This window comes from Hylobates moloch, unplaced genomic scaffold (genome assembly GCF_009828535.3).
Source record: "Hylobates moloch isolate HMO894 unplaced genomic scaffold, HMol_V3 SCAFFOLD_6, whole genome shotgun sequence".
NCBI lineage: Eukaryota > Metazoa > Chordata > Mammalia > Primates > Hylobatidae > Hylobates > Hylobates moloch.
Window position 1 is genome coordinate 27,236,176 of NW_026652281.1, and position 72,089 is coordinate 27,308,264.

The following is a 72,089-nucleotide window of genomic DNA, read 5'->3' on the forward strand; positions in this document are numbered from 1 at the left end:
ATGTCCATGTGTTCTCACTGTTCAATTCCCACCTATGAGTGAGAACATGCGGTGTTTGGTTTTTTGTCCTTGTGATATTTTGCTGAGAATGATGGTTTCCAGCTTCATCCGTGTCCCTACAAAGGACATGAACTCATCCTTTTTTATGGCTGCATAGTGTTCCATGGTGTATATGTGCCACATTTTCTTAATCCAGTCTATCATTGCTGGACATTTGGGTTGGTTCCAAGTCTTTGCTATTGTGAATAGTGCTGCAATAAACATACGTGTGCATGTGTCTTTATAGCAGCATGATTTATAATCCTTTGGGTATATACCCAGTAATGGGATTGCTGGGTCAAATGGTATTTCTAGTTCTAGATCCCTGAGGAATCGCCACACTGACTTCCACAATGGTTGAACTAGTTTACAGTCCCACCAACAGTGTAAAAGTGTTCCTATTTCTCCACATCCTCTCCAGCACCTGTTGTTTCCTGACTTTTTAATGATGGCCATTCTAACTGGTGTGAGATGGTATCTCATTGTGGTTTTGATTTGCATTTCTCTGATGGCCAGTGATGATGAGCATTTTTTCATGTGTTTTTTGGCTGCATAAATGTCTTCTTTTGAGAAATGTCTGTTCATATCCTTTGCCCACTTTTAACTTCTCCAGTATTTTCTCCTTTATTCTAATATGCTTTTAATCTTATCCAGTATATTATTTTATTTCAGAGGTCAGATTTTTTTCTTTTCTAGAAGTTCAATTTGGATCTTTTAAAATAAATTTCATTTAGCTCCTAATCATCTTTGTTTATTTAAATTCTTAAACATATTTGTGAGATTTATAATAGTGTTTAAAGATTCTTGTCTAACTAATTCAATTATCTGTATTTCTGACTGATTCTATGATTGATTTTTCTCCTGCTTAAGGATCATGTTTTCCTGGCATATTTCATGCCGAGTAAATTTTTATTGTTGAATTTGTTTTTTTTTTAGGTGATAGATTATATTCTTATAAAGAAAACTAAATATTGTTCTAATGTGTAGTCAAGTAAGTTGTGAATCAGTTTGGCCCTTTTAAAGGCTTGCTCTTAAGCTTTGCCATGGTGTGTCTACAATCTTTATGTTGTAGCTAATTTAGCACAGCTACTAAGATTAGATCTTTCTGAGGAATCTATCCAATGCCTCAGGAGCGGTGGGCCTCTTCTCCACGGCTGCTGACAGCAAACTGTTCCTAACCCTTTGTGAGCCGTGCGAATTGTTTGGTCTACTGATTTCTGGTAGTTCTCCCATCCACCCCCAGTTCAGTGAGACTTTACAGTTTCATTTCTTTGGTATATGACATAGAAACTGTCCTGCCAGTAAGCTGCTGCAATTCTTTCTTCAAGGATCTGAGTCTTATGAGGCCAGTTACCCCATGCCTGAAACATTGCTAACATTGCTTTATATTTTTTTCCTGCTTTCTGGTTGTTTAATGAGGAGAGGGACATTCGTATAGTAGTCAATCTTTCATGAGTGGAGCTTTATTTTAAACTGAAAAAAAGTGTACTGTGAGCTCTTGCAGAAAAGGACAATAAGGTTTTTGAAAATCTGGTGTTTCAAAATCGATTATGGTTAGAATATGAATGGTGATAATTCAATTATGTTACAAATATGTGCATTTATGGGATTATACACAACATATATAAATGAGGACAAAATTTATTAATAAGCCTAGACAAATGTTTTTGACTGTTTTTGTGTCATCATTACCACACTAGTGAAGTATTTGCACCTATTGAAATCTCAGGGTGATTATGTTTTGCTCCAATAGAGAACATTTAAGCTTGATATGCATCTTTTAGTACTGTCATGGCAATATTCAGTTAATTTTTAAACATGCACTTATGCATCTACTGTGTGGAAATTCCATTTATATGAATAACTGAAGATTCAACCCATGTGAACACAAAACCGTGTTTATAATATATATTCTTTGTTTGTATCCTGTAGAATATTCATTCCTTATAATATTGATAGATGCTTGGTAGCAAAATTTGTGAAGTACGTGGTGAACAATGTGAAACATCAAAAACATCAAAACAATGTTCTGAACGAGAACTTTTATTTATCAATCTTTAGAGATGATAGACGAAGATATATGTGAGAGAAAGCAGAAAAGGTCTAGAATGTTCTAAATAATAAAGTAATTGTACCATCATAAATCTGAATAAGGAAGAAGGGAGGAGAATCAAAACAAGTTTGGAGATATGACTTTTTAAGGAATTTTAGAAAGAAAGAGGAGAGAAAAGTGGTGCCTCTATGTGGAGTAGGATTCGGAGATTTATATAAGTAAAGTTATGTTATTTTGTGTTGAGTTTTGTATCCCCATTATCTATGTCTGCAATAAATTTTTACTTAAGGACTACTACTTTCTAATGTTTTGAGTGAGATTTTCTTTGTTCTGTCTTCATGATGAGATAAAATTTAAATTAAAATTTAATCTCAAGAAAGCCTAGCTTTATTTGGGTTATACAACATTAAACAGTAGGATTCTAGAAGTCTGTAATAAATGAATGTATACTTTAAGTTTCCAAGGGGAAATAAATGGGGATATCCAGCCTATCCCCATTTATTTAACTACAGAACCTTTCCCCAGGAGAATTTTATGAAATTATTTTCTGAAGAATCAGATTGAAGAAGAATGGCTTCAAAACTTGAACTCATTTAATTTCAGTCCAAATGAAACAAAACTTTAGAGTCCTATATTAGTCAGCTCATGCTGACATAACAAAATACCATAAACTTTAGGGCTAAAACAACAGAAATTTATTTTCTTAAGTATTCAGGATGGAAATGCTAGGTCAGGGCACCAGCATGGTCCAGTTTTGGTGAGAGCTTTCCTCCTGGCTTGTAGAAGGCTACCTTGTCTCTGTGTGATCAAATGGCCTTTCGTGAGTATGCACATGGGGGAAGAGACAGAGTGGAGATATCTTTCATTTCTGATATGGCCAACAATCCTATTGAACTAAGAGCTCACATTTATGACCTCATTTTACATAGTTACCTTGTAAAAGCCCTGTCTCCATATACAATTACACTGGTGGTTAGTGCTTCAGCGTATACATTTTGGGAGAACAAAACACAGTCCATAGCAAGCATCATAGGCAGTACTGTTTATAAAAATATAATCATTATTTATGGCTTTCATTTTTACCTAAAATTAGTTAACGTATGTGCTACTACAGAGATTTTAGTTATTAGTTTTAATTCTAGTTAATATTAGTATTTTTTTCTGAAGATTTTCAAATAAATTCACACAATTGATATTTTTAGCAGGGACAATAGAGTCATAAGTAAGAATAAATAGAGAAAAGTTAGAAGGCAAGCTAGAAGAGGAAGAGTCATATTAATATTTTGTAGCCTACTAGGGTATAAACACCTCATTAAAATAATAAAAATATTAAATTAATTTTGTAGACTAGTTTTTTACAAATGTTCATAAAAGTGAAGGGAAACCTAGCAAAACAGCAAATAGTTCTATAGTTTGTAAATGACGTTTAAGATGTTTTAAGATGTGAATTCATGTACATAATAATATACACTATATTTGGATCAGGAAAAATGTAAAAATGGAAATAACGGAGATAGTATCTCATCGTTTTCAATGGTAACTATAAGAAATTTCAATAGTTTTTAACATTTTAATGGTACAGGAATTGTCTCATCCAATTTAGACTCTTACACAGTAAAAAAAAAAAAAGGAAAAGTGTGTATTATTGAAGTAATTTGGTTAAAATAACCATATAAGCTTAGAATTCACCTCTAAAAACATTCGCGTTGTGAACTATGAATATTAATCTGCCTACATTTTTAGCATGCTATTAAGCCATTTTAATGGATTTAATTTTATGTAGGTAAAATAATTTTCAGAGACTATTTCAACCAGCTAAGCAATGAACCCTCAAAATGTTATAAATAACTTCATTTTTATTATTGTTAAAGGCAACACGTATAGTTAGGATACCTAAAAAAGTGCAAATGCAAAAAAAGTGAGAGGTTTCTAAAACAAGACGCAGACAACTTGTTTAAAAAAAAAAAAAAAATTCCTAAGCCTGAGGAAAAAGAATTACAATGAATACAAACAAATATGAATATTTATAAAATGAATTGTCTTTTTGGTATTTAGTTACACATTTACTATTCAAAAATTTTGTAATAAAACATGCTATTTTATTGGAGTTTTGTTCACTATATCTGATGAGTTGCTTGAAATCTGTAAATTTTAGTAAGTTCTAGTATTACAAAGAAACCATTTTGGGTTATTAAAAGTCAAAGATTAAATTATGTAGCTTAATTGATTAAGTAAATTCCTGAACCATGGTTAAAGAATTGGAATCTGTAAGGAAGGCCACAATAATCCGTTATTCCTTTATCATGCTCCTTTTTTTTTTTTCAACTTTTTTGATTATCCTATCAAGTGTAGAGTCTATTTTTACACCCTTAAAACTAGGCTGACCCTACGACATGTAAAGAGGAATTGAATAGAGCAAATATGAAGTTTTGTGACTTTCGAGTCTGGGTATTAACAGGCCTCTCACCCTCTTGGGATGTGGCACTTCTGGGTGGGAAAACTCAGATTCATTTATGATGAAAGACCACATGCAGGCCAGGCATGGTGGCTCATGCATGTAATCCCAGCACATTGGCAGGCCGAGGTAGGTAGATCATCTGAGGTATGGAGCTTGAGACGAGCCTGGCATGTTGGCGCTCAGTCAGGCTGGTGGGAAAAATATTAGAGCTAGCTATAGACGTAGACGTAAATCTTCTTAGAAGGCCAAGAAGTTTGCATAACTTTGGTAATAGATCTGGCTGAAGGCAGCCTGGTCCCTTTACCTTTAGTTAAACAAATTAAAGCAGTAACAAAGAAAGACGGAGTAGTTTACCTAGCTAGCTTGTTTACTTATGTGGTCTTATGACTAACTTTGGTGCTTAAGTGCTTTTTACTTGGGAAGTCCACAATGTCAATTAGCCTCTAATGGTGTTAACTCAAGCCTTTCTTAATTAATCTTACCCAATAAATGTGAGTCTTGCTGATGGAGGCCTTGGTCACAACTGTTTACGATACTCAACAAGGAGTCTGTAAGAGGCTCGGACGCCCTCAGCTGGACTGGCAAAGCAGAATATCTGTATGTCTCTTTACACTATTCATCCCTCGCTGGGTCAGGGATATGCAAGGGACAGACCCCCCACAACTGGTGCCCTCATGAGAGGCGTGCTGCTGCACTGGCCAACAGGTTGAAGCCCTGTCTCTATTAAAAATACAAAAAATTAGCCGGGTGTTGTGGTGGGCACCTGTAATCCCAGCTTCTCATGAAGCTGAGGCAGGAGAATCGCTTGAACCTGGGAGGCGGAAGTTGCAGTAAGCCGAGATTGTGGCATTGCACTCCAGCCTGGGTGACAGAGCGACACTCTGTCTCAAAAAAAAAAAAACATAAAGAAAATCCAGCCTTACTAGAAGAAACTGGCACTGGATATGAGGTAGTGCCACTTTTATAAACAAATTTGTGGGAAAGATGACTGTATCTTCAAGAGTAAATTCAGCCCAAATTGCCAACTCTTTAGGTGAAGAGGAAATAAAATATTTTTTAAGACACTACTATTTGGGGGGACAGTCTGTTATACAGCAATAAATAAATGATACAGAAATTGGAATCTAATGCTGTAAAAAAAACACTAAAATACGTGGCATAGGAATGGGGTTCAGCAACAGGAAAGGCTAGAAAAGTGAGAAGGCTGAGATGGCAGATTGAATGGCAAGTAAACTGTTACTGAGGCAGAAAAGACAGAGAAAATTATTTGAGTCTTCAAAAAGAGCAAATTGAACTATATAGTGGCAGAAAAAAAGGCAAACATACGACCTGAGGAATGTTGGAAGTTAAAAAAAATTTTCCAGTGAACGTTTTAATGTTAATGAAGATATAGCTAGAATGTTGAAATGCCAGTTGGGTTATTCTAGCTGAATATGCTAAAATAATTCAAGCAAGAACTAAGAAGAAGATACTTAGAGTACAAGCAAAATTTCTAGGAAATACAGAATAATATAGATTGTTCAAAATATATAAATATAATCATAATATAGATTATTCTATAGAATAATATAGAGTATTCAAAACTTCAAAAATTTCTCAAAGAAATTACACTAAGGCAAATATCAAATCAAAGCTTTGTTGTAACAATTTGTTAAGAAATCAGAATGGCTGGAAACACTGCTTATGCACTCTTTTACTTGGACAAAAGGGGTCAGGAGGATCTTAAAACCATTGTCCTACACAGCAGCCCACCACACCCAATGTAGAGAGAGAGAAATCTCAGTAAGGATTGTAGATGTTAATTTTGGGACATAGAGATTTATTTCCAAAAATAACATTTTTAAGAGGTTTGTCCTGGCCAAAGCACTACCAGCTTGGCCTCTTTAGGGCCCAAGACAGTTCAAAATGAAAAATAGGCCTGAAATGCCAACTTCCTACAGCCAGAAAGGCTGAGAAGGCTGCCCAGTCCAAACATGGGCTGTTTCTCATTGAAAAGGAAGATATTCTCAGAGGGTTTGCCAAGAGATGTGGAGAACAGTGCATTAAGGGAACAACTTCCAGGTAGCAGAACTGGGCCATAGTCAAAGAACATTCCTTGTGTTTGAAGGAGAGAGAGCTGGACACATGTGCCCAGATGGATTTCAGTAGTAAAGTGAGCCAAGGACTCTTAGGTCTTTCCCATTTATTTCCTCTTTGAATGCAATTATCCTGTCAGTTTCACCAGCATAGGTGGGTGGGAGGTATAAGGAGAGGAGAATAGGGGTAGATAACTTTTGGTTTTTGGTGTGAGTCTGGAATGAAGATGAACCCCTTGGGGGGAACTGTAGTCTAGTGGATTTTTTCACATCTGCACTAAATAAAGATCATGAAATCGTGGACTTTAATGCAGGAGCACATGGCTTATTGAGGGTGTACTCAACAGAATTAAATCTATAAGATAGTGAGAGAAAAAGGATAGGGAAGGAGGAGGACCCAAACACAAATGTCATCTTAGGTATCCTTATCCACCATCAGTCTCTGAATGTAAATCACATCACAGAACTTTTACATCTTAAAGGATTCTCTGGAAAAATCTGCCAGTAGCATCTAACCTACAAGCAGCTGGGAAATGGTTTACCTTCCAGGAAAACAGGTCCTGAGAGAGGCACAGATCTTGTACTCCACGTTTATAATTTGCGTTGCAACATTGTTTGTGTATCTAATACCTGTCAGAAACTGCTTCTATGCCTTGACAATACAAAGCTGGATTAGATACAGTCCCTGCCTTAAAAAAAAAGCTCAGAGCTTAACACCAGAGACTGACTTGGAAGCACATCATTGTAAAAGTACTTTAAGTTGTAAAGAACTGTTCAAGCTTATAGAAAATTGAGTGAGAAAAAATGTTATTAACCATAATATCAATATATCCAATCAAAACCATTAGGTTTTTAAAAAGTGTTTCACCAAATGCATGTCAATATGGAAGCAGAAAAATCTTTTTTTTTTTTTTTTTTTTTTTTTTTTTTTTTTTTTTTTTTGAGACTGAGTCTGGCTCTGTCGCCCAGGCCGGAGTGCAGTGGCGCGATCTCGGCTGACTGCAGGCTCCGCCTCCCGGGGTTCACGCCATTCTCTTGCCTCACCCTCTCCGAGTAGCTGGGACTACAGGTGCCCGCCACCATGCCCGACTAATTTTTTGTATTTTTAGTAGAGACGGGGTTTCACAGTGGTCTCAATCTCCTGACCTCGTGATCCACCCGCCTCGGCCTCCCAGAGTGCTGGGATTACAAGCGTGAGCCACCACGCCCGGCCAGAAAAATCTTTTTGAATAAGATTGTGTTTGCACGATACACCACAAAAATCTCGTTTCTACTAGTAATCAGTTATGCTCAAAGTTAAATTAATGTTGGCTGCATAAATGGTCCATCAACAATTAGAGCAAATGCTAGAATCCAGGATTCAGTGAAGATTTTTGAATAAAATGTTAACAAATATTGTTAGGTGTTGGCACTGACTTAGCCATCTGATTGGAAAAAAAAAGATTGGAATGCAATATAGCAGAAAATGATGTTTGTGTCAGATGACTACAACTACTACTGGTTTATATATTTCTACAAAACAAAGAATATGTATGTCTGGGGTCCTCAGTGAAGCTGACTTCTCATTTTAGGTGCTATACTGTAAGAAAAAAAACACAAAATCATGGGGGATTGTAGCCACACCGGCTTGAATGTAGGGCATTCAAGATTTCTAGAGTACTATGATTTTATATTTCTGAGTCATATGTGACTATGCAGTAGCAACAAAATCTTAGTAGGACATGCCTTCCATATTTCCAATGATTTGCATTCTTTCATCGTGATGCCCAGTTCTGAGTATATATTAACATTTCTTGTGAAATTTGAAGGACTTCATGCTTCGCCTGGAAACTAATTGCCACAGCTCGTAGAAATGGAAATGTCTTAAAGGGAACGATCTGTGTTTTTCTCTCTTCCACTGACTTATTTTATGCTGTAGTCTAAAATGTCATCTGTATATAAATTTTAACTCCTTTGCTATTCATTTATTAACCACCATCCATACCGTATATTAGGAACATATCTGAAGTGATTTTAAAATAAAGTATTGGTAATTTTAATTGATCACTTTGACAGCATTCCCACCCACCTACTTGATGTCTTACTGAAGACATTGATGATAATCAGGATGTAATTATCAAAAGCACAAAGAGGAGTCTATAGTGCTTGATGATTTAGTCAGACAAAACTGGTAAAAATTTCACAGAGACAATCATCTTGTCTTCACAGTTATGAGAGCTGAAACAGAACATCTCGTTCTTGCAAACATCATGGACAAATGTTTTATAACTATGCCAAGCTTATAGCTAACAAATTGCTTGTAGAATCAAACAGCAAGTTTCAAAATTTACAGTCATTTCAAACATTTATAAAATGTTCCCATGCTTATATAGATTTTCTTTCATTATTGAATGAAATGAACTGTTTCGTAATGTCTAGGCTAACATTTCTGTTGATTTTATCAAAGTGCCTAGAAATTAATATAATGTCTACCAATCTTAAAATACTTTAGGACTTCCAGAAAGAAAAACCAAAAGGAAAAAAAAAAAAAAAACATGGGATGAAATAGCCAGGAAGTTGCAATATTAATGGGTACAATCTTATCTTTGTAAGAGGGCATGTAAATTCAATAAGTGCATAATAGACTTGACTCTAGTCTTTATAGATCTTTCATTCACTATCCAGGAGAAATAACCTATGAGTATTCACGTAAAACTAGATGAAAGCGTGGAGGAATTGGAACCATCAATTTTTATTGAACCCTAAAATAATACTGGAATACTAAGCGATTGCAGAAAATAAGATGAAGGAAACTGTATTTATGAATATTCTCAGAGGGTGGGTATGGTTGCAGAAAACCCTCTGATGAACCTATTGGTATAGTATTCACAAATTTGGTTGACACAATAGAGCAAGTATATCTCTCTTCATCATTCTCATATGAAGTTCAATTTATGTAATAAAATATTTACAACATATATTCCCAAGCATAAATTTGAATGCGTGCAATAATATTTGCCTTTAGAGAACTCAATCCAGTTTGGTTTCCATAATGAATAGCCAAATGATGATCTTTCTCTAGACTATATTATACATTTATTTTTAAAAGAAAACATTTTCTGAAAATATAAACAAGTTTTTAATATTGTTCCAGCTATAGTTATGTCTCATAACTGTATTAAATAGAGTAGTTTTATAAATCTATACTGTGATAATTAAAATAGCTAACAAAATACCCATTTCCAATAAATGTATTTTAATAGATAACAAATAAATATTATGTGTTACATATAGATATATAAGAAGAATATATTTCCAATAGATTACAAATGATTTATTACCAATCTAAATCTCATTATTTTTAATAATCTGTATAATGAATATGTAAACAAGTCATAAAATATATGTAACATCAGAATTGAAGGGTTTCTAGTCCTCTATTTCTGGGAAAAATGTGAACAACAAGTCTGACAACTTATACTAGGAGCTACCATCTAAAAAGGCATTTTGCATGCTACAATTGGCAATGTGTGAGAATTCCACTTGTTCTCCGCCTTGTCCCACACTTATTAAGGACATCTTCCCCCTCCCATTCTAGTAGATGTGTAGTAGTGGTATTTAGGTTTAATTTGCATTTATATATTGACTAACGACACTGAGCATCTTTTTGAGTGCATATTTGCCATTCAAATGTCTTCTTTGGTTAAGTGTTCAAACGACACTGATCATCTTTTTGAGTGCATATTTGCCATTCAAATGTCTTCTTTGGTTAAGTGTTCAAGTTTTTGCTCATCGATTATTAGGCTGTTTTTATTATTGAGTGTAAGAGTTTGGCATACAGTTTGGACAGTCTTTCCTTTATCAGACGTACTGCATATATTTTCTCCAAGTATTGGATTAACTTTTCATTTTGGTAAAAATGTTATTTATCAATTAAACATTTTTTCATTTTAATGAAATCTAATTCATACTTTAAAAATTCATTCATGATCTTGATTTCCAACCTAAGATATTTTTGTCTAACCCAAAAAAAGCTACGAAAATTTTTTAATATAATTTTTCTTAGGCGTTTCATAGTTTCTATTTACATTTAGGCCTTTGAGCTAATTTGATTGGATTTTTGCATGTATATATACACTATGGGAATGGCTGAGGTTTGTTTGCTTGTGCTGAATTTTCAAGTGTTCCAGAATCATTTTTTGTAATTACTATGTTTCTTCATCCTATTTTCTTGACATCATGTATATGAGAGTCTACCTCTGGGTGCTACATTTTGTTCCATTGATTATATATCTATGTTTATTTCAATACTACATTGTCATAATTATCCTGGTTTTAGAATAAATCTTGGAACCAGGTAGTGCAACATTCCTCAAATTTGATTTATTTTATTTTTTCAGGTTTGCCTGTATTTGCTTTTCCTTACACATTTTTGAGTCAATTTATTTTTGTATTTTGCTCTTGTATCCTGAGATACCAGTGAACTCACCTATTTTTTCTAATTTCTACATTGTAGATTCTTCGGAATCTCAACATTTCATCTATGAATAAAGACAGTTTTGTTTCTTTCAATCTTTTTTGTAATGTATCTTTTCTTGCCTTATAAATATAAATTTAAAATTTATATTATAAATATAAATATATAAATATGTATTGGTTAGGTTCTCCAATTTAAATACTGGATAAATATCATTGGAGAGGATATCTTTGTTTCGTGATTTGTTTTGTTGGAGTTGGGGCCTGAAGAATCATTTGACATTTTCAATTTTTTTTTTTAAGTAGATGTCCTATATTAGATTGAAGAAGATAGAATCCTCCTATTACACTTAGTTGAGATTTTTTTAGCTTGATAGTGTTATATTTTGACAAATGTTCTTTCCCTGTATATCAGTATAATCATGAATCTTCTCTATTACAGTGTTCTCAGTTCTCGTCAAGCCACAATCTTAGAAAGGTTGTATGCACTTGGGGATTGTGAAGGCTCTTTTGTCATTCCTGACACTTGGCACTGCATGGCAGCTATTTTCTGCTTTCAATCTGTGACAGGTTTGGCAGGAGTAAGTTACCTTCTCCTCTCCACACCTGTAGCAAACTTCTTTATACTGGTACAAGATCCTAGGAGAAGAGATCTTTCAGTCCCACTCACAAAGGACAGAAGACTTCTATGTCTACCATTCCACGGTAGCATTGGATCTTTGCCTGGATCTGGTGACTGGTGATATAATTTCCTACCTCTTACCTGGGTAAAGTAGCCCGGGAGCTGGAAGGTTTGCCTTTCTTTTCCAGTGAGTTAAGGCTTTTGCTCCATATAGGCAAAGAGCTCAGAGAAGTGTGCTGTGTTTTGTGCATTTCCAGTCAATAGAAAATTATTTCTGTGGCTTTCCTCTGCTACAGAGGTGAGCTCTCTGGTCTTTCCCCCTGAGCCGATCGTTCTTGTGAATAATCAGTGGATGTCTTTGGAGAAAAGTGTATGTGTCCACAGATCGTCTTTGTATCTCAAAATCCCAGGTATTCTAAACTGATGCTGTGTCCAAACGCAGCTTTAAAACATTATTAAAATTAGAGTTAATTTTTTCTTATCCGCTTCTACAACAGCTACCTCTTCCTTCTGTGATCTACCGATGGTAAAATGGCTCACGTGCCTTACATCTCAGAAGATTATGCCATTAGTTGGAATTCAGTTCTCTTCACTGCCTTTTGTCTTCAGCTCTTTGATGGATTCAATAAAAACTGTGGCTTTTTAGATTATCCAAATTTTACTCATTTGTTAAAATGGGTGTAAGATTCCTTTCCCACTTCATTTCGTCCAAATTTCTAAAGAGCAACCCGTAACCTATAATTAGTTGACTTGCTTTTTGATGTTTAAAAGTGAAAATAGAAACACTATTTCCCATATCATCTACTCAAGCACAAATAATTAGCGTCTTCATTTGAAAACTAGTCCTTCCTTCAGCTTACTTTTGAAGCTGGCCATGAACTTAAGCGTTTCAATCCGTTATACAGTATCTGATTCTTCTCTCATGAGGGAAAATTCAGTCTGCCATGTTAGTGCCTTGTCATCATAATCATCCAAAGTATTCATTAAGTCTCTGCATGCAGCATTTAGTTGCACCAAATGAGTTCAACATGTGGGAAATGGAATCCAAGGAAGACAACATCACCTTCATTTCAAAGTGGTCATGTATAGCCACATGATATGGACAAGAGAACGAGGAGACAAGTGGAAAATTTAGACAGAAAAGTTTTTCTTCCATTACTCTTACAATTATAATCTTATGTTTGGAACTTTAGGAGCAAGCACTGTTAAAGCTTAATGTTTCCTTGAGAATTTAGCACTACTTATTTTACCATAAAATTCTGTTTCCGTAATCCTTATGAGGTCCTCTGATTATGAATTCCAGAGGTTAGGGCTTAGCCAGCAAGAAAGAACCTGATGACTTGTAGAATCTCACCTAAACAAACTAAGGTGGAATTAGTTAACTATGTTTAAAAATAAAAATAATTATAAATACAACAAATTATAACAAATTCCTGTTTATACAGGTAAAAATGGGTTCACAATGGATATCTTGCTGCTAGTGAGGAATCTGCCTTTTGAGTTCATTTCTCAAAATGTTGATAAATTTTTCCCCCAGCCATTTGTTTTTATCTTTTTGCCCTTGACTAACATGCCAAAGTTGCTGGCTAATATTAGTGTCCACAGAGAAATCACTGGCTCCCCACGTGTTAGCTAAATACAGATGTACTCACTTAATGTCATCTATAAGTTCTCGGAAACTATAACTTAAATGACATATAACAAAATCTATTTTACAATAGGCTAATCGATTTGAACAAGAGTTAAGTTTTTACAGCATATTTCTGGTCACAAAACATCACCAAACTTCTAAACAAAGACCCAAAACACTTCTAATATTACATGTTGAAATAAATGTGAGCTGAATATACATTTAAGAAAGATTAATAGAAACAAAAATATAATTATTTACTCAATTTTTACTAAATCAAAGAGTGATGGCAATCACAGTGGTGTGGTGGGTTAAATTAAGGAGTAAATGTTTATCAAAATAAAATTGTAAGGAGCGTTTCCTATCACCATACATTTCAAAACTCAAATATGACAGGCTCACTGATGCTCTCTTACTGTATTGTCTATTGTGCATTTGTATGATTATTGTCTACGTAATGAATTTTTATTTGGCAATCATTTGTATTATTTCATTCATTCATTTTTCAACCCGCTCATTCCAGTTCAGGTTTGTGGTGGCAGGAGTCTATCCCAGCAGCTCAGGGCACAAGGTGGGAACAAACTTTCTAAAAGACTCCATTCCCTCACAGGGTGCACTCAGACCCACACCCATACTCACTCCAATCGAGACAATTTAGACGTTAGAGTACGCCTGACTTGCACATCTTTGAGATATAGGAGGAAACTGGAGTGCCTGGAGAAAATCTAGACAGACATGTGGAAAAGCTGCAAACTGCACAGACGGTGGTTCTGCCAGGGAATCTATTTTTTTTTTTTTTTTTTGTATTTTTAGTAGAGACGGGGTTTCACCGTGGTCTCGATCTCCTGACCTCGTGATCCGCCCGCCTCGGCCTCCCAAAGTGCTGGGATTACAAGCGTGAGCCACTGCGCCCGGCCGGAATCTATTTTTTGAATTCCTCATCAATGTTACAAGGAAAGACTTTGAAAAAAAAAAAATGACATTATTTGATGACCTACTGTACCAGATTTCCCTGGAGGCAGGGAGATCTTTCAAAAAACCTGGGATTCTGAGAAGATAAAGTAGATGAAGTGTCCTTTACTTTGATAAGCCAACCTTCTTGGTTATATGCTTTTCATGGATAATAAAGACTTATTAGTGATGAGGTGTAATCTGTTCAATTTACTTGATAAAAAGTGTCACAGTACAATATGTATGTAAGATGTAACTTCAACTTTATGCAGCAGGGCTTTCTATAAAAGAGCTGAGTTGTTCTGGATAAAGCTGCCTGGCTATCCTTTAAATTATCTATTTGCCTCAGAACTTTGTTTCCTAGACCAAGCCTTAGCCTCTCCTGCTGCCTTTTTCAAGTGATCTCACTTTGAAACTTATCGTTGTTCAAAGCTGTAGCTTTGAGATCTGACAGGAAACATCTTCATTACCCTCCACTTCTTGCACAAGCCTGTCCTTCTTGCACAAGCCTGTCCATGCTGTGATTTGACCTCAATCTGCTTAAGGCTATCTTCTGTGCAAGTCTTCTACTAAGGTAGAGCCAAATGGACAGCTGGAGACTATCGCTATGAAAATCAAAGGCAAGGTTATTTTTAGCCTCAATTGGAAATTGAATGGTATGGGAGGCAGAATAATTGGCCCTTGCAACAAAGATTCCGTGTCCAGATTCCCCAAACCTGTGAATGTGTTATGGAAAATGGCTAAATGTGGTGTCATTAAATTAAGAACCTTGAGATGAGAAGAATATCGTGGATTATCCAGGTGAACCTAATGTAACCACAGGAGTTCTTTTAACAGAAAGAGGAGTTGAACAATGAGAACACATGGACACAGGGAGGGGAACATCATACACGGGGACCTGTCAGGCCATGGGAGGCAAGGGGAGAGATAGCTTTAGGAGAAATAACTAATGTAGATGATGGGTTGATGGGTTCAGCAAACCACCACAGCACTTACACACCTATGTCACCTGCATGTTCTGCACATCTATCCCACAACTTAAAGTATAATAATAATGATGATAAAACATACATACAACTCTCACCATTTAAAATCAGGCTCCTTTCCTTCTCAATTCTTTATGATTTTCAATGAAAATATGTTTATGCCTAAAAATAGAAGAAATTAGTATCATAGAGATATGTAAATGCTGTTAGACTGGTTTTGAAGATGGAGTAAAGGGACCCAGACCAAGGAATGCAGAAGGCTACCAGAAGCTGGAAAAGGCAAGAAAAAGGCTTTACATTAATGAGCTAATGGCCAGTATTAAAACCTATTCCAAATACAGAATTTAGTATTGGCATTTTCAAGGTATTTTTATTAAAGTCTAGAATAAGAAAAGTATGTTTTTTTTCCAGTCCCAGTTATCTATTGTTGCATAACAAACCACCCCCAATCATCTAGTTAATTTCATCAGTTTCAGAAATCACCATATGCAATTCAATCTCTACCTCTACCCACAAGAAACATACACTGTGGGTTAGCTAGCCATAGAGTAATTACACTATTGCCTTTCTCCCATGCTCCACTGTATTTCTTTTATATTGAATAAATTTTAAAAGAAGATTGCAAATAAGAGTTTATAGGATCATACTAATGGATATTAATGTTGTCTAGAATGCCCCCACCCCTAAGTCACAAAGTTTGAACCACATTTCAAAACAACCCGTGCTGCTTTCTGATGGTACCTGAACAAATGTACAAAATTAAAAATCCACTGTTTAATGCCTGATACATTTTTTCTTCCTAGTTGAAGAAAATCAAAATGCAGCATGTTTTGAATGCTTCTACACCAAATTCAGTATGATTAAATTGCATGTGTTTCTATTAGACCACTTAATTTTATTTTGCAATATCACTATTCTTAAAATTAAATCTGAAGGTAGGATAAAGTATTAAGGATAGAAACAGAAGTCCAAGTTATTAATTAATAAAGATTTAAAAAATTATGACCATGCAAGAAAGATTGTGATCTTTGTTTAATAATATAAAGTAATTTAGCACTTTTTTTTTTTTTTCTGAGACGGAGTCTTGCTCTGTCGCCCAAGCTGGAGTGCAATAGCGCAATCTCGGCTCACTGCAACCTCTGCCTCCCGGGTTCAAGGGATTCCCCCTGCTTCAGCCTCCCGAGTAGCTGCGATTATGGGCACCCGCCACAATGCCTGGCTAATTTTTGTATTTTTAGTAGAGAGGGGATTTCGCCACGTTGGCCGGTCTCTTCTCGAACTGCAGACCTCCGGTGACCTGTTGGCTTCGGCCTCCCAAATTGCTGGGATTACAGGCATGAGCCACCATGCCTGGCCAGCACTTTTCTTTCTAATATTTCTTTTATTAACCCTAAGGACTAACAATAGTACTTACCAGTGACTTCTGAGCTAGTTTTGAAACATGTCTATACATAATTATCTCCAAAATACAGAAGAGATCATTGAGGGTAAGATTTTATGAACATTTGGAAGACTGTCACAGCTGCACACAGGAAAAACCAAGTTATTGAGTATCTTTGGTCAAGTCTTCCTTTTCCTCCATTAACTGTTTATAGATACACCTGTATTATAGTAAGCTTGTATAGCTTAGGGTTTACTTGAGGTTCTCCTGGACACAAAATCAGCTTGACCATTCAACTGTGTTTCCCTCACAACCAGTTCTTTAACATAAGAAAATAGTGAGAATTAGAAGTTTTATAAAATGCTTTTCCATGGAAGTACATTTTTTAAATGTGTCGTAGATTCACAGGCAAATTTACTATTTCTATACCTTTCTTAAGATTGAAAATGGTTTTTACTCATCAACTATAAAGAAAATATAATGGTAAATATGAATGTCTTGTAGAAAAAGTATTGTGCGTATATTCAGCGATTAGATTCACCAGCAATTTCAAAGATCTCCATATGTTTTAAGTAGAATCAATGATGGCCCCATTCTGACTTCTGTGGGTCCCAGCCATTTTTGTCTTCTTTGGCCTTGTTCTCTATTAAAACACACATACACACATACAACACACAAAAATATTTAGATTTATGTTTCACAGCTATCTGAGTATAATGAACAAATTATTAATATTATATATTAACAGTTTTTGACCTAAAAGTTTATTATTCTCATTTTAAAGGAAATTAAAACACTTTTCTGTGCCCCTAAAAGTAATGAGCATCCTAAGCGCTGTACCTAATAAATAAGTTGACTTTGGAGTCAAAAATCTATATTTTTCTTTGAAATAATTTTTACTTTAATGGGAAGTGTTAAAGTGTTAAAGAATACTTCAGTGTTGTACCAATCCTTGACTTTAGCAGAAATTTCAATCCTCAAATTATTTTCCGGGAATTGCTAAGAAGTGGTAAAATTGCGTGATTTGAAGTTCACTCATTCGCCTGTAAAACTTATAACGGCACAAGAAAGCAGAAGTTATGTAGGCGTAAGTGTGACATAGTAGAAGTTGTTAGGAGCTTGAATATTCATCAGGGAGATCATTAAATTTTAAGTAATAAGATATTGTATTTATACCTACCTCAAAAAATACTATAGTCAGCCAAATAAAAATGAGAAACTTTGTGATCCCTGAAACAAATTGATTGTATTTTATTTATTTAATTTTGTTTATTTGTCCTGAATATTTGGAGTTACACGACAAATGTTCAATGGTATTGATGATGATGATGGGGGAAATGATAACGAAGGTGACATTGATTGAAGCAGTAAGAAATATATTGGAGATGTTTCTGAGCTAGGCTGTTTGGTGCTCAGGCTGAAATTAATCTTCTTTCCCCCATATTGACAACCGGGGACGCTTGTCCATCTAGTAAGATCCCATGTGATTCTGTGGCTCTAGATATATGGCAAATCCAGAGCTGAGAGCAGACATAAAAGGTTAATTAGAAGCAGATATTCTAGTTTGAATAAGGGGAGTCAAGTCATGAGGAAATGGGGTATGGGTGAGGCAAAGAGGAAATAAGAATCAACGTCACCAAATGAGGCAAAGAGTATGAGTATAATGGAAACAAAGAGCAAAGTATTAGACTGCTTCTGCGGAATTTGTATTTGTACTTGCTTGTAAGTGTGGAATATACTTCCAGTTTGAAATTGAGGGCTCCAGCTTATAAAGATACTATATTGTTAAGACTTGAAGACATGAAGGCATGCCTACCACAGTGCCTGGTATATGGTAATTAATAGCAAATATTTAATACATATTTACAGATGAGGTATTACTTAACAAAATATTTGAAAGAGAATATACAAAGAAGACAGAAGTTTTGGTTATAACTAGAAAAAAGATAAAAACTATTAACCAATATATTCTAATATGCTGATATTTAGTTTGTTTTTTCTTTCTTTTTAAAAATTATTTTGTAAAATTTTTATTGAGAATTTTTATTATTGCTAATTTGGTTTTTAATTTCAATGCATTTTCTTTTTACAGTTTATTTTTTTATTTTTTTTTCCTTTTTGCATGGCTTTTTTAAATTTTAAGTTCTAGGGTACATGTGCACATGGAAAATGATTAGTAAGAAGTACACAGGAGAAAAAGGCATAAAGAACCATATTCTCATTCTGGAGAAAAAAATACAAAACTACATATAGTTTAAGTAATATTTTTTAAAATATGAATGTTAAAGCAATACAATGGAAATTCTTTTTATGTAAATGGAAATACCCGGTTGTTTATATTTTACAATTTTGCTAATTGCAACAATATTTTCAGAGAATATATGACCTAGCCTTATTGCACATGACCAAAATGACTAAAGTGTCCTGTGAAACAAAAACTAGCATAACTAAAATTACAGTATGCATTTATAAGATTTCCATTTATTCTCAGCTTACAAATATTATGTTTAAAGATCTAGTTTCTTTTTTTTTTTTTTTTTGAGGTGGAGTCTCGCTCTGTCTTCCAGGCTGGAGTGCTGGAGTGCAGTGGCGTGATCTCGGCTCACTGTAAGCTCTGCCTCCCAGGTTCACACCATTCTCCTGCCTCAGTCTCCCGAGTAGCTGGGACTACAGGCGCCCGCCACCACACCCGGCTAATTTTTTTATATTTTTAGTGGAGACAGGGTTTTACTGCGTTAGCCACGATGGTCTTGATCTCCTGACCTCGTGATCCACCCACCTCAGCCTCCCAAAGTGCTGGGATTACAGGCGTGAGCCACCATGCCCAGCCAAGATCTATTTTCTATGAGTTAATTTTTTTCCAAAGAACTAGTCTATTACAATTTATATTTCTTTAGATAGATTATGTGTTTTTTGGCAACATATATTTGTGTATTATTTAAGTGGAGCTCTTATTTTTAAAAAATATAAATTAAAGTATTCATGAATTGATTTGTATATTATAGATTCAGTTTTTCAAAGCAGCAGTGGAGCTGTGTGTTAATGTATACTTATAATTGAAATGGTACATACTGGTACAACTTAAGCTTTCCAGTATAAAATTTTCCTCCAGCTTTAATATGAAGTATAATTTTAAAAAAAAATTGAATATATTTAAGGTGTACAACATGGTTTTGATATATATGTACATACACATTATGATGTGATTACCACAATCAAATTGACATATCCATCAACTCATATAGATACTGTTTTTGTATGTTTGTAGTGAAAACACTTAGCAAATTTCAAGTATATATGATTATTAACTATAGTTACCATGTTATACAGTTGATTTCCAGAACTTATTCATTTTATAACTGAATGTTTATACCCCTTCACCAAACCCCCTTAATTTTCTTTCTTGCTTTCTTTCTTTTCTTTTCTTTCTTTCGATGGAGTTTCACTCTTGTTGCCCAGGCTGGAGTGCAATGGCGTGATCTCGGCTCACTGCAACCTCTGCCTCCTGGGTTCAAGTGATTCTCCTGCCTCAGCCTCCCAAGTAGCTGGGATTACAGGCAGCTGCCACCATGCCTGGCTAATTTTTTGTATTTTTAGTAGAGACAGGGTTTCACCATGTTGGCCAGGCTGGTCTCGAACTCTAGGCCTCAAGTGATCCACCCACCTCGGCCTCCCAAAGTGCTGGGATTGTAAGTGTGAGCCACCATGCCTGATCAACCCCCCTAATTTTCATTACTCCCTGCTCCGCACAACTTCAAGCCATCACCTTTCTGTTCTCTTTTACAAGTTAGATTTCTTTTGATTCCACATATAAGTGAGATCATGCAGTATTTGTGGTTCTATGCCTGGCTCATTCTGCTAAGCATAATGTTCTCTAGATTCATACATGTTATTGAAAATGGCTAGATTTCATCCTATTTTAAAGCTGAATAATCTTTCAATATGTGATATAGTTTGTATATTTGCCCAAACCTCATGTTGAAATGTAATCCTCAGCATTGGAAGTGGGGCCTCATGGGAGGTGACTGGATCATGGGGGTAGATTTCCCATGCATGGTTTAGCATGCCTTTGGTGCTGTCCTCACAATTGTGAATGAAGATGTTTAAATGTGTGTGGCACCTTCCTCTCTCTCTCTTTGTCCCACCTGCTCCCGTTTTGCCCTTCCCCATGAGGCTTCCTGAAGCTGAGTAGGTGCCAGTGCCATACTTGTACAGTCTGCAGAACTGTGGCCAAATTGAACCTCTTTTCTTTATAAATTACCCAATCTCATGTATTTCTTTATAGCAATGCAAGTATGTCCTAATACATTTCTGTGTGTACACGTAACACATTTTCTTTACTCATCTATCATCAGATACTTAGGTTATTTCCATATTTTGACTAATGTAAATAATTATGCAGTGAACATAGGAGTGCAGACATCTCTTTGAGATACTGATTTTAATTCCTTTTGTATATATACCTAGAAAAGAAATTAGTAGGTGATATGTTGCTTCTATTTTTATTTTTTTGAGAAATCTCCATAATGTTTCTCATAATGGCTATACTAATTACATTTCCACAAACAGAGTATAATTGATCTCATTTCTTTCTTCTTTTCTGTAAAAGTAAAGAAAATTGGCATATATTTTACAAGAATACCAAAAAATGAAGGCTCAAATCACAAAAATCAGGAAGAAAAAGGGGCCATTACAACTGACACCACAGAAACTCAATGGATCATAGGAGACTATTATGAACAATTATACACCAACAAATTGAATAACCTAGAAAAAATGGACAAATTGCTAGAAACATACAACCTACTAAGGCTAATTCATGAATAAATATAAAACTTGAACATACTAATAATGAGTAAGGTGACTGAATTATTAATCAAATATATCTCAACAGAGTCCAGACTACATGGCTTCACTGGTGAATTCCAGCAAACATTTAAATAATAATAGCAGCCCTTCTCAAACTCTTCCAAAAATTGAAGAGGGAACACCACTGAACTCATTCTATGAGGCCAGTATGACACTGATACTAAAGCCAGGCAAGGACATCACAAGAAAAGAAAATTAGAGGCCAATATACTTGATAAACATAGATGCAAAAATTCTCAACAAAATACTAGCATAGAAAATCAACACATTTAAAAAATTAGAAACCATGCTTAAATGGAATGTATCTCTGGGATGCAACAATAATTTAACATATGCAAATCTAAAAATGTGATGTATTAGATTAACAGAATGAAGGACAAATCATATGATCATCTCAATAGATGCAGAAAAAGCATTTGATGAAATTCAACATACTTTCATAATTTTTCTCAACAACTTAGGTATAGAAGAAATGTACCTCAATATAATAGACTATATTTGACAAACCCACAGCTAATATACTCAATGAAAAGTTGAAATATTTTCCTCTAAATCACAACAAGACAAGGATGCCCACTCTCATCACTTCTTTTCAATATGATACTGGAAGTCCTAGCCAGAACAGTTAGGCAAGAGAAAAACAAAGGCATCCGAATTAGAAAGGAAAAAGTTAAATTGTCTCTGCTTTCAGAAGACATAATCTTATACACAAATAACCCTAAAACTACATCAAAAAACTGTTGGAACTAAAACAAACTCAGTAAATTTCAAACATAAAATCAATATACAAAACCCATAGTTTATTTATACTAACAAAAAGCTAGCTGAAAAATCAAAACAATACCATTTATAATAGCTATAAAATTAAAATAAAACTATTTAGGAATAAATTTAACCAAGAAGATGAAAACTATAAAGCTGAAAACTATAAAATACTGATGAAAGAGATTGAAGAAGACACAAATAAATGAAGAGATAGTCTATGATCAATGGATCAGAAAAATTAATGTTGTTTAAATGTCTGTGCTGCCCAAAGCAATCTGGAGACTTAACCTCCTATTAAAGTTCCAGTGAGATTCTTCACAGAAATAAAAATAAAATTATAAAATTCACAAGGAAACACAAAAGACTCTGAATAGCCAAAGCAATCTTGAGCAAAGTGAACAAAGCCAGAGGCATCATGCTACCTGACTTCAAAACATACCACAAAGCTACAGTTATCAGAAAGCCATAAGAATACCAAAAATGGTTATAATTTTTGACTACCCACTGTGAAACAGACACTGTACAATATTCTAAATTTCAGCCTAATTTATTGCTCACAAAAACTCAATATAGAATATATTAATGTTCTCATTTTTCACCAGAGACCTGCAAGTTATAGAAGTCTTTCTGGTATTCATTATTTAACATATATAAGATTTTTCCACATACATGTATATTCAATCCTTTTACTATTTTGATGTTGTTTTAAACAATTTTTATGTGCAGAGTTCTTATAAAATACAATATCAATCTGTTTAAACAATGAAAACAATTTGTTAAGAAAAAAACGGATGGTAATCAAAACAGCATAATACTGGCATAAAAACAAACATATAGACCAATGGAACAGAATAGAGAGCTCAGAAATAAATCTATGCATTTATGGGCTGTTTATTTTCAACAAAGTTGACAAGAACACACAATGGGGAAAAGATAGTCTCCTCAACAAATGGCATTGTTAAAACTGGATACCCACATGCAGAAGAATAAAATTGGTCTCTTATCTCCCTGCTAATTATAACAAAAAAAGTCTCAAAATGGATTAAAGATTTAAATGTAAGACCTGAAACTGTCAAACTCCTAGCAGAAAAACATAAAGAAAAATCTCCGACACTGGTCTTGGTAAAGAGATTATGAATAGGACTTCAAAAACACAGACAACAAATGCAAAAATAAGTAGAACTATATATCAAACTAAAAATTCCTACACAGCAGAGGAATCAATCAACAAAGTGAAATGAAACCTGTGAAACTGGGGAATGGATCTGCAAACCATACATCCAATAGGGGCCAATACCACCTTAGAAATATTTATTAGGAAGACTATTATGTCCTTAAAATTGAGTTTTTGAAATATTGTTTACTATTATATCTTCATCTGTGCATGAAAAATAATAGGTGATAGAATATTCAACAAATGTATAAGAAAGATGAGATTATTAATCAACTTGTAAAACTAATGCTAATATACAAACTTGTTTATTTATTCATTCATCCATTAATGGAAACGAGGAAACAGCACTATCAATAAGAAATGTTTTGTGGGAAGTTGTGTACTATGGTAGATGCTATTAACAAAATATATTATAAAAAGTGCTTTATATAATTGAAGGGAACTCAAAGAAATTAGCAAATATATTGTATTCTGGATATCAATATTGTTTTAATAGATCTGAAAAACTGCCAGGAATGGGCTCCATTGCCTGCATTGTTGATGGGGGATATATTTGAGTGAAAAAATGGGTCAGAATATTTTTGGTACTATATTTCAAATGGGATTATTAAAGTAAATAGAAGTTATCAAAGCGTATGTGTGTTGTCTGCACACATACAATTGTACACGTATATGATGTACACATATACATGTGTAATTGTACGTATATACATCAATACGATGACATTGACTAAATTTGTAAGGAACTACTTATATCTCTGCATATTTGATATTTCAAAATGACTGCTAAAGAGCAGCTTAAAATATAGATGACCATATATAGCCATAGATTATTTCCTGAGAAAATTAATCAGATGTTTCAGATATCACGAGTATTATCTCATGTAAAATTCTGTTTATGAAATATTTGATATGACATCATAAAATAGTATTTTCAAAATTGACTTATGATATTTGAGAAGAACAATTTCATACATTAAAAAGGGCTCAAAATTCCTAAAGAGTAATGACACATGTCATTGAATGGGATGTGAAAATTTCCAAAGAGAAAATTCTATAGGATTTGGTGTGAGTTGTAATCATCTTTAACATTAGATTAAAATCTAAAAAGAAAGGCAAACTGCATGTTTGTGGAACACGTGAATTATAGTATACTGGTAGGTGGACAAAAGACTGTAATAAACAAAGAAATAAATTACCTACAGAGGTGATAAATGTAGTAAGAAACAAGAAAATGAAATTCAGCTTGAAAATATTAGACTAATATGTCAGAGAGATAATCATTCCAAACAGAAATATTCAAGAGTTTTGAAAAAGATTACCATTCAGTAGCTTTATAGAAAAATCAGTAAACAGAGAAGAGAATTCTGTATTTGTGTGTTTTTAGATTTAATCTTAAACAAACAAAAAACCTACGTCTATTCACCTTCTATTCTGGAGCATTCTAGATCCATAATGGATCATTAATAAATCTGTGCTTATTGACAAACATATTAGCAAGAATTAGAAGCTCAGGACCTCAGGCTTATAAGAGTCAGAATAGATATATTAGAAGGAAGGGCTTCTAAATATGTAATTTTCCTACTTAGTAACCATGTTTTCATCTGCTTCTTTCCCTGCAGAGAATTACATTCCCACACCTTGTAATGTTCAAATGTAACAAAATAAAGTATGCACCTGAAGTTCTAATACATTTATTTATAAGTGATGTTTCTATTCTTGATGAAAACATTTTAAACATTTTAGACAAATCTTTTGTCATTTATCACAGAGGTCCTTCCCCCACCTATCTTCATATTTCATATTTTATAGCTAATTTCCCACATAGCAGGAGAATAAACATAAAGTGAACAACTAAAATACACAGAATATCCTCAAGCCACATTTTAATCAGTAGTAAATTTCCTTCTATACTGTTTTATGTAGATTACTGTTAGTAATACATTTGAAGGGGGTTGATTATAATCTCTCTTAAAGGCTGGTTAATGAAATTATTAAGATATTCTTATTATTTAAAACTTGATCAGTTTGAATTACTCTGGTTTATATATTAGAGCTTTTTCAGAGCTCTGGGGATTCGAGATCTCAAGGATTTTTCAGAGATTTGAACACAGCCTTCTTGACTCTCCATTTTAGCATTACTCAAATGGCTTCATGGAATACCTACTTTTATGTGTGTGTGTATGTGTGTTTGTGAGTGTATGTGTAGATATCCATAATACACACATTTGGATATATTTATTTCTAAAATGTATCTCTCAAATGGTTCTATGATCCTAATATTTATAGAAGTGGTATCATAACAAAATGGAGGAGGAGAGATTAAGCCAGGTTATTTATAATACAACTTACCATAGCCTTGTTATTGCTAATGTACATTGTGTGTCTTTAAATTTTATTGTGAATTCCACTTTTTCTCAAACGTATTAGACTCAAACATGTCTTTAAAAATAAACTTTTAAACAAATTGAATCAAAAGCTGTAAACAGAAAGGTGCACGACTCATAAATGATCAGCTCACTTAATTTTCACAAAATGAACACTCTTACAAACAGAATTACATTGACCAAGACACGAGGCATGATGAATAATTTTGAAGCCTTTTTCATGTCCACTTTTACTCATGGCCCTCTCTACTATCCTGACAGGTAACATCGTAAAGTTATTTTTCCAAGTTTTAATGTTATAAAAAGACATTATATAGAATATACTCTTTTGTACTGATTTACTTTCCAAATATAAAGAACAAATATAAGGTGAACAACTGACATCCATGGACTATCCAGAATACTTAATTACATTTTTGTTTTGAGAAATTATAGGTTCATATGCAATTGTGAGAAACAGTACAGAGAAATTACATATACCCTTAACTCAGTTTCCACAAATGATAAAATTTTGCATAACTATAGTACAATATTACAGCAGGGATATTGGCATTGGCATAATCCACTGACCTTATTCGGATTTCACATTTTACATGCACTTTATGTGTGTGTTTGTATGTATTTAGTTCTATGCAATTGTATCACTGTGATGGTTAATACTGAGTGTCAATTGATTGAAGGATACAAAGTATTGATCCTGGGTGTGTGTGTGAGGGTGTTGGCAAAGGAGGTTAACATTTGAGTCAGTGGGCTGGGACAGCAGACCCACCCTTAGACTGAGTGGGCACAATCTAATCAGCTGCCAGAGCAGCTAGAATATAAGCAGTTCAGAAAAATGTGAAAAGAGAGATACCAGCCTAGCCTCCAAGACTACATGTTTCTCCTGTGCTGGATGCTTCCTGCCCTTGAACACGGGACTCCAAGTTCTTCAGTTTTGGAACATGGACTGGCTCTCCTTTCTCCTCAGCCTGCAGACGGCCTGTTGTGGGACCTTGTGATTATGTGAATTAGTACTTAATAAACTCTTAGCTGGGCGTGATGGTGTGTGCCTGTAATACCAGCTACTTGGGAGGCTGAGGCAGGAGAATCACTTGAACCTGGGAGGTAGAGGTTTCAGTATGCCAAGGTCGCGCCATTGCTCTTCAGCCTAGATAACAAGTGAAACTCCATCTAAAAAATAAAACAAAAACAAAACAAAAAAAACCTTAATAAACTCATACACACACACACGCATACACACACACACACACACACACTCCATTAGTTCTGTCCCTCTAGAGAACCCTAATGCAATCACATTTTTGTTTTTATGTAATTGTCACCATAGTTAAGATATAAAACAGTTCCAACTTCACAAGGATCTTCCTGCTTTGATATCCCTTTGATGGCTGCATCCACCTGCACAGCATTCTCTCCTACCATCCCACCCCTATCTTTAGCCCCCGAGAACTACTAATTTATTTGCTGTTTCCACAATTTTGTCACTTCAAGAATGTTAAATAAATATAATCAAATAGTATGGCACTTTTAAAACTTGCTTATTTCACTAAGTATATTTGCCTTGAGCTTCATCCTAGTTATTTCATATATTTATAATATGTTCCTTTGTATTGCTAAGTAGTATTCCATGGTATGGATGTAGCACAGTGTTTAAAAATTCACCATTGAAGGACATTGGAGGTGTTTTCAATGTTGAGTTATTATGAATAGTGGTGCTCTGAACATTCATATATATGTTTTCGTATAAACATAAGTTTTTATTTCTCTGGGATTATTGACTAGAAATGTAATTTCTGGCTGATATGTAAATATATGCTTAATATTTTTCAAGAAATTGCCAATCTATTTTCAAGAGTGTCTGTACTATTTTACATTCCCACCATCAGTGTATGAGTAATTCTGTTTCTCTGCATCCCTGCTGTCATTTGGTGTTTTCACAATTTTTTTTTAATTTTGCCATTGTGATAGGTATCTCATTCATTGTGCTTTTATTTCTTCAGTGGCTAATAGTGTCAAAAATAATTTCGGGTACTTGTTTGCCATCTATATACTTAAGTAAAAGGTCTATGTCTTTTGCCCATTTTTTTACTTGGTTTATTTCTTAATGTTGTGTTATAGGAGTTATTTATTTTGAGACATAGTTCTTTATATAATCTAGATATACAAATTTTTTGTGAGATATATATTTTGCCAATATTTTTTTCTCAGTATGTAGCTTGATTGTCATTTTTTTCACAGATTCTTCACAAAGCAAAAGTTATTTTTATTTTGGCGAGGTATAATTAATTTATAATTTTGCCATTTATGGACCATGCCTTTAGTATCAAGGCTAATAACTCTTTGTCTTGTCTAGCCTTACAATTTTTTACATTTTTTTAATAGAATGATTTATATTCCTTTGGGTATATACCCAATAATGGGATTGCTGGGTCAAATGGCATTTCTGATTCTAAATACTTGAGGAATTGCCCCACTGTCTTCCACAATGGTTGAACTAATTTACATTCCCACTAACAGTGTAAAAACATTCCTATTTCTCCACAGCCTCACTAGCATCTGCTGTTTCTTGACTTTTTTAATCATTGCCATTTTGACTGGCATTAGATAGTATCTCATTGCTGTTTTGATATGCATTTATCTAATGATCAGTGACATTGAGCTTTTTTTTCATATGTTTGTTGGCCACATAAATGTCTTCTTTTGAGAAGTGTCTGTTCATGTCTTTTGCCCAATTTTTGATATTTTTTTTGGTAAATTTGTTTAAATTCCATGTAAATTCTAGATATTAGACATTTGTCAGATGTGTAGATTGCAAAAATCTTCTCCCATTCTGTAAGTTGCCTGTTATGTCTGATGATACTTTCTTTTTTTTTTTCTTTTATTATTATACTTCAGGTTTTAGGGTACATGTGCACAATGTGCAAGTTTGTTACATATGTATCCATGTGCCATGTTGGTTTGCTGCACCCATTAACTCATCATTTAGCATTAGGTATATCTCCTAATGCTATCCCTCCCCCCTACCCCCACCCCACAACAGTCCCCGGAGTGTGATGTTCCCCTTCCTGTGTCCATGAGTTCTCATTGTTCAGTTCCCACCTATGAATGAGAACATGTGGCGTTTGGTTTTTTGTCCTTGTGATAGTTTACTGAGAATGATGGTTTCCAGTTTCATCCATGTCCCTACAAAGGACATGAACTCATCACTTTTTATGGCTGCATAGTATTCCATGGTGGATATGTGCCACATTTTCTTAATCCAGTCTATCGTTGTTGGACATTTGGGTTGGTTCCAAGTCTTTGCTATTGTGAATAGTGCCGCAATAAACATACGTGTGCATGTGTCTTTATAGCAGCATGATTTATAGTCCTTTGGGTATATACCCAGTAATGGGATGGCTGGGTCAAATGGTATTTCTAGTTCGAGATCCCTGAGGAATCGCCACACTGACTTCCACAATGGTTAAACTAGTTTACAGTCCCACCAACAGTGTAAAAGTGTTCCTATTTCTCCACATCCTCTCCAGCACCTGTTGTTTCCTGACTTTTTAATGATGGCCATTCTAACTGGTGTGACATGGTATCTCTGTGGTTTTGATTTGCATTTCTCTGATGGCCAGTGATGATGAGCATTTTTTCATGTGTTTTTTGGCTGCATAAATGTCTTCTTTTGAGAAGTGTCTGTTCATGTCCTTTGCCCACTTTTTGATGGGGTTGTTTCTTTTGCTGTGCAGTAGCTCCTTAGTTTAATTAGATCGCATTTGTCAATTTTAGCTTTTGTTGCAATTGCTTTTGGTGATTTAATCATAAAATCTTTGCTCATACCTATGTCCTGAATAGTATTTCCTATATTTTCTCCTAGCGTTTTTATGGTTTTGGGTTTTACATTTAAGTCTTTAATTAATCTTCGGTTAATTATTGTATAAGGTGTAAGGAAGGGGTCCAGTTTTAGTTTTCTGAATGTTAGTCCTACATTTTGTCGTGTATACCAAACACACACACACACACAACCAAAAAGTGATGGTTTTTTAATAGAACGTGTATAAAACCTATTGCTCAATTTTGATAGAATATGCATCTTTACTATGTTAACTTTTTCAATCCATACATATGATATGTCTCTCCATTTATTTAGGTCTTTCAAAAAATTATTTCATCAGCATTTTCAAATTGTCAGCATATAGGTACTATATTTATTTTTGAAGTTTTTAATCTCAGTGTATTATTTTCTGTAGAACAATTACAAATGGTATTGTGTTTATAATTTCTGTTTCCAAAGGTTCATTATTAGTTTAGGTAAATTGAAATTTGATTTGTCTGTTGATTTTTATGCTGTGACCTGGAATAATTCATTTTTTTTTTTCTGATAGGGCTTTTTGTGGCCGGGGTGGGGCAGGGTGGGGTGGATTGAAGGGTAAGCTTCCTTGGCATTTTCCATGTTTATTATCACGCTATCTACAAATAAGGACAGTTTATTTCTTTTTTTTCTGTGTATCTTATATTTCCTTTATTTATTGTGCTGGCTAGATGTTTCTGTACTATACTTAATAAAAGTGATAAGAACAGGCATTCCTTAACAGTCTTACAGAAAATGCGTACAGTCTCTCACTGTGAAGTGTGATACTAGCTGTAGGTTCTTTGTATGTGTTCTTTATCAAGTTGAGGTATTTATTCTGTTATTAAGTTGGTGAGAATTTTAGCAGGAATAGAATTTAGATTTTCTAGGCCAATTAGTATGATCAAATAATTTTTCTTCTTTAGTTGGCTGATATAGTAGATTACACTGAATAATTTTTGAATAGCAAACCAGTATTGCATACCAGAAATAAGTACAACTTGGCCATGGTGTGTAAATATTTTTATACATTGGTAGATTCCTCTTGATCATATTTATTTTGTTGAAAATTTTTGTGTCTAAGTTCATGAGAGACATTGGTCATTTCCTTTTTTTTTTTCTTTTGAGACCGAGTCTCACTCTTTCTTTCACCAGGCTGCAGTGCAGTGGTGTGATCTCGGCTCACTGAAACCTCTGCCCTCTGGGTTGAAACAATTCTCCAGCTTCAGCCTCCTGAGTAGCTGGGACTGCAGGTGCGCACCACTATGCCCAGCTAATTTTTGTATTTTTAGTAATTTTGTATTTTTGTATTTTTAGTAGTAGTTGGCCAGGATGGTCTCGATCTGTTGACCTCATGATCTACCTGCCTCAGCCTCCCAAAGTGTGGGATTACAGGCATGAGCCAACACACCCAGCTGGTCATTTCTTTTTGTATACTTATTTGTTCAGTTTTTGTATGAGAGTACTACTGGCTTCACATGACCTGTAAAGGACATAGCATAATTTATCCATTCTAAGAATTATAGACATTTGTATGTTTGACAGCTTTTAACTACTACAAAAAAGGTGCTCTATACTTTGGCAAATATATAAATAAATTTCTATTGGAAATAATTCCCAGGGTAAAATTGCTGAATTATAGGTAATATGCACGCTTAGCTTAAATAGATATTACCAAAATTTTAGCTAAACTGGTCATAACAATTTACCAGTATTGAAAATGGCTAGGTGCTGTGACTCACACCTGTAATCCCAGCACTTTGGGAGAGGCAGGTGGATCACCTAAGGTTAGGACTTTGAGACCAACCTGACCAACATGGTGAAACCCCATCTCTACTAAAAATACAAAAATTAGCTGGGTGTGGTGGTGGGCACCTGTAATCCCAGTTACTTGGGAGGCTGAAGCAACAGAATTGCTTGAACCCAGGAGGTAGAGGTTGCAGTGAGCCAAGATCGTGCCATTGCACTCCAGCCTGAGTGACAGAGCAAGACTCTGTCTCCAAAAAAAAAAAAAAAGAAATAAAATGAATGACACTTTCTACATATTTCCCAGTAGTTAATATTAACTATCTTTTTCATGTTAGTCATACTAGTGGGGTTTCAGTGGCATAATATGTTGGATTGGAAGGAATTCATGCATACACACATAGAGAGATGTATACTGGATAAGAGTCTTTTGTCAAATGTATATATTACAAATGCTTTCTACCCATATTTTAGTCTTTAAAAATTCTATAAATGCTACATTTATATGAACACGGTTTTCTTAATTTTAATAAATTCCAATTTATAAATTTATATTGCATAAATATTTTTGTGTGAACTTATGAAATCTTGGTCTATGCAAGGCAATGGTTCTTTTACATTTTTTTCCTTCGATGTTTTATAATTTTATTCCATATCCCGTTTCCAAAGAAATATTTTCTCAGACAAAATAGTTTGAGAAATGTTACTTCAAATTACTGAATTCCTTCTATCTAATATGTATGTATTCTTACCTTACTAATTCTTCCAAGACAGAGGGATTTATGAGTTTCTCTATTCCTTCACTTAGCATTGCTTCAGATGACTACAGTATCTGAATAGTTCTCTTCATAGTAAACCAATACCTATGCAGAGAGTAATCCCAGAGCTTCAGGGAATGATTCCAATTTAATATATTAATTGAATCAGAATTTTGGTTCAGTTTACTCCCCATCTTGGACTGTTTCTTTTCAGAGATATAAATATAAATATATTTATTACATATATATATATATTTGCTTCCTGTGATTTTGCCCTAAATTTAGACCAGATTGTCACATATGAAAGCAGTTACAAATAATTAATATGCATGCACTCAAAGCTGTAAGACATAGCTACATACAAGCTACAAAAGCTCTTGCAGTGGGTCTCCAGCCTCTGGATACAGGCCCTGCCTCGAGCTTCTCTTCTCTCCTCTGTCATGAACTACCACACAATAAAATCAATTATCATAAAATAGCACAGTACATGTTTTCCTATAAGTAAAACTGATTTGTAGACACATATGGGAAAAATGAGACCTTCTGGATTTTAAAAAAGAGGCAGACAAACAATATTTGCATATTTTGGTGATTAAATTTACTATACATAAAACAGTTGAGTTTTGTATGTTGAGTAAATATATTATTTGTAAAAAAATTGTAGGCTATGCAAACCTCTGATCATTATACACACATTGCTTCAGCTGTCTTATCAAAGGTATTTTTGATTTTACAAATATAATTTTGACTAAGTTTAAAGTAAGTTTGAAAAATGTATTTTTTATACCTGCATTCTATGAAAGTAATAAAACATAAGATTAATACATTAATCAGAAATATATTTTAGCTATTACAATTTAGTACTTGCAATAAATCTGAAAACAAGGCTAAACGCATTATAATTACTTTGATATATAACATAATGGGTTTGAAATAAATGCTAATTACAATATTAGTCATTATTGAACATTTGATAATACATAATAGCTCTGTGATGAATAGCAACAATATTTAAAAGCCACTGAATGATGCATATTTGCTGTCTCTACTTACTATTAATTGATGCTAGAAGTTTCTTATTTTGAAGAGTCACAGACTAATGGAATATGTTTCTATATTTTATATATGTTACTTTTTTTGCAAATAAAGCAGTATAAAATTCATTCAATTCAGTACAAATAATTGTAAGATTCTATGGTCCTTTATTGTTTTAAATGTATTTTTAGAGACCCACATACTTATCTATCTGAACAATTTCTTCTAGCTCAGATTAAAAAGACTTGTGTCTCTTCACAAGGATGGTGTATTAGTTCTCATGTTGCTAATTAAGACATACCCAAGATTGGGTAATCTATAAAAGGAAAAGGTTTAATTGATTCACACTGCAGCATGGCTGACCTTGCACCCTCTGAAGCAATGGCCTAAGCTGTACCTTGGCCTCTTTTAGCCATGGCTGGAGTGACTGGAACTCAGGTCACCAAGTCCTGAGCTGCACACACAGCAGGTGGGACCTGGACCCAGCCCAGGAAACCATTTTTTCCTCCTAGGCTTCTGGATCTATGATGGGAGAGCCTGCTGCAAAGGTCTCCGACATGTTCTGAGGACAATTTCCCCCATTCTCTTGGAGATTAGCAATTGGCTTCTGATTACTTATGCAAATTTCTGCAGTTGGCTTGAATTTCTCTCCAGAAAATGCGTTTTTCTTTTCTACTCCATCATGAGGCTGCACATTTTCCAACATTTTATGCTCTGTCACCTTTTGAATGCTTTACTGCTTAAAAACTTCTTCTTCCAGATACCCTAAATCATCTCTCAACTTAAAGTTCCACAGATCTCTAAGGCAGGAGCAAAATGCCACCAGTCTCTTTGCTAAAGCACAGTGAAGAATCACCTTCACTCCAGTTTCCAACAAGTTCCTCATCTCCATCTGAGACCACCTCAGCCTGGACTTCATTGTCCATATCACTGTCAGCATTTTGGTCAAAGCCATTCAGTAAGTCTCTAGAAAGTTCCAAACTTTCCCATATATTCCTGTCTTCTGAGCCCTCCCAGTCTCTAGGAAGTTCCAAATTTTCCCACATTTTCTTGTCATCATCTGTGTCCTCTAAACTGTTCCAACCTCTGCCTGTTCCCCAGTTCCAAATTAGCTTTTACATGTTCAGGTATCCTTATAGCAGCACCCCACTCTACCCATATCAGTTTACTGTATTTGTCCATTCTCGTGCTGCTAATAAAGACATACTCAAGACTGGGTAATTTATAAAGGAAAGAGTTTTAATTGACTCACAGTTTTGCATAGCTGGGGAGGTCTCAGGAAACTTATAAACATGGCAGAAGGTGAAGCAAGCACGTCCTTCTTCACATGATTGATGGCAGCAAGCAGAAGTGCTGAGTAAAAGAGGGAAAAGCCCCTTATAAAATCATCAGATCTCATGAGAACTCACTCACTATCATGAGAACAGCATGATAATTGCCCTCATGATTAAATTACCTCCCACTGTGTCTCTCTCATGACATGTGGTGATTATAGGAACTATAAATCAAGATGAGACTTGGGTGGGGACACAGCCAAACCATATCAGATTGTTAAAATTATGTTTCCTAATACTGAAAGATCTGTTATTTTTAAACTCAATTAAACTCAACTGTCTCACTTTTTATTGTTACAGGTTAAAATTTTTACAATATTTACTTTGTTTAGTATTAGTGTACATCAAGCATGAAACATGCTATATGAGACTCTGGGATGGATATACGTAGTGTAAAATTTATAAAAAAAATACTTAGCATAAAGTTTAATTAAGACATTACATTCTGTAGCAAAATAGAGGATGAGCTAAACAAAGTAAAATTGTTTGCCATAGGGGTATAATTTTAAATTCTATCCTTCTTCCACCATAAACACTTATGCAAAGCACCCATTTCTCCCATGCCCACCACATCATCAGCAAGCCTGGGATCTAAATGTGTCTTTAACAAGAACTATAAGAGAGTTTCCTAGGAATCTTTCAGTTACTCTATATATGTTAGAAAAGAACAATCCTAAATATACCCCTTACCTGAATTCTCCAAGTAACTGTAGTAACAAATGAGAAGGCTTAGATCAGTGGTAACAGAGAACACTTTGCAGAACAAATGATCTAATTGTTTAGAAAATCACTATAAAAGTTGCATGAACCACTTGTCTCCAACTTCTGCAACAAAGAGCAATTGCTATTTCTTTTTTGTCCCACCCAACAAAATATTGGAGGCCTTTATCTTTTTTCTCTCTCCCTTTCTACTATCTGAACACTTTCACCAATTATTTCCAAAAAAAAAAAAAAAATAGAATTGCTGAGACTTTTAATTCACTAACTTAGCCTCATAGCTTTTGCCAGAATTTTTTTTCATGTGTGCAGAGATTGCATTTGGCTATATATAGTGATCATAATGAATATATGATTGAAGGAATACTTAAATTTAGTAAAGAATAGTACTTAGAAAAATCTGACAATGGATTTATTTGCTGCTTGTTTCAATGCCACACTTTAATGGTCCATTTAAAAACAAATGCAATGCATTTGTTTGAACAGAATTTTATTATTTATGCCTTTGAGTATAGTTTAATTATGTCCTACAACAGATGATATTGCTATTATATTTTATTAATTTAGGAAGAAGCGTAATTCTCTTTTGTTTCAAAAGCTAAAAAGTTGTTGCAACTGTCATATTATTTATACAGATGGCCTAAGAAACATTTCAAGTTGTCCCCTAAGAAAAATGTTTTCTTATTCCTTTGAATTATTGAGAAAAGTTTCAATTATTTAAACATTTTTAGTACCCCCTGCTAAACCTCTGATTATTTCAGTTCCTTGGAATAAATAAAATGATAATCTACTCATTTAGAGTTAAGAGTTAACTACAGTGCATTCTCCAAGCAATCCATAAATACTGATTTAAGTTTTTACAATTTATTGACTAAAGTTGCACACTTTTTGCATAATTTATTGTTTGTAATAGGAGAAATAGACATATAAAACAAATGAAAATTAACTTAAATATCTGAGTTTTAATGCATGCATAAGCAGCACAGAGACAGCTTTGGAAGGAATTTAATAAGAAAGAAAGAGTTTATTGAGAGAATCTGATCAGCATTTTAGAAATAGTGTAGAGTGGTCAGAAGTTGCTAGGGCAGTGCAAAGGCAAAGCAATTTCTGTAGTTTCACCTTGAGGATGAAGTGAGTAACTCTGTCACTGGATAGGCTGAATGAAGCTTCCCTAAAAGGGCCTCCTCTGTCACATCCCATAACTTCCAAATAGAAAGAAGATTCAGCAAATTGTAAAATTGTGTGCCCTTATTTGTGGCTTCTGAGTTGGCAGGGCATTGTTTAGACATGTTACAACTCTGCAGCAAAATAAAAATTAGCATAGCTACAGCTCTATGCCACATAAGTTCTCCTTGTCATCCTATCACAAATGAAACCCCATTCTAGGGTGCCCTGATATCCCTTCTAACATAGAATGCACCCCAGAATCTAATAAAATTGATAAAATGGTACTTTACAAAATTGTTCTTGCTTAATCACTGCTTGTGTGCCAAGCACTGTCTCAAGTGCTTTATATTTATTGTCTCTTTAAACTTCATAACTCTTGGAGTTAAATGCTAGGAGCAAAGTGGGATTTAAAGATAGATCTGGTGCTGGAGAGGATGTGGAGAAATAGGAATGCTTTCACACTGTTGGTGCGAATGTAAATTAGTTCAACCATTGTGGAAGACAGTGTGGCAATTCCTCAAGGATCTAGAACCAAAATCACCATTGACCCAGCAATCCCATTACTGGGTATATACCCAAAGGATTATAAATTTTTCTACTCTAAAGACACAGGGACACATATGTTTATTGCAGCACTGTTCACAACAGCAAAGACTAGGAACCAACCCAAATGCCCATCAGTGATTGATAGAATGGATAAAGAAAATGTAGTATATATACACCATGTAATACTGTGCAGCCATAAAAAGGATGAGTTAATGTCCTTTGCAGGGACATGGATGAAGCTGGAAACCATCATTCTCAGCAAACTAATACTGGAACAGAAAACCAAACCCCGCATGTTCTCACTCATAAGCGGGAGTTGAACAATGAGAACACGTGGGCACAGGGAGGGGAACATCACACACTAGGGCCTGTTTGGGGGTGGGGGGCTAGGGGAGGGATAGCATTAGGAGAAATACTTAATGTAGATGATAGGCTGATGGGTGCAGCAAACCACCATGGCACATGTATACCTATGTAACAAACCTGCACGTTCTGCACATGTATCCCAGAGCTTAAAGTATAATAAATAAAATAAAGATAGATCTCCTTTATACTTTAAACTATTATTCCCAGTTCCCATATTTTGAGACAAATGAGATAGGGATAATTTATTTAAGTACCCTTTGGTATTTGTAGTAACAGTTGTTCTTGAAAGCAATACATATCAAAATAATCTGTAGGCATTGTAGAAAATTTAAAAAACACAGATTAGCATGAAGGAGAAACTAAACATTACCTGTAATCACACCTCCATGAGAGGTTTCATAACACATTCTGGTTTCATAGTAAAATCTTTTTGGTTCCTTTTTCTCTTTTTCACATAACACATATACAGCATAATACATAGCAGAAATTGTAACATATAAACCCCTTGAGCTTCTTATTATTATTACTACTATTATTATCATTATTATTTTGAGACAGTCTCGCTCTGTTTCCCAGGGTGGCGTGCAGTGGTGTGATCATGGCTCACTGCAGCCTCAACCGCTGGGGCTCAAGGGATCCTCCCACTTCAGCCACTCAAGTAGCTGGGACTAGAGGCATACCACACTCAGCTTTTTTTTTTTTTTTTTTTTTTGTAAAGAAGGGATTTCACTGTTTCCCATTCAGGTCTTGAACTCCTGACTTCAAGCTAACTGCCTGTGTAGGCCTTTAACCTATAAGACACTATTCATTCTTTCAGTAACTTGTCCTGTTACTGAAAATTTAAATAATAAGGAATACATAGAAAACAAACACCAATAGCAAAAGTGTAAATGATGAAACAGAAAAATTGTAAAAGTGCTACAGTCAGATCTTTAATTCTTTGATTCCTCCACAGGCAACCTCATATACTAGAACGAGCAGAAACATTGACTTAATAAATGAGTTCCAATTTTGATTCCATTGCTCGGTAACTAGCTGGTTGTGCTAAGTATCAGGTTGGTGCAAAAGTAATTGTGGTTTTTAGAGTTGAAAGTAATGGCAAAAACTGCAGTTACTTTCGCACCAAGCTAATAGCTAAGCGTATTACCTAGCCTCTCTGAGCTTCAGTTTTTACATGTCTTTGGATAGCTTACTAAAAACCATCTGAAATACTGAGACTGGCCACAAGGCAAATAAAGGGATTGGCATAGAATGTTTTGTATCGTAAAGAACAGAAATTGTGATTTTTAAAATAGTTCCTCATCCTCAAGAAAAACAAAAACTTTTCCCAGGAGTTATGTGAGTGGAGATAAAATAAAGGCACATTAAAAATACATTTTTTGTTGATATTGGGAACAAACTTAAAAGAAAAAATATAAAAATAAGGAAGAAAGAAAACATTGTTCCAATATAATTCAACATGAAAAAGTTAGTTTGTTTAATTTTTAAATATGTTACAGGAATTGCAGTCAGAAAATGATAAACTATTTAGACTCCATAGACAAAAACCCTGAAGTATAAATTTGTTTAGAGTATAAACACAGAATAAAATTTAGAGACAATTTACAAAATCTAATGAAGCCAAATAGAGTTGAGGCATAGAGTAGAAAAATAGTGAAATATTTCTAGTATCACAGACAAATGGAAAGCATGGTTGCTCTTAAGAAGAAAAAGAGAAAAACTTACCCATAGCAACCCAGATGTTTATCTCCTTTGACAAAAGTTGCTATATTGACATATTAGATGGGAAAAAAAATGAAAGACCACATTTCATTTCCTATGAACAAAAGAAAATACACGAATTTTTGATTTTCAGACTTTCTGACCCCCAAAAGGCATTGTTCTTTGAATTTTTATATCTTTATAATTTTAACCTTATCCAAGAAAAATATTTGTATGGCTTTAAAATGATGAAGCCCTTTCAAAGTAGTAGCCAATTTCTTATACAGTCAACTCCACTAACTACCTCAATATTGTAATGGCTTACATTTTTTACTTTGATTTAAAATGTAATTTCTTTTTAATGAAATCAAATGCCCTTGCACTGTTTTTCTTGTGCTGGTTTAGAGTTGGACCTTGTTTGTCTTAGCTATATCCATTATACATTTACCACGACGTTAGCCCAGACCCATTAAATCCATCTCACCACATAGTTTCATCTCATATGGAGATTATGGATTCTTGTTTTTTCAGCTTGATATTGGCTCCTGGTCATTATTTTTCCACCAGTGATTCATTCAGCCTACTTTTAAAACTTTGAGCGTATTTACTTAGGCAGAATGTAGTTAGTAGAGTAGTAAGAATGTAAAAATAAAATGCAAATAAAACTCAAATTCTATTTCAGAACTTCTAGAGATTTCACTGTAAGTAACATCCATTTCACAATGAACTAGTTTTTTGATAAAGTTTATGGAATAAACAAAACATTTTTAACTGTCAAATGACTTGATAGGCAGGCTTGACTTTGATATAGTAATGAATTTAATTTTACACAGTTAGTATTTTTCATTTTTTCACTCCAAAATGAAAAGTATGGATATTTCTTTTTTTTTTTTGAGATGAAGTCTCGCTCCGTCGCCCGGGCTGGAGTGCAGTGGCGCAATCTCGGCTCACTGCAAGCTCCGCCTCCCGGGTTCACACCATTCTCCTGCCTCAGCCTCTCCGAGTAGCTGGGACTACAGGCGCCCGCCACCACGCCCGGCTAATTTTTTTTTGTATTTTTAGTAGAGACGGGGTTTCACCGTGTTAGCCAGGATGGTCTCGATCTCCTGACCTCGTGATCCACCCGCCTCGGCCTCCCAAAGTGCTGGGATTACAAGCGTGAGCCACCGCGCCCGGCCAGGATATTTCAAACTATGTTTGTGACCCTCTACATTCTTACATTTATATTCTTCTTTATTGTACTTTTTGTGTAGATAACTCTTTCATAATCTAAGCAACAAGTATATAAGGTAAATTCTTTCTGTTTTAAAATGATGAAATTGAAGCACAAAAATTGTAAATGGCTTGGTAAAGTTCTTGTATCTATAATCAGCTGTTGTAAATCCAATCAGATTGCTCTAATTCTGGGTGTTGCTTATAACTCCAGTATTGTTCTTCTAGTTCTTTGAGGTCGACATTTTTCCTTGTCTTCTTTCTTGTGTCCTTCTCTTCTTCCCTTCTTCTACTTAGATTCATTCTGGACACTATGCTAGAAGGAAATATTATTTTCCTCAGTGTAGTTGAGCCAGTAATTTCGACTAGGACTCGAATATTTTGCATATAATCAGTGGTAGGACAGAAGGAAAGAACTTTAAGAAAACTCTGGAAATATAGAGCATTAAGCTCAATATGAGGTTTGACATATTGCGTAGCATATTCACATAAATATTTTCTCAGATTTTCTTTCTTTGAGGTATTTCTTCCACCCTAATTTTAACAAATTATGGCACTAATCATATAAAGTAAGCTATACTCTGTCTTACCTCAAATTTATTCTTAATCTATTAAGCTTGTTCTTCAGTTTAACATTTCACTAATGACTCTCTTTAAAAACAAATTGACTTAAATATTTTTTCTCAAAGACATATGTTATAAATAACATATGTTTATCTGAAAAGATAAATCAAACTCAGCAATACAATGAAAAGTATAAAAAACTATTACATTAAATCTTCAAAATATCAGAAATAAATAATCATTAATATGGAATTATCAAAATTTACTATCAACAGAAAGACCACAGAAGGAACATTATCTCTGACATTGATCCAGTATTGCAGAAAAAAAAAAAAACTCAAAAAATGAATGTTGTCCACTTAAAATAATAAATTAATGAAATGCTGAGGTTTAAAATATATGAGGAATTAGAACATATGACACCAATAGCACAAAATATAAAAAGGGAATAAGTGTGGTCACAGCATTATAATATCCAAATTCTAATATTGCATGGTTTAGACTCTAATATGCCAAGGAATATTAAGGAATACACTGCTATCAGATAAATAGAACAAAATATAACAATAAAATTATATTGATGTAAGCAGATGAAGTAAAATAAGGAGAATAATTATAAAAACAAAGGAATTATAGAATTGTAGATATAAACTGAAACTGATCACTAATCACATGGAATGTATATTGAGCATATTCTCCTGTTTAGAAAAAAACTATCGGACTCTGGATTAAAACAATAAAAATAGCATCATTAACAACTATTTAAAAACGACCGATATAGAGAGAACAGTTAAAAGTAAAAAGATTGAGGAATATATAAAATCATAAAACTAATTTACTTCTAACAACAGACAAAGATTTTAAATCATATGCATAACAAGACATAAAAAGGGCATTTCTTTATGAAATAAAGCATGGATTCTACAGGAAGATATAACAATCCTAAATGTATCTAAGTATCAAAATTTAGCTTTAAAGGGTATAAATTACAAAGTTGATAAAATGTGTACAAGAAATAAATCATATGAAAATATTTAACATACCTTTTAGTTACTGGTGAAAATATAGAGGAACTAAGGATATAGAAGACTGAAAACTTGTTTAACAAACTTTACATAATAGGCATATATAGACTTCCACACTCAATGACTACACATTATCCCTGCTTTTAAAATTACAAATAATAATCATAGACATCAACCACATATTGAAAAATAGAGAAAGCCTTAATACATTTCAAATGATTGGAATCATAAAGAGCATTTTCTCTAGCCTCGGTGGTATGAAGTGAAAAAATCAGTTAAAAAATTTTAACTTTAAATCCCCAACTGTTAGCAAGTTAAACAAAACATATCTAAATAACCCATGTTTTTTTAAAGATATCACAGTGGAAATTAGAAATTATTTTAAATGGAATGGAAATAAAATTGTGGCACATATAAGCGTGTAAGAATTAAGTAAGACATCACTTAGGGACAAATATATGTATATAGTTAATATATACCTTGCCTGTATATTTTATAAAAGAAAGGCTGAATATCATGTCTTTAAGCATTCATTTCAAGAGGCTAGAAGATAATGTGAAAAATTAAACTCAAATAGAATTAAAAGAAATATGGTAGAAATCAATGAATTAGAAAACAAGTATAGAATATGGAAATATCAATGAGGCCAAAAACTAGTTTATTAACACGCTAATAAATTTGATAAATCAATATCAAAATTTAAAAATGAAAATTATAAATTGCAAACATCAGAAATAAAAAAGTTTACTTCTATACCAATACTACAAATATGAATAATTTCTATGGCAGCTTTATGTAAAAACTTTTGAAAATTTTGATAGAAGTGAAACTTACCAATTCTGATCCAAGAATAAATAGAAAATGTGTAGAGCTTTATGTCTATTAAAGAAATTGAATCTGCAAGTGAAAATCTTCAAAAAGGATAGATTTAGCAATATCTTTTTCTATTCTAAGTAACGACTAACATCGATCTTACAAAACAATCTTTCAGGGGATAGTAAAAGGGCGTATCTCTCACTCTTCTTCATGGCAGCATAAGCTCTATACCAAAATCTGACAACAGCATTAAAAAGATACTAGATATAGGCCAATAAAAATCATAAACAGACATGGAAAAAATACAAAAAAACAGCATATCCAGTTGCTCAGTAATGTATAGAAAGTACTATAGATCACGGCTAAGTTTCATTTCAGGAATACAAAAGTGCTGTAATAATCAAAAAGCAAATAAACATAATTTATTATGTTAACAAAAGATAGATAAGCTCACACAAATAGATGCAGCAAAAGGATCTGACACATTTTAACACTCAGGATTTTTAAAAGTTATTAGCAAAATGGAAATGATAGAAAATTTATTTTCTTTTTTAAACATAGGAGTGACCAAATTTTTTATTTTTAATTACTTACTGAGGTATTACTGATATACAAAAAGCTTTACATATTTAAAATATACAACTTGATCAGCTTGGAGATAAACATGCTCCTATGAAACCAATACCAAAATCAATGTCATCAATATATCCATTACTTTTAAAAGTTTCATCTTGCCTTCTATATTTTTAACTCACTAATTTGTTTCTTTTTGTGATAACACGACATAGCGTCTAGCAAATGTTTAAGTCGATAATACCTTATATATTATTACTATAGGCACTATAGTGTATAGTAGCTCTCTAGGGTTTATTCATCTTACATAACTTAAACTTTGTACCCTTTGACTAATACCTCCCCATTTCTACCTTCATTCACTCTGCCTTTATGAGTTTGACTATTTTAGATTCTTATTACATGTGGGATCATGTAGTATTTGTCCTTCTGTATCTGGCTTACTTCACTTAACATAATGTCCTCCAGGTTCTTCCAGTTTTCATAGAAAATTGATTAATTATATTTTTACTGAGATGGAGTAAAGCTATAAAATAGAAATGAATAATACATAAAAACTGAAAATAATAAAAAGCAATATTTGCTCTGTAGTATAGTATAGAGATATACTCTAAAATTTTAGTAATGAAAATATGCTAATACTTTAAGAAGAGACGAATGGAATTAAGAACAGTTTAGACAGATTCATACTATAATATAATCTCATGTTATCCAAAGTAAATGCCTAGACTTTATAGAAGATAACATTTGAAAACTGGCTTTGTATATGCAGAAAAAGAAAACATATCATTCATTTATTCAATCTGCAAATATTTAAGGCGCACCTTACAAAAGCCAAGCTTCACTCTCTCTCCTGAGGGCTGGAGATATATCCATGGAACAACCAAAGTCTCAGGCATTATGGAATTTACAATCTAGTGGAAGAAAACAAATTAAAGAAATGAATATATGGTATGTTAGATGATGGCATGTACGATGCCCAAAAATAAAGTCTGTAAAGAGGCCAGGCAGTTGTGATAGCGATAATGGTAGCAGTGAGGCTGGATTGGGGGGGTGGCAATGTTAGTGAGGGTGATGTCATAGTGGAGGTTGTGCGCATGAAGATGGAAGTGCTTGGGCTGTTTATTGTGGGGTATTCCGTTTACCATTCTAGTGGTTGTCAGGGAAAACTATTAATGGAAATCTTTGAACACAGAACTCAAAAATGAATGAATGAAGAACAAAAGCAGTGAGAAGGCAGAGAGTAAAGTTGGTATAAAAGCCATGGAGTTAAGTTGTGTTTGGCATGCATTAGAACAGAGGAGACTAACGGGCCTAGAGTGCAGAGAACACAGGAGATAACGGTTTCTAAGATCCACTCAAACTCTTGGTTACCAGATAAATGAAACAACTTACCATGTAGACACACACACACACACACACACACAGAGAGAGAGAGAAAGCTTCTCTTCTGAGTCTCAGGTCTTTCTCTTTTGTTAAACATTTAACACTGTTTTTTGTTTTTTTTTTTTTTTGAGATGGAGTCTTGCTCTGTCGCCCAGGCTGGAGTGCAGTGGCGCAATCTCGGCTCACTGCAAGCTCCGCCCCCCGGGTTCACGCCATTCTCCTGCCTCAGCCTCTCCAACTAGCTGGGACTACAGGCGCCCGCCACCACGCCCGGCTAATTTTTTGTATTTTTAGTAGAGACGGGGTTTCACTGTGGTCTCGATCTCCTGACCTCGTGATCCGCCCGCCTCGGCCTCCCAAAGTGCTGGGATTACAAGCGTGAGCCATACTGTTTTAACATTTCACTCTTCCTGTGGTCTATTGCTCATGTTTATTGCTATTCCAGTTTGTTACAAATCCTTGAAACACTGTTGCCTTAGTCTGTTTCATGTCTGTAGAATAAATGAAGCTGGGTAATTGATAAAGAAAAAAGGCTTACAGAGCTCATAGTTCTGACTGGGAAGTCCAAGGACATGGTGTTGGCATCTGCTTCTGGTGAAGACCACATGCTACTGGGTCAGAACATTGAGAGGAGGGTCTAAAGGGAAAGGGAACAGTGGGAAGAGACACAACTCAAGGAGCATTTTGCTATATATATAACTACCACTTCTGAGGGAACTTATCCATTCCCATGGGAAATAATTCAGTGTCTCGAGAGAGAGCTCACTCGCTATCCCAAGAAGGACACTAAGCCATTCATGAGGAATCTGCCCTGATAATCCAGACACCTCCCACTAGGCCCCACCTCCCCACACAGCCACATTGGAGATCAAATTTAAACATGAGATATGGTGGATAGGAACAAATCATATCAAAACCATCACAACTGTGAATGTTCAAGCCTTCTATCTTCCATTTCTAACACCTTCATATCAACAAAAAGATTACAGAATATGCACTAACACAATTTTTTTAATGCTTAACCCTTCAGTTTCAACATCTTAGCCCAATTCACATTATTAAATGATGTATAATCCTAGTAGTCCTACGAACTAGACCATTCTTACCTGCTAATAAAAGACATACCTGAGACTGGGTATTTTTATTTTTATTTACTTATTTATTTTTGAGATGGAGTTTCGCTCTTGTTGCCCAGGCTGGAGTGCAATGGCATGATCTCGGCTCACCACAACCTCCACCCTCCAGGTTCAAGCAATTCTGCCTCAGCTTCCCGAGTAGCTGGGATTCCAGGCATTGGCTAATTTTGTATTTTTAGTAGAGATGGGGTTTCTCCATGTTGAGGCTGATCTCGAACTCCTGACCTCAGGTGATCCGCCCACCTTGGCCTCCCAAAATGGTGGAATTACAGGCGTGAGCCACTGTGCCTGGCCAAGGGACTGCGTAATTTATAGAGGAAAAAGGTTTAATAGACTCTCAGTTTAGCATGGCTGGGGAAGCCTCAGAAAACTTACAATCATGGCAGAAGGAGAAGCAAAGACGTCCTTTTTCACATGGTGGCAGGAAGGAGAAGTGCCAAGCAAGCCAAGCAAATGGGGAAAAGCCCCTTTTAAAACCATCAGATCTCATGAGAACTCACTCGCTATCACGAGAACAGCATGAGGGTAACTGCCCTCATGATTTGATTACCAGGCCCCTCCCACAACACGTGAGGATTATGAGAATTACAATTCAAGATGAGTTTTGGATGGGGACACAGCCAAACCATATCATCTTATAAGTAAAGTAATACATTTTCTGGTACTTTCATTCAATATTCATTTCATCTTAAATAAATCCAGAGAAATGGAACAGAAGTTCACAATTCAGTCACTGGCTTAAGCCACATATCTTATTTATGTGGAATTAGCCAGATTTACATAAGTAAATCCGAATTTCTAGCTTAGTATTACATTCTATTACATGGAACACTGCATATTTAGAATGAGCAATTTTTAAATAGATTTTAGCCAATCTATTAATACTCTGTCAATAATGGTTTTTACTATATCAGTCCCATTGGTTACTGAGTTAACTTGGTTTTATTTTTTCTTGCTTTAATTCATTTTCAGTTTAGTCCCATTGGAGACCATACAAAAACACAAAAATGTTAATGTTTTTATGCTGAAAACTACATTGATGAGAATGCTACAAGGCGTATGTTCTTCTTCATCCAGTTCCTGATGTTAGGTCACTTATAAAATAAGATGTTGGAATAATAAAGGATGTTCGAAGAATACAGGTAATCCATTTATACATTCTCATTGAAAACTTAAAAAAATGGAAATAAAACTGGAATACTTCTTGAGCGCTACAGAAACTTCAAGTTCCTACCATTGCTAACTTACGTTCAGCTTTTTAATACTTCCATACCTTACTTTATGTTTTTAAATGCAATTATAAAAATCTAACAGATACATTATTAAGTACATATCTGATAATGTGTGTCAATCTGCTATGAATGTGAGCTGATAATTATTTCAATTTTGTCCTGTTTTTAAGGCTGCTTCAGATATATTTTCTGCTTTTTCCATCTATTCAGATAGTCCATCTAAAATAGTAACTTATGAAGTAGATACAGAAAGCTAGAAAATGTCTCAGCCAGCCCTGCATTTTGTGGGCCTAAAATTAAGTTTATTAATTTAGATTAATTTTACAAAATAGTAATATCAATGTGAAATATCATGTTCCTTAATGCATACATGTGTTTTGTGACAACAGGTATCATTTCTGTTCAATGTATACACAGCACCTAGTATGTTAACTGGCACATTAGTTTGTATTCAAAAATTGCATAAACTTGAATGAATGCATTGAGAAAAATTGTTATAAATTGAATGATATGGAAATCTAGATAGCACATCTTAAAAGCCAAGTTTGTCTTGGTGAATTAAGGCCAAAAGTGTATCAGTGGGCAAATATCTATTGATCCTAAGGCTCAAAATAGATTGAAAACTCTGGCATTCCAATGAAGTATAATTTTCTTCACCTAGGCAAAGCCTGCCATTGTGCCAGAATCATCTCTGGCACATTGGATATTCTATTTACAGTATTATTATAATTACCTCTGTTTTTATTCTTATCTGCTCTTGCATTACCTTGGTTTAGGGTGATACTCAAGTCAGTCATATTTGCTTAGGAACTTGGTTTCCTATCCCATGTACAAGTTCCACTATATTAATTGTTTGAAGAGCCATTTGGGAAACTGAAATATACCAAAAATAGGAACAGTTAACTGGTATTATTCTTCCACAAAGATGGATAGCAACTGATTTAATAAACCCATATACAAAAAATGATTAGTCTAATGTAGGATATATTGATGTACTTTTCTTTTTGGCACTTGTGTGTATGACTTTTTTATGCTCAGCAACTATGACACTTCAGATGAAACTAGTAATTCAATCACAATACACTCAGCATTGAAAATGCAGCTTCTTTATTTTTCTATCCTTTCTCACAAACCACTATCTCATAATTTTTCTTATTTGTAGAGCTGAACTTGCATTCAATTATTGTTGACATCTGCATGCCCAGTCATGGGCAAAGATGGGATACTTTGCTCTAAGTGCCAGGGTACTCAGATGTAATTCAGTCACGGTTCCTTAAGGGCTATTGTATTAGTCCATTTTCATGATGCTGATAAAGACATACCCAAGACTGGGAAGAAAAAGAGGCTTAATTGGACTTACAGTTCCACATGGCTGGGGAGGGCTCAGAACCATGACAGGAGGTGAAAGTCACTTTTTACATGGTGGCAGCAAAAGAAAAAATGAGAAGGAAGCAAAAGTAGAAACCCTGATAAACCCATCAGATCGCGTGACACTTATTCACTACTACAAGGATAGCACGGGAAAGACTGGTCCCGATGATTCAATTACCTCTCTCTGGGTCCTTCCAACAACACGTGGGAATTCTGGGAGATACAATTCAAGTTGAGATTTGGGTGGGGATACAGTCAAACCATATCAGCTATACACAACATTCTCATATGTCATCAATATATTCAAGTTTAATGGTTTTGGTTAGATCATATGGGCCAACTTTGAGAACTGCTTGTATTGCATTCAAGATAAACTGCAGAGATTCTTTTGTTCTTGACTTTTTTCAAAGTTGTTTTGTATTTTCATTTCATTTCCTAATTATGTATACTTTTATTTGGTATCTAGAAAATAGTATTTTGTATTTTCATTTAGGCAGAAATGAAGTTACTGGTCTGAATTGGTGAGCCCTGGGTCTACACACAGGCAACAGAAGCTCCTACAGAGTAAAGGATAGAAGGGATTGCCAAGGAGGGGAAGTGGTAGATTCAGCTTTCTAGTTTGAAGCCAGTGACAGCAGTGTGATTGGCCCTGCTTAAGAAAGAGGCTGAAAAAAAAAAAAAAAAAAAAAAGGCAAACACAAATGCTGAAAAAAAAAAAAATCACTATGAAACTGATGCAGGATTTTTCTCAGCACCTTCACTGGACTCACGGCAGGGGCACCCCATCTACTCAACACTCTGTGCTCAGCCCCTTGTGGGAGGGAACACTTGAGTGAGCTAGTGTGAGATAAAGATGGCCACTCCGGGCACTGACACAGGAGCAAGCTCCACATGGGGGCCCATGGCCAGACCAGGTGTGTTGCCCTGAGGGGAACACAGTGGCACCCAAGTGAGGGTGCCTGCAACCCCAAAGCCTCAGAGGGGGTGTTACTGTGCTCTTTTAGTTCTGCCATCTGCAGTGTGATGGACAGCAGTGTGTTAGCAGCTCAGTTGGCTCCTTGCCTCATTACATGATGTGGCTGCTCTCCCCCAGTGAGGGCAAAGCACCAGTGTGACAGCCTTTTCTGGGTACCCTTACTTGGTGGGTCCCAAGCTTTTGTCCAGTGTCCAAGAAGAATGAGGTCACAAGGACAATTGAAGGATGGTGAAGGTGGAGAGTGTTATTGATAGATGAAAACAGGTCTCAGCAGAGAGGGGAGCTGGAGAGGGGAAAAGAAGGGCAGGTAATCTTCCCTGAAGTCAGGCTGTCTCTTCTCCAAAGTCAGGCCATATTCCTCTCTACTGACTGAGTCTGGGGCCTTTACAGGCACAGGATGGAGTGTGCATGATGATTGTTCTGTGAGTATGCAAAAAAGCTTAAAGTGAAAGCACCATTCAAAGGTGGGTATGGCAGTGCAGAAAGCCAATGAGAAAAGGATAGGCATATGTAAAATAGGTGAAAAGGGGGGATCAGAGGGAAGCAAGCCAAATAGGAGGACAAGTTCTCAATCTGGTACGAGGAATTAACTTGTAGTTTGGTTTCAGGCTTTAAACTGTCTTTGGCTTGGAGATGGGTTTTCAAAGGAAACCTGCCCCTATCTACCTAGGCACTTGGCTGCCTTCTGTCCCTATCAAATTGACACTGGATAAACTTTAGGGTATGGCTGGAAGAGCCAGGCATTTTTTCAGGATCAAGACATAAACTAAAATTTCTAGTGGCCATGTTACTGGATCTGTGAAAGTCCTCAAATAGCAACAGACTATCTTTAAATCACCATTGAGAGAGAGAGGAGGACAAAGGACAAGTAAGAAGAGAAAGAGTTTATGAAGGGGAATGAAATGTGTGTAAACCATGTACTGTTGTTGGTGTTAAAAGTAAATCCAATCATTGTAAAGCCTTCACTGCACTAGAAATAAAAGCCTTTTGTAAAGGCTTTATTTAATTGGGCCCAAAAATACCCCAATTAAAATGTGCAGTTGGCAAGTTGGATAAAGAAGCAATATTTAAAACAGGTTGTCAAGATACTATATTCATTTTGTGAATTTGACCAAAAAGACAAAAGGAACAAGAAACCTCTGATAGATTATTAGGAGACTTCAAGAGGAATTGTAACACCCAATTTGCAATTACACCAGTAAAACTGCAAGGATAACTAGCAAGAACTATTTTTAATAATTAAGCCCAGAATCAATGGTTTAAGAGTAGAAGTCATATTTCTCAAAAATAATTCCTTCCACCATCCCTTTAATTTTTCAGAAGTTTAGAGTTGCACCCATAGTAGGATTTCTGACTCACCTCAGACTTGCCCTCTGATTGAACATCTACTTGTAGCATTTTCTACATGTAGCCAGAGGCAGTCCTCATTCATATTTCTCTTTGTCCCTTTACTTTCTATTTCCTTATCTCTTAGAAAACTTTGGAGATCTTTTTCTCTTATTATGTGTGTTTTCAAGGTATATTTTGTCCAGAAAAATAGATCTACTAATGCAACAGAACATTTGGTAAGTTCCAGTAGGAACAGCAAAAGTTAAATTTCAGTAATTAGCATCTGTTGATATCTTTATTCTTGCTAAAAACTACAGCTTAAAGAAAAAAAAATTACCAAGTATCATAATGTCTTTAATTACCAGCTTTAAAATATAGGATGAGCCTGCCCACCCACAAAGCCTCTGCCACCCATGTGAATGCACACGCTGAGGTCTGAAACCCTGCCCCACCTGTGCCACCACTGCTGCCCGTGTGACTGCACATGTGGACACTGACAACTCCGCCACTCCACCCCTAGCACCACCACCATCACTGCTACAAATGTGTACATGGAGGTTGCCAGCCCACACCCAGTAACACCCTGCCCCACCTCTGCTGCCAGCATGAGTGCATGCAGGAACACTGCAGCCCCACTCCTATGGGTACCCTGCACCCAGTCAATGTGCAAGCACCCTGCCACCTTGCTGCTGCTGCTAGCGCATGTGATTGAGCATAGATCCCACTGCTGCTGATCTAACAAAGCAGTTTCACCAGCACCAGTCATCAGAGTGCTCTGGCTGGGAATCTGGGAACACCTCAGCCCTTCCAGCACAGCCTCTAGGGGCCAGAGAATAAAGCTGGGGGCCTGATACCAGGCCCCAGGGTTAGAGTACCCAGGCCAGTAGTCCTAAGCTGAGTCTTTTCCCTGAAAATCTTCCAGAAATGAAGCCAGTTTATTGAACCCACTGTATACCACAATCAAACCCTGAAAGTTAGTTATAAAAAAAAAAAATGTAACAGCAAAAACACCTACACGAAGGACAGCAACTTCAAAAAATGAAGGAACAGTAGTCTACACAGATGATAAAGAACGAGTACAAGAACTCTGGCCACTCAAAAACCAGAATGTCTTATTACCTCCAAATGACCACACTAGTTCTCCAGTAGTGGTTCTCAACCAGGCTGAAATGACTGAAATGACAGACAGAATTAAGAATATGGACAGAAATGAAGATCATCAAGATTCAGGGGAATCCAAGCATTCTAAGGAATACAATAAAATGATTTAGGAGATGAGAGATGAAATGGCCATCTTAGGAAGGAACCAAAGTGATCTGATAGAGCTGAAAAACTGACTTCAAGAATTTCAGAGAACAATCACAAGTATTAACAGCACAATCAACCAAGCTGAGGATGGACTGTCAGACCTTGAAGAGCAGTTCTACATAATAATTCAGTCAGAAAAAAATAAAAAAGATGAAGAATGAACAAAACCTACAAGAAATATGGGATTATGTAAAGAGACCAAATTTATATCCCACTGGCAACTCTGAAGGAATGGGAGAGAAAGCAAACAACTTGGAAAACATATTTCAGGATATTGTCCATGGAAATTTCCCTAACCTTCCTAGAGAAGCCAACGTTCAAATACAGGAAGTGCAAAGAACCCCTATGAAATACTACACAAGATGACCATCCCATGGACATACAGTCAGCAGATTTTCCAAGGTCAAAATGAAAGAAAAAATGTTAAAGACAGCTAGGGAGAAGGGGCAGGTCACCTACAAAGGGAACCTAGTTGGGCTAACAGTAGAACTTTCAGCAGAAACCCCACAAGCCAGAAGCGATAGGATGCCCATAGTCAGAATTCTTATAGAAAATAAATTGCCATCAATAATTTAATATCCAGCCAAGTTAAGCTTCATAAGCAAGGAGAAATAAGGTCCTATTCAGAAAAGCAAATGCTAAGGGGATTCATTACCACTTGTTATGGTTAATACTAGTGTCAGTCAACTTGGTTAGATTGAAGGATACAAAGTGTTAATCCTGGGTGTGTCTGTGAATGTGTTGGCAAAGCTGATTAACATTTGAGTCACTGGGTTGGGGAAGGCAGACCCACCCTTAATCTAGTGGGCACAGTCTAATCAGCTGCCATGGAAGATAAAGCAGGCAGAAAAACATGAAAGAGGATACTGGCCTAGCCCTCCTGCCTACATCTTTCTCCTGTGCTGGATGCTTCCTGCTCTTGAACACTGGACTCCAAGACTCAGACTGGCCCTCCTTTTCCTTAAGCTTGCAGACAGCCTATTGTGTGAACTTGTGATCCTATAAGTTAATACTTAATAAACTCCCATATACACACACACACACACACACACACACACATATTAGTTCTGCCCCTCTAGAGAACCCTAATATACTGCCAGACCTGCCTAACTGAAAGGAGTGCTAAATATAGAAAAGAAATACCATTTCCAGCTGCCATAAAAAACACACTTGAATACATAGATCATTGACACTACAAAAGCAACCACACTAACAAGTCTGCATAATAACTGGCTAACAAGATGATAAGAAGGCCAAATCCACACATATCACTATAAACCTTGAACATAAATGGACAAAATGCCCCAATTAAAATGTGCAGTTGGCAAGTTGGATAAAGAAGCAATACCCAGTGGAATGCTGTCTTCAAGAGACACCTAATAGGCAATGGCATCCATAGGCTCAAAGTAAAGGGATGGAGAAAAATCTACAAAGCAAAAGAAAAATAGAAAAAAGCAGGTGTTGCTATTCCAATTTCAGACAAAACAGGCAGTCAAAAAGACAAAGAATGGTATTACATAATGTTAAAGGGTTTAATTCAACAAGAAGTTGTAAGTGTCATAAATATGTCTGCATCAAACACAGGAGGACCTAGATTCATAAGGCAATTTCTTAGGGTCCTACAAAGAGACTTAGATAACCACACAGTAATAGTAAGATATTTCAACACCTCACTGACACTATTAGATGGGTCATCAAGACAGAAAATTAACAAATATTTCCAAGGCCTTAAATTGATTCTTGACCAAATGGACCTACTAGATATCTACAGAACTCTCCCCAACAAAAACAATAGAGTATACATTCTTCTCATATGTACAGGGCATATAGTCTAAAACTGACCACAAAATCAGCTGTAAAACAATCCTTAGAAAATTCAAAAAACTGAAGTCATACCAACCATACTCTTAGACTATAGTGCAATAAAAATAGAAATCAAAACAAAAATGCTCAAAACTATACAAATACATGTAAACTAAACAACATTGTGTACCTTTTGTGTAAACAATGAAATTAACGCAGCAATCAAGAAATTCTTTGAAACAAATTTGAAGACAGATATAAGATACAAGAATTTCTGGAAACAGTTAAAGCTGTGTTAAAAAGGAAATTTGTAGAGCTAAATGCCTGCATCAGAAATTTAGAAACATCTCAAATTAACAACATAACATCATCCCTAGAGGAACTGGGGAAAGGAGAGCAAACTACTCCACAGTTAGCAGAAGACAAAAAATAATCAAAATTAGAGCAGAACTGAAAGAAACTCGGACATGAAAACCACACTAAAGATTAACGAATTCAGCAGTTTGGTCTTTGAAAGAACAAATAAGACAAACTGCTAGATAGAGTAATCTGTATTATAACGTAAATTAGAAAGTAAGCACCTGTAAATATTTCTGAAAAATAGATGACTTTAGACAAATTAGAATAGAGTAATAACTAATTTTAAAATCACACAAAGAAGTAGTCTAGTATCAGAGCAACCCTGTATTGTAGACAGATGTAAATTCTGGACAGAATTTAGAAAGTACCTTCTAAATTCCTTGAAAAGAGACCAGAAGCCGGAAATTCTGGAAGGAGACTTATACTTGGAGAGTTCCAGGGGGGGAATTTCACATTTTTTGTTTCTCTGGACTGAGGCCATCCTCTTCTGGAGTGAGGCCAGGAAGGACTCAGTGGGCCCAAAAGATACTGATAAAACTTGAACTGGCCTAAGGAACTGCAGAGAACATGAGGCAACCAAACTTGTTGTTGAGGTCAGGGGAATCCTGAAAAAACAGAACCAAAGAGGGAGAAATCAACATTGTGTATATACTCTTCCATAGTTTTTGAGCAATCCACAGTCTTTATTAGGTATTATTAGGTGATTTAATAATCAGCATTATTAGGTGATTTGAATTGATACCCAAATGCTGGTGTTTAATATTTGAGTCTGTCTAATTTAATGCCTGCCTGCTGAAAAAAGGAAGTCGATACTCTTCCAAGGAAGATAGCAGATTCCAGAGTCTTCACACTGTGAGGTTTACATTTTTCATCTATATTATATTTTCTTGCATTTGGCTTCTGATTTTGGTTAATCAATATACAGTCATGTCAACTTATTAATATATCCTAATTATGTACAGTCATAAGGCTTTAGCTCAAGCGAAGATTTTATTATTTAAACAAAAGAAATTTCAGAGAGGATGATAGGAGACATTAATTTGGAGGTGCGCAGAAGCATTTTTCTTTTAAAATGTCTTTCAAAAACAACATAAAGTTAGTTTTTGTCTATGCAGAGATTAGCCTATCCTTATTTTTTATAAAGTGTATGATGTTCTTTTCCATAAATATGTGTATCTCTTAATGGACTGGAATTCCATGGAGTTTTAATATTATTATTCTCAATTTGACCTCCCAAAAAGAACTATAAATTGTTTTCCTTTTAATATCAGTTTATATCACTTATCTCAGATTTAAAAAATTCCAACAGGAAAAACTACCAACAAGTGGAAAGTTTTGGTAATGCTATGAAAGATTACTTTCTCTCTTTTCTGCCTGACACAAGTTATTAAAGCTCTAACTAACTCTAAGTAATAATACACTGGAAATTACAAGTTCTTTGTGCAAAGGAAAAGTACATTCAATTAAAATTATTAGGTTAGTGCAAAAGTAATTGCAGTTTTTGTCATTACTTTCAATGTCATAAACTGTAATTACTTTTGCACCAACCTAATATTTCCTTGTTTAGAATATTCCTGAGGTAAAACATATTTTATCTTTCTAATGTTAGAATTTCAATATCTTGAATAATGACTAAAAATAAGATATAATTTTAAAATACAGAGTCATATATTATAATTACTGTCAAATTTGCAAATAGATTAGGAAAAGTAATTAGTGACAAGACCATTGTATGTTTCAGGGTTGGAGAAAGCTAAAGTTAAAAAATGAGCAAGAAGAGCATTCAGAAGATATTTGTGATAGAGATACAAAAAAAGATGAAGTCGGAAATACTTATTATGAACCAACTTTGAAGGTCAACAATGGGAAAAATTTATGAATTTTTGAAGATAATATTTAAACTTGCTGAAGAGCCAAAAGAATAAGAAGCACGTTATTAAGTAACATACCTAATAGTTCCATAATACAAATTATTACTCTAATTGAGTAAAATCAACACAAAGGGACCTGAAAAAGTGATTTAGTTATTTAAGGATCTAATAAAAATACAAACATAATATTTAACTAACACACCTGAAGTTTCAATTAATTTTTAAATTTCCTATTTCTTCATCCAGTAAGAAATTATTGAGCTCCTCCTTTTGGTCAGGTCAGGCATTCTGTTAGGGGCCGGGATACAAGCGTGAACAAACAGACATATTCCACACATTCATTCTGATGGGGAGGGAAGTCCAGTGAAAAGCAGGCAAATAATTTCACTAATGAATGCATTATTACAGTGTAAAGAAATGAATACCATTGATAGGAGGTGAACATATAGCAAAGGGACATGAATCAGCCAGAGGTACATGGGAAGAAATCCCTAAGAAAATGACAGGAGCAAGACCTGGTAGATGACAGGCAATTAGCTAAGAAAAAAGAGAGTGAGATGGCAGACATTTAAACGTCCTAGACATTCTTCCAGAAATACAATTGCTAATACCATACGGAAACCTTTTCTGTTACACCTTTTCAGGTTCGTGATTCCCTTTAGCTGTGTGACAACAGATCTATTTCTACTATTTTGCTTCTCACGTTGTATCATAATGACATTCGGCATGTTTTTTACCTCATTAAACTGTGAACACCTTAGAATCTATAACAAGAGAAACTGGCACATTGACAGAAATAAGTCACTGCATTTTAAAACTTTGCAAGAAGTAAACTAGCATTTTGGGAAATAGTACTGTGCTTTTTGCATAATTGTTGCCTCCCTTGATACATGGCTTATAATAAATGATCCATATATAATAATTTTAGTTTGACTTACATGTATTCATGTCTATTATAGGAAGATTATTATGAAAAACAACAAATCATAAAAATGTGCTCATGAAAAAACACATACCCCACATACAGACACACACATAGATATGCACTCACACAACCACAGACACAGACACACATACCTGTATACCTTAATTTTCATGATAATCCTTGACTAAGAGCAAACTCTGATTTGTGAATACAAGTTTCTGTTAAATTTGGGTAAATGCTAAAGTAGGATGTGAGTCAAGAACACCCAAAACAAATTGTTTCATAATATAATTTACATTTTCCTAACATAATAGAAGATAACAGAATATATAGTCTCACAGCTGGAGTGTATTTCCTAGGATGAACCTTTGTACTTCTCCTGAAACATTAGTTAAATAAATGATAAGTATATATTAATTTGAAATATATGCTTAATGGAAAGTAATTAAGAATTGAAATCAATCAAAAGAAATATCAACCCAAACTTTTCAATAAAAATAATGAAATCAATAAAAATAATGAAATAACTAAAGAATACATGAAAGAAAAGATAATAAAAATAACAAAGCACATATCCAACTTTAAATGTAATTTTAAGGTTTCATTAATTAAAATGGCAATTTTGAAAATTATTTCTTATCTGCACATGTTCTCTCAAGAATGTTATTTTCTAAAATTACAAAGTTCTCATTTATCTATTATAAAGTTAATAAAATATTTTGAAAGTATTATAAATCAAACTGCATAGTTCTTGCTCTCCAGAGATGAAAATTTATCTTATAACCAATTATAAAATCTTATTATAAAAAAAGAATATCTCTATTTAGAGTCCCATTGGTTATTATTCAAAATCATTTCTCTTCCTTTATTCATTTTGGAATAAATAATTGATACAGTTATTTAGTTCAAGTATGCTTTATTTTGATTCTAATGGACTGCTTCCTATTGGAGTGTCCCCAAATTCACATATCAGTCCTCTGCTTTATTTAAACTTATTTTCTACATTGTCCATCTATATGAGGACTCCTAAAAATATATAACTCTAGTAGACATCTTTCTGATGAGCTCTTGACTTATATGCATATCTGCCATATCTCTCGACGTCTCCACTTGAACACTGACCAGATACTTGACGTTTAACTTGTCCAGAACCATTCTACTCTCAGTAAATGGTGGCTCCTCTCTTCTATTTGCTAACAACAAAAACTATGAATTTATCCTTACCTTTTTCTTTCTCTCACCTCATATCTAATGAGAGAGAAAATCCAGTTGACGCTGGCTTCAAAATATAGACAGAATTTGACCACCTCTCTCACTGTACTGTGATACCATCTGGGTCTGAAAAACCCTAATTTCTCTTACTGCAATTGCCTCTCTACTGTTCTTCCCATCTGTACCATTTCCCTAATACACACTATTCTCGACAACTGTATAGAAATTACAGAAGTGCATTTTAGCTGGATAGTCAACATATTAGGAGGGCTGACTTTTCCACCCGGTTTGGAGAACTGTGTCCTGAGGAACAGGGCAATGTATTGGTGAGTTTTTATGCATGTGGGCATATTTAGAGCATGAAGTTGTGTGCAGGTTGATAGACTTAGGAACATTGCTAACTGAAGAGCAGCCTCAGCAAAAGTCTGGGTCTACATGTGTTTTAAAATGAAGAAAACCATGGTGGCAGATTTTAAAAACACTGAGTGAATCCAAAAGTATGATGTCATTTAATACAATATTGATTTCTACCATTGCAGCACTTTTAGTCCTCTGGGTCATAAAAATGTCCCTAAAATAAGGTCCCACGTTTCTGCATCCAGAAACTTTAGGTGCTTTATAATTACTTTAGTAACAACATCATTTCATTGCAATCATAAAACAACCCAAGGATAGGTGGTGATAGAAAAGAGAACATTTTATATTATTTAACTGTATACACAGTGAATTCTGAAAAAGTACTTGTCAAAGAAATAGAGGTAATATAATGAAATCCACCCCAAATAAAGTAGCTATCAATAAAGCAATATATAACAGAAATATTAGACTCTATAAAAAGATATGTTCGCATTATATATATGATACGATTAGCAAAATATTGAAAACTGAATAGCTTTATGTCAGGTGCGACCAGGGAAGAGAAGTGTTACCAGTGCCCTGAGGTCTTTGTGTATACTCAGGTAGCCCAAAGGGCATCCTGTTGGTTAGAGGATGATGTTTTTATCCTGTTGGTTTTCTTAAAATCTGCCTGTTCCATTTTGTGCTGTCCCTATAATCATGAGTATTTGCTCCAGTTGATTAGGGAGCTTTAAAAATCAATGCTCAGAATTTTCTCTCACTCCTCTTTTAACTAAGAGACCTCTATTTATATTCCAACATTTTAATTATCCGCCAATTTCCAGAAAAATCTTAATCAATTGGTATATTTGAACAAAATGGGAACTGCTGTATAGGTAGTTTCTTGCGACCAAGTATTCAACTGGACTGCTGGTCAAAATGTATGGAGCAACCATGAGTTGTGCACTGAGTTCAGCCTGCCCAAAGCAATCTGACTCTTCCTCTGATTATTCCTACACTGAGGGGAGCATGGAGACTCCTGAGGTGAGAAAACCATAAAATAATATGGAGGCCTCAAAAACAAGCATTTGCCATTCCCCCGCTCAAAGCTATCCTTGTCTTTTTACTTTATTTAAAAATTAAATTTCCACTCCTTTCTAAGTTAGAAGGCCTCACATGATATCAACTCTAGCCTCATCGGCCTTCTTGATTTTCTTCTCTTAAGAAATTGCCAAACTCGGTCTCTCCCCAGAACGTTGGTCTTGTTCTTCCCTTGCCTAGAAGGCTGTTCACTCAGATCTTTGTATGGCTCTCATTCATGAACAGAGTGAAACCCTACTTTCTCTGAGAAGCCTTCTCTGACTGTCTTCTCCAAAGTAGCCTTTCCCCCTGCTGTTGCCACTTTCTACTGCCTATTGCTTGTCTTTAAGTTTTGTCAGTGTGATTATTACTTCTTAATATTACATTCAGTGTACAGTTGTCTACTGCCTGACCTTGACACAGAATACAAATCTAGGGCTGGGGTTCCAGTTGATGCCATATCCCAGGCACCAAAAATAGTGTCTGGCACATATTTAATAATATTTCTAAATTAACTAGTAGATTAGGGATATGCTCTGTTTACTTTATTCTCTACTTATATTTAGAAGTTACCTATTTTAAATTCATATATGTGTCTCTTTCCTGAAATTTCCATGTTTACAATATATTATAACAATAATATGTTGTTATTTATATGTAATATATATATCTTATAAAAATAATGTATTGTTTAAAATATAAACATGTGTATTTTGGGAACAGATAAAGCTGTCAATTATTACTCTATCTCCATCTTGCTCTGGATATGATTTCCTGTTAAGAAATGAGTTCTAAATAAAAGATACTATAACATCCCAAATTGCTTTTTGCTAGTTTTACAAAATTGAAATGTTAAAAATGACGGAAAGCAATAATTATTATGCAAATGCAAATAAAAAATGGAAACTACAAAAATTATTAACAGAAATATACGTATAATTTAACTTCCGAAAATCAGTCAATGTTACATATTAACAAATAATAAAGTAAAACTATGTGGTCATCTCCGTAGACTCAGAAATAGCATTAGATAAAATCTAATATCCATTCCTGATTTAAAAAAAACTCAGCAAACTACAAACAGAAAGGGACTTCTTTCACTGCAAAAATGGCACCTACAACCAACTTACAGTTACCATTATACTTACTTGTGAAAGAAAATGGTTTTTCACATAAGATTAGGATGAGAACAAGGGTGTTTGCTCTCAAGAATTCTAATCAGCATTGTTCTGGAGGTTTTATGTAGTACAACAGGCAAGCAAAAGACGTAAATCATCCACATTAGAAAGTAAGAAGCAAACCCTCTTTACTGACAGATGACATGACTAACCTGTGTAGAAAATTTTATGAAATCTTCAAGAAGCAACTAGAATAAGTAAGCTTAGCAAGTCTGCAGAATACAAGAGGCAATATACAAAAATCAATTGTATTTCTATATGCAACCAATGAAAAGTCAGAAGTTGAAATTAAATACCACTTACAATAGCATCAAAATGTGAAATCTATCATTTTTAGCATAGTTAAAACTCTGCATCTGAAGACTATGTTCAGTTAAACAGAAAGGAGGCTATGAGATACTGTGATAGTTTCCAGAATTCCCATATAACATTTCCAGTTGACTCAAATGCTCAGTATCCTGTATCAGCCTTAAAGCTCTTATTTTTAATTTCTATTTTAAAACTTGAGTCATATTATTTTCGCATACATTTATAGAGCTTTGTTTCTAAGTCTACCCAACTAGTTATTAGTAACAATTAGAGTTGAAATTTGATTTGCAAATGAATGAAAATGGGCAGGGGAGAAGACCCATTTCCTGTGTTACTTATACTAAGAGTTAGAATGAAGAGGGCAAAACCTAGATTTAAGTATCTGTATTTAGCTGTGAAAAGGTGACTACCTGAAGTAGAAAGAGCAGAAGTACATAGTAAGAAGAAAATGCGAATCAGAAATCCAAGGATTGCCCTACAGATAGTCCCAATGCATGAGGCTGGCTTAGGTATTACTGCAGCAACACTGAGAGCAAGCCATGGGGAAATAATGGTCAATCAATCATTGCTATGTATGTGGCATCGCCAGACTATTCACAATTCAGGTAGTAGCTGACTTGTAATTATTTTATATTTTAAGGCTCATTTATATTTACCAAGACCCTTTGTCTTAACAAGGAAGTTAAGAAAAACAAATCATAAATTCTAACGGGTATTTATTTTTACCTTTACAAAACAGATAATTTTACATAATGAATTATAAAATCTTAATGAATGTCATGGAAGTCCCAAATTTTTATGGTTTTCTATAATTACTAAAGTTAATATTGCTAAAACGGCATTATCTAAAGTACCGCTTATATCTGACTGTTAGTGGTTTCTTTTAACATTGATTCTGAAGCTAAAGGTGTATTCTAAAGTTTCACCTGTGTAAGTCAGCTTAAAATGTGTATTATTTTAAGAATAAATTTTGGTAACATTTTTATAAAATTAAGTTCACAATAAAATTGTTTTATAAATGCACAGAAATAATATGTGATAATTGTGTTCAAGAAACATAAGCAAACTCAGTATTCTTAGTTTCTTTGATTAGTAACATTTTGCTGTTTAAAGTCAAATAATTTGCTCCATAAATAGGGCTTAAAATTTAGTCACAAACAACTACCTTCCACTTCTATCATGCATACTGCTTAAATTAATTTGAAAGAACACCAATTGCTTTAAGTTGCATGACACGGATATGTTGAATGTTCAACTTTTATTGCCACTATAAGAATAAGAACTGTTTATACTTTCATAGTTGAAGAGTCATAAAGTATTTATGCTACTTCTAAATGTGTTTAATATTGTTTCCTTCTGGAGATACACTGATTATAAGGTAGAAATAAAAGTAATTATCTCTGGCACGTAGAATATTCTCCTTTTTTTTTTTTTTAAGGGGTATGGAGAAAGGAGGAAGTTGTATATCACTGCTGTGCCCACATTATCAGTAAAATATCTTTTATGAAAGTATGATAAAATATTGGTTTTAAAAGTTGGCCTAGCAGGAATTATTTTATTTCTTCTTACAATGACATTGATTTTTATTCAAAAAGACAATTTCCTATTTCTGCTCTTTTTTTAGCAATTATAATTTGATATCACTCTTTTTCTTATTTAAATTATGCTATATGTATATATTTTAAAAACAGTCAAGTTTATCTTATACTTACTTCTACAGTATTATTTTAGGAATAAATTGTGGTAACATTTAATGTTAACTTAATGTAATAACATTTAATGGTAAATATAATTCCTCTAGATGACTGAAGCCAATAGAGTTTTCAGCTAGTCTTTAAAACAGAGCAGATTATGTTCCTGTGTCCCTAACCTACCAGTAAATGATATTACTGACCAGAGTACATGTTACTCTCCAGAGTCTCTGTTTTTATTTAGTACATAACTTGCTCATTTCCATCCATGCCCAGTATCTAATAGGAGACAGTATAGATCATTTTCCCTTTCTGGCCACCACTCATCCCCCGTCTTGTCAAGCTGTGCATTATAAACACAGAAAAGAAGAGAAGAAACAGTTATCATGGAAATGTACCCATAGTTCCATTAACATGCTTTTTACAAAATATTATATCCTAGCTGTTTTGAATTCGCCTTATAGATATTAAGAAATGGGATAGAAAGAGAAGGGGTAGAATGTGACTGAGTGGCACACTATTTAACATATATAAGAATTATGCAATATACTATGGAGAAGTTTCCATATTCCTTTGTGCTTTGATTTTTACAACAATAAAGAAATAACGTAAATATTTTCTAAAAATAACACCTGAATTCAGAATTTGTCCACACAAAATGTTGACATTTTAATAATCATCATCTGCCTAGTAATTCTTTATACATTTTCCCCCTCTTGGAATGCCTTTCCTTGTGCATTCTCATGCACAACTCCTATTAATTGTTTGAGAATCAAGTCAAACCTTTTTTTACTCTAGGACGCTGTTCTTGCTTTTTTTATTTTTATCCTCTGAGGCAAAGTTGATCAAATTTTCTGTTGTACCACCATAGTAGCTGGCTTACATTTGCCAAACTTTATTTTGTTTCATAGCCCAAATAACTGCTCTGATTTGTATCCCATAAGCAACAGCTGGGCAGGGAATGTTTATTAAACATCTTCACCTCACTAGCCCCCAACAGGAGCCCAGCATATGCTGGACGCTTCATTTTTTTGATGAATGAATGAACGAATAAATGTATGAACAAATTGAGCATTATTCTAAGCTGAGTGGACACTAGTCAAAATTCCATAAACCTCATGAATACTCATAAATTATGCATTATAAGCTGGAGGAGTTTCACTCAAAGTAATAATCAATCATCATCATAATAATCATTGAATCCTATTAAGGTAAGTGTTAATTTCCATTTCAGAAATGAAGTAATTGAGGCTGAGAGGTTAAATAACTTACCTTTATATATAATTATATAAAGTCTATCTAATCTATCTATCTCCAAATTGAGCCCAGGCAGTCTGACTCCAAAGCCATTACATAAACATAGCAAAACTGGATTATGTGGAAGATGAAGAGAGTTGTCTCTTTAAATGGATTTGGACTTGTAACTTGTTGTGCATAGTACCATAATCTCAAATCAACAACTACTGGTAGTAATATTTTCTTAAGTTAATATACAAATATAACTGTCAAATAATTAGATATATAGAAAGCTATAGTGTTGCATTCATATGAATAAGTCATGTTTTAACTATTGATTAGTAATTAATCTGTAGCCCTGGACTTAGGGGTGGGTGAAATATGGAAGAAAATTAGGGACATTATTGCTACATTATAGGTGAGTGAGATATGATCCCATTGGTTAATTGCAACCTATGCAGATGCAACAATTAGTGAATAATACAGTATTTTCACATGCCCCAGGCTTGCTTTTTATTCACTTACTCCCAACCCTTAATTTCTGCACCTTCTTATCTGCTTGCCTCTTATATAATTATCTCTTTTTCTCTTTCAGACCTTATATTAATATTAAATGTAGCTTCTTGTCAAAATGTCTTCTTTGATCCTTAACCTAGGTTATTAAATATTAATATGTTTTGGGTTTTTTTTTTTTTATACAGGGTCTCACTCTGTCGCCCTGGCTGGAGTGCAGCAGCATGACCATGGCTCACTACAGCGTTGACACCTGGGTCTTAAGCAATCCTCCCACTTCAGCCTCTCCAGTAGCTTGGACTACAGGCGTGGGCCACCACACCCAGCTATTTTTTGTATTTTTAGTAGAGGTGGGGTTATGCCATGTTGTAAGATGCTTTTTTCCATAGCAGCAATGGCTATAACCTAATGGGTATGTATCATGCTACATTGTAATTCCCCCTTAATTGTTCTGTTTCCCCTTTTAATCAGTCATTCTTTAAGTACAGGCATCGACTTGTTCAACATTGTGTCCGTAATTCTGAGAAAACTACATTAGTTAATGAGGCTTGCATTATAGACTCAATGGAGAAAGTAAAAACTATAAAAAAGAGTACAGGAGAATATAATTCAGTGAAAATCTGGATCTTTGTCCAGTTCAAGCCAAGAGTCTGTTTGGTACCTGGGAAGTAAAAGACTAGATAAAAAGGGCAGTGAAAGTCGGAGTTTCAATGTAGTAAGGAATAAAGTCATTGTAAAGGGCAGCATAATATGGAGATACACAATAAATGTAGTGTCTAAATAAGAATCTGGGAGCCTCACAGAAGGAATGATTGGAGCAGAGGATGCTGGAGGGTAGATAGAGCAGTAATGACTACATTGAGAGAAATTCAAGCAATGGATGCCATTCTCATTACCATGGATGATGTTTATTGAGAGGTTGCTGTGAGCCATTATGTTTCACAACTATCAATTTATTTTCCATGAGACTAACATTATTAGTCTAATTCTAGAAGCAAGGAAACATGACACATATGAAGTGTGGTAGGGATCTTCTAAAACAATTCTCAATGGTCCAACCATTTTAATATCCATACCCTTAATGTAATCTCTCTCCTTGAGTTTTGGTTAGATTTACTGACTGTTCTAACAAAGACCATGGCAGAAATGATTGAATGTCATTCCCAAGATTAGACTATAAAATACTGCAATTTCCATTTTGAACGCTTTCTCTCTCTCTTTGGATCACTTGCTCTAGGAAAATTAGCTGCCATAGTATGTAGAGGCAGACCTCACAGAGAGCCATGTGAGTGAGCTTGGAAACAAGACCCACCATTCCCCAGTCACCTCTTCTTCAAATCTTAGAATAACTACAAGCAAGCCCCAATCAATACCTTGTTGCAGTCTTAAGAGATTATCTTAAGCTGGAACCACTCAGCTCAGCTGCCCTAAGATGTCTGATTTACAGGAAAAAAAATGTAAATGATAAATGTTTTTCTGCTTTAAGCAGCTAAATATTGGGGTGAATTGTTACATAGTAATGGAAAACTAATACAGTAAGTGACATAGAGGGGATTTAAACCCAGGCTGATGAGTGTATACGACAATCAGTGGTCTTAAGTTCACAGCAAAATTGAGAAGAAGGTACAAGGAGTCCCTGCAAAAATACATGCGTAGCCTCCCCCATTATCAGAGTGGTACATTTGTCACAATCAATGAATTTACATTGACAAACTATTGTCACTCAAAGTTCATAGTTTATATTAGGGCTCACTCTTGATGTTGTATATTTTATGGGTTTAGAAAAATGTGTAACTATATGTATTCATCATTAGAGTATATTTTCTTCCCTTAAAATCTTGTGTGTTCCACGGGACATCTTGGTTGGTTCCAAGTTCCGGCAATGATTAATAAAGCTGTGATAACTATTGTTTGCAGATTTTTCTGTAGGCATAAGTTTTAAACTCCTTTGTCAAACACCAAAGAGTGTGACTGCTGAATCATATGATAAGAGTATGTTTCGTTTTGTAAGAAACCATCAAACTGTCTTTTAAAGTGGTATGTAGTGATATCTCGTTGTTTAAATTTGTATTTCCCTGATGACATATGATGAACAGCATGTTTTTATATGCTTATTTGCCATCCGTATATTTTATTTTATGATACGTCTATTAAGGCCTGTAACTCATTTTAAAATCAGATTGTATAATTTCCTATTGTTGACTTTTAAGAGTTTTTTTGTATATTTTGGATAATAGTATATTTTATCAGAGGTTATTAGATGTATCTTTGCAAATATTTTCTCCCAGTCAGTGGCTTGTCTTTTCATACTCTTGACAGTTATTTTCACAGAGCAGGCACTTTCTGCTATGTCTATTTATTTCCATTGTGTTCTATTTTCTACACCTGCTAACAGAACATACAAAAAAGTAGTTTTAAGACACAAGTACAAGTAAAAATAAGGCATTTATCACCTTGCTGTGTCTATTGATCTTCATATTCTCTGTTTCTGCAAATTTTATTACCAATTGGACAATTACAAAAAAAGTGACCAAAATCTCAGCAGCTTTTTATCCTTTCTAAAGAAAGAATTATAGAAAAGTCTAAAGTCATTTGTTTTCTTTAGTATATTAAAGCACATAAGTATAAAATGAGTTACAGAAGAATGACAATTTGAAATACTGTCTGCTGCGAACTGAATTTGGTCCCCCTGAAATTCTGATGTTAAAACTCAAACCCCTAAAGTGATTGTAGTTGAAGATGGGACCTCTGAGATAATTTATTTTATATGAGTTCATGAAGGTAGGGCTCTCATGATGGGATTAGTGCCTTTGTAAGAAAAAAAAAAAAAGATATCAGACCTCTTGCACTCTCTCCACCATGTGAGAATGCAGTGAGAAGGCACACTGCAAGTCAGAAAGATGGCCCTCATCAGGAACTAAATTGACCAGCACCTTGATCTTGAACTTCCTATTCTCCAGAACCATGAGAAATAAATCTGTTGTTTATACTACCTAGTCTATGGTATATTTTTACAGAAGCTCCAGCTGACTTTGACGGATATTGGTACTAAGAAGTGGAATGCTGCTGTAAGAAATATTAAAAAATGTGGCAGCAGCTTTAGGACTGGGTAATGGGTCAAAGCTGGAGGAGTTTGAGGTGCCTGATATAAATATGGATGTTAAAAGCAATTTTGGATGTTAAAAGCAATTTTGCAATAACATGTTTCTTATTGCAAACTGGAGGAAAGGTTATACTTGATATAAAGTCTCAAAGAACTTAGCTGAACTGTGTTCTAATCTTTCATGGAAGGCAGAACTTGGGAGTGATGAAATTAGATATTTAACTCAGAAGACTTCAAAGTGTTGAAGGAATAGCTTGATTCCTCTGGAATGCTTATAGTAAAATACAAAAAAAAAGATAAAGTAATAATAGTTAAGTTAAAATGAACGAGAACTTGAAAATATTGGCAAATTCTCAGTCTATCCATATTGCAAAAACTGAGAACACCAATCTTAAGAGAACACTTAGGGGGGAGCTGAATAATCATTTCATAAAGAGGTCATGGGTGCAACTAATGAACGTAATCAACTTTTTAGATTTTGTTAGTATGGACCATGGTGACATTCAGCTGCAAATGAACATTATTATCCAATAAACTAGGATAAGAAGACATGGACTAGGTTTCAAAAGGCCAGGGGGCCTCCACCAAAAGCTTTCAGGGTGAAACTGTGCTGATGAACTTTAAGAGAGTGGTGACCCAGGTTCTCGGGTGTGGGATCTCTTTCTGGAAGAGCCACAGAGAGCAACTCCTACACCGGTAGGTCCAAAAGGTAGAGCATTGAACCAAAGAGGATTACTCTTAAAAGTTAAGATATAATAGAATTCTCTTGCTAAATTTTACACGTGCTTAGGACTTATCACCACTTCCTTCTTTATGTTTTCTCTCCTTTGGAGTGAAAATGTCTTTCCAGGCTATTTCACCATTAAATTTTGAAAGCACATTACTTGTCTACAAGTTTTTACAGGTTCACAGGTAGAGGAGAATTTAGGCTCAGGATGAATTATTAACTTCAATCTCAGCCATATGTGATTTAGGTGATACTAGGTAAAACATTGGACTTTAGAATAGATGTTAGAATAAGTTAAGATTTTTGGAGCAAGTGGGATGAAATGGATGTATTCTGCATGTGAGGACACGAGTTTGGAGACGGTGGTGGGCAAATGCTATGGACTGAATTGTGTACTCCTAAAATTCATATATGGAAGCCCTAACCCCTAACGTGACGGTATTTAAGTTGGAGCCTTTGGAGATAATTATCTTTGGATAAAGTCATCAGAGTGGAGCCCTGGGTTTAGTGCCCTTATATGAAGAAAAAGAGACACAAGAAAACATCCTCTTTCTCTCTCCCTGCCAAGGGAGGATACAGAAAGAAGGTGGCTGTCTGCAAGCCAGGAGAACAGACTTCACCAGCAATCCAATCAGCTGGCATTTTGATCTTATACTTGCTAGCTACCAGAACTGTGTGTAATAAATGTGTTTACACCACCTGGTCTGTAGCATTTGGTTATATGAGCCCAAACTGAAAGAAACTGTTACATACCTTAGTGAGCAAAGTGAATTACAGCATCACCCCAAAGTGACTCTTGTATCTATCCTGTGATAAATATTAATTTTGTGCAATAAGTGAGAAAACAAAAGCACCTACGATAATTTGGTATATGTAATGTAGGTTCAATAGTTTCATTGTTAAAATTGCTTGAATAGTAAAATTAAATTTTAAAAACTGACTAATTAAAAGGTAGCATTCTCTATTTTCCTTATTCACTTATACTTAATTTCCAGATAAAAATAATTTAGATAAGTGCAGAAACAATTACATAAAAATTTTTAAAATATTTTCCGAATTTTTATTTAAAAATAACTTTGTTCAACCTCTTTAACAATCTCCAATGATATTGCTAATAGTTACTCAAAATTGAACATTAATACCATAACAGAGAGTGTGATTTAAGACATTAAATTGATATCTGGAAAATAGAAATAATGCCAACTTACTTTTTTTGGAAAATAATTCATAACATTGCTTTTACATGATTACATTGATAGCTAACTATATTTTACTACATTGTGAATTTGTGATTTCTCTGAATCTAAACTTTAATTCTTTTTAGTTTTTCAAGTAATATTTATTATTCTTATCCATACTTTGTATACTATTGTGTGACATTTAATTCCTATCATCATTTTATGTCTATTTATTTGCCAAATGCAAAAATAGTAAAATCAAATACATTTTAATTTCCCATATATTTTTTTGTAAATTGATTGAATTATTATGATACCATGAAAATAATCAATCCAAAAAGTTTATCAAAAGACATAATATAGATAGTATTGATATAACTTCAAACAAGGATAGTTGAAATTTCCAATAATACCAATATTCATTGCTATTTCCTCCAATCTTGCTGCTTTTTGTTTTCCCCTGTAAATTTTTTTGTTCTTTTTAACTTGCCTAAGAAAGAAAGACCACATTAATCTTAGCAGAAGGACCTGACAAATCTATCCACCAAGTCATTAGTTCAACTACAACATAGTCAGGGTAAATGATGGCTTCAAAGAAGAATTTGTTATAAACTCAGCCACATTGATTAGGAAGGCCAAGCAGATACATTCTCATAAATGCCCACAGCAAAAAGTGGAATAAAAGAAAGATCTGGTAGGATATCATTTAAAATTTGATTATCTGTTGGTACAGTGACAGCAAGATTCGTCCAGTGATTTGGGCCATTAATGTTAATCATGGATGATGGTAAATGAACTTGAGCTTGAGCAATATTTATTCTATTGTAAACATATATAATTATATGGACATATAGCATATAGGTTAAAGGATGCAACATGTTCTGTCTAAAATTACTTTCCACTGATGTCTATTAGTGACATAATAAGTTAATATTACTTTAAAATATAAAACATAGATAATATTTGGCAGAAGGAGAAATCCTGAAGAGAAAACACTTTTCTGTAGGGATTCATTATCAAAATATTGACCAAACTGAAATACATATTAACTTCACATTATTCGACAATTTCGACTTGCTCTGCCTAAGTACTTCGAATGTATTACTTATTTTCTTGATTCTGACTCTGGGGGCTACATCAAAGTCAGGAAGCGATAATTTTTGAGATTTCAGCACTAAATGGCATGCCAATGTATGTATCTAAGCTAGAACGTCACATGGAAAGCAATAAGGAATGAGGCAGGACGTAAATTGAACTGCTTGCCAGTCTTCCTGAACAAAATGTTCACATTTTGGCTATTAGATTGGGTTTAATTTTCAAAGAAGCAAATGTATATCTAAAAATAACCTTATAAACATTCACGAGGCATTTTTAGATTGCTTGGAGACGATAATAGCTATAGTCTTTTAAAATGAGTAAATTTTGGTAGATCTCCACTTTATGCAAGTCTGAGTTACTGAAAGTATATTCCAAGATGTAATTAAATGTGCAAAAGATTTATTGGGTCTGAGAGCAGGAGAGTCAGGTGAGACCCTTAAGATCACGATGCAGGTCTGACAAATGTAGAAAGGGAGAGGGCAGAAAAAGGACTGGGTAAGAAGACTTTCAGACTGAAGTCCCTCAGTTGCAAGAAAATTTCAGCTGGTACAATAAGTCTTTTTTCCAGAGTCAGATTTTGGAAAAATGCACATCTTGCCAGAATGAGCCTGCTTAATACCCCTGCCATGCTCAGTCATTGGCTGGGAGCTGCCTGGGGGAAGTGTGCTCATAGTGTGAAGGCAGTAGTGGTTCCAGAGCTATAAAACTGGGATCAATCAATTATGTTTCCCACATAAGATCTGAGTAACACATTTTCATGGTAGCCATAAGGTCCAAGATATTATTAATCATCTATTGTTTTCAAATATTCTATATAATACTTTCTAAGAGGCAAGAAAGAAGTGGCCTTCAGAAACAAAAATCTAGTTTTAGAGTCTATTTGTTAAAAATTATTATTTATTTTCTTTTTCTTTATTTTGCAGAGTGAGTGTAGTAAGATTCTGAAGTCTGTTATATTTTAGCTTGATTTCAAACAGAATCACAGGGCTTAGCTTTGGGAACACTAGCTATGAAAAGAAATAGCCAAAATGTTTCTGTCATTATGACTGCACAAAAGTTAATACATTTCCACAAGAAAGAGTGGTAAGTTAATTGGTGAATTACAAACAGTCATGAAAACAACACTTCCCCTCTTGTGCAGGGTGGAGAATTTTTGACAGTGAGTAACTCAGTTCTGTTATCTGGATATCAGAGTTTAATGCTAAATATTATAGGATTAAACTGGTCAACTACAAGAAGTGTTAGATCTCCACTTTATGCAAACCATATTATTGGTTTGCTACATGATATTTTATGAAAATAATAATTAAATGACATATTTATTGGCTGAAAAGGATCGATATTTTTGCTTTTGTTTGTTGAGATTCACTTATGAAATGTAAGTGCCTTACAATTTCTTGCCCTTCTCTAAACACTGAAAAAATATATTCTATACAATATACTAAGCATATTTCAATATTTTTACTCTTTTGCTTATTCTCTATAACTGAG

General features: G+C 34.6%; 1 long non-coding RNA gene across 1 annotated transcript; it reads right to left on the reverse strand.

Annotated features, from left to right (window-relative positions):
* Nucleotides 1-17,988: 17,988 nt before the first annotated feature.
* LOC131383697 (uncharacterized) lies at nt 17,989-44,188 on the reverse strand. The gene is made up of 3 exons (XR_009213932.1): nt 44,065-44,188; nt 34,472-34,572; nt 17,989-18,170 (listed from the first exon to the last, which is right to left on the reverse strand). It is a non-coding gene; the product is annotated as an uncharacterized LOC131383697 (long non-coding RNA).
* Between the last annotated feature and the right edge of the window lie 27,901 nt (nt 44,189-72,089).